This window comes from Beta vulgaris, chromosome 1, assembly GCF_026745355.1.
Source record: "Beta vulgaris subsp. vulgaris cultivar EL10 chromosome 1, EL10.2, whole genome shotgun sequence".
NCBI classification, from domain to species: domain Eukaryota; kingdom Viridiplantae; phylum Streptophyta; class Magnoliopsida; order Caryophyllales; family Amaranthaceae; genus Beta; species Beta vulgaris.
In genome coordinates this window covers 54,813,304-54,884,357 of record NC_079202.1, presented here as the reverse complement: position 1 = coordinate 54,884,357, position 71,054 = coordinate 54,813,304, and the positions used below count along the sequence as shown (strand labels likewise).

General features: G+C 35.1%; 7 protein-coding genes and 1 non-coding gene across 15 annotated transcripts in view; 2 read left to right on the top strand and 6 right to left on the bottom strand.

Annotated features, from left to right (window-relative positions):
* LOC104905237 (probable serine/threonine-protein kinase PBL19) overlaps window positions 1–37 on the bottom strand; it is a 4,590-nt gene extending 4,553 nt beyond the window's left edge. Inside the window, exon 1 of the mRNA XM_010693702.4 lies at window positions 1–37. This exon is cut by the window's left edge and continues 871 nt beyond it. The gene's annotated coding sequence lies outside the window, so the exon portion shown is untranslated.
* A 3,860-nt stretch (window positions 38–3,897) lies between these two features.
* Window positions 3,898–15,071, bottom strand: LOC104905238 (eukaryotic translation initiation factor 4G). 3 transcript variants are annotated; one of them, XM_010693703.4, is made up of 10 exons: window positions 14,744–15,071; window positions 14,411–14,582; window positions 13,361–13,500; window positions 13,085–13,222; window positions 12,874–12,941; window positions 12,699–12,755; window positions 9,040–10,302; window positions 6,075–8,956; window positions 4,872–5,066; window positions 3,898–4,487 (listed from the first exon to the last, which is right to left on the bottom strand). In XM_010693703.4, the coding sequence occupies exons 2-10, from the start codon at window positions 14,566–14,568 to the stop codon at window positions 4,154–4,156; spliced, it is 5,235 nt and encodes a 1,744-aa protein (XP_010692005.2). In that variant the 5' UTR covers window positions 14,569–14,582; window positions 14,744–15,071; the 3' UTR covers window positions 3,898–4,153. The 3 variants fall into 3 exon arrangements, with proteins under 3 accessions (XP_010692005.2, XP_057250775.1, XP_048496024.1); XM_057394792.1 differs by having other exon boundaries at window positions 14,411–14,572; XM_048640067.2 differs by lacking the exons at window positions 12,699–12,755; window positions 12,874–12,941; window positions 13,085–13,222; ... (1 more) ...; window positions 14,411–14,582; window positions 14,744–15,071 and adding an exon at window positions 12,449–12,598.
* Window positions 15,072–18,012: 2,941 nt separating this feature from the next.
* On the bottom strand, window positions 18,013–25,077 carry LOC104905239 (metacaspase-1). The gene is made up of 5 exons (XM_010693704.4): window positions 24,521–25,077; window positions 21,174–21,504; window positions 20,774–20,894; window positions 20,433–20,660; window positions 18,013–18,437 (listed from the first exon to the last, which is right to left on the bottom strand). The coding sequence occupies exons 1-5, from the start codon at window positions 24,888–24,890 to the stop codon at window positions 18,378–18,380; spliced, it is 1,110 nt and encodes a 369-aa protein (XP_010692006.2). The 5' UTR covers window positions 24,891–25,077; the 3' UTR covers window positions 18,013–18,377.
* A 4,035-nt stretch (window positions 25,078–29,112) lies between these two features.
* On the top strand, window positions 29,113–31,192 carry LOC104905240 (60S ribosomal protein L37a). Its single transcript, XM_010693705.4, has 5 exons — window positions 29,113–29,269; window positions 29,966–30,005; window positions 30,567–30,655; window positions 30,761–30,843; window positions 30,929–31,192. Exons 1-5 carry the CDS (start codon window positions 29,267–29,269, stop codon window positions 30,990–30,992), a joined length of 279 nt encoding a protein of 92 aa, XP_010692007.2. The 5' UTR covers window positions 29,113–29,266; the 3' UTR covers window positions 30,993–31,192.
* A 1,594-nt stretch (window positions 31,193–32,786) lies between these two features.
* Window positions 32,787–38,410, bottom strand: LOC104905241 (uncharacterized). Its single transcript, XR_008969236.1, has 3 exons — window positions 36,824–38,410; window positions 33,754–34,015; window positions 32,787–33,400 (listed from the first exon to the last, which is right to left on the bottom strand). It is a non-coding gene; the product is annotated as an uncharacterized LOC104905241 (transcript).
* Window positions 38,411–46,611: 8,201 nt separating this feature from the next.
* Window positions 46,612–55,410, bottom strand: LOC104905242 (putative casein kinase II subunit beta-4). Of its 6 annotated transcripts, none has more exons than XM_010693709.4 (5): window positions 54,864–55,410; window positions 52,440–52,658; window positions 48,299–48,393; window positions 48,017–48,182; window positions 46,612–47,149 (listed from the first exon to the last, which is right to left on the bottom strand). In XM_010693709.4, the coding sequence occupies exons 1-5, from the start codon at window positions 55,105–55,107 to the stop codon at window positions 47,016–47,018; spliced, it is 858 nt and encodes a 285-aa protein (XP_010692011.1). In that variant the 5' UTR covers window positions 55,108–55,410; the 3' UTR covers window positions 46,612–47,015. The 6 variants fall into 6 exon arrangements, with proteins under 6 accessions (XP_010692011.1, XP_010692009.1, XP_010692013.1 ...); XM_010693707.4 differs by having other exon boundaries at window positions 48,299–48,408; window positions 54,864–55,409; XM_010693711.4 differs by having other exon boundaries at window positions 48,299–48,408; window positions 54,894–55,407.
* A 5,709-nt stretch (window positions 55,411–61,119) lies between these two features.
* On the top strand, window positions 61,120–64,898 carry LOC104905244 (cytochrome P450 714C2). Its single transcript, XM_010693713.4, has 5 exons — window positions 61,120–61,500; window positions 62,418–62,644; window positions 63,226–63,470; window positions 63,556–63,916; window positions 64,328–64,898. Exons 1-5 carry the CDS (start codon window positions 61,221–61,223, stop codon window positions 64,751–64,753), a joined length of 1,539 nt encoding a protein of 512 aa, XP_010692015.2. The 5' UTR covers window positions 61,120–61,220; the 3' UTR covers window positions 64,754–64,898.
* Window positions 64,899–68,156: 3,258 nt separating this feature from the next.
* On the bottom strand, window positions 68,157–69,930 carry LOC104905245 (cytochrome c oxidase-assembly factor COX23, mitochondrial). Its single transcript, XM_010693715.4, has 3 exons — window positions 69,707–69,930; window positions 69,197–69,273; window positions 68,157–68,435 (listed from the first exon to the last, which is right to left on the bottom strand). The coding sequence occupies exons 1-3, from the start codon at window positions 69,795–69,797 to the stop codon at window positions 68,388–68,390; spliced, it is 216 nt and encodes a 71-aa protein (XP_010692017.1). The 5' UTR covers window positions 69,798–69,930; the 3' UTR covers window positions 68,157–68,387.
* Between the last annotated feature and the right edge of the window lie 1,124 nt (window positions 69,931–71,054).

The following is a 71,054-nucleotide window of genomic DNA, read 5'->3' as shown; positions in this document are numbered from 1 at the left end:
GAATATTAAGATTGTGTAAGCAGTAAGCTTGTCATAGAAATTGTCATTTACTTTATAGTCGTATTCAAAGGGATAAAATTATGAATTGAAAATGTGAGGGTTGACGTGTAATAAGATTGACAATGAAGTTTTGACTTTATAAATCTAAGATTGAGAATTTATGATCAAGTTGTTGTTAAAATTGCGATCTAGATCATATGATTCTACGATTTAAATATGATAAAACGATCTCGATAGTGTGTAGAATCTGACTGTCAATAGGATCGATTAGGGTCGTACGATCCTACAATATAGTTAAAAAAATGTTTAATATAGTGATGGCCATTGGTGCAGGCTGGGCGGGCCGGACCGTGGGCCGTAGCGGGCTGGTCCAAGACCAGACCGTGAAATTCATGGGTTGGCCGGGGGGGGGGGAGGGCTAGTCCGCGGTCTGAAAAATCTTGGCCCACAGCGGTCTGTTACTGATTTTCACGAATCTGGCGGTTCGTGGATCTAGTGGGTTGGGCCAGGCTGGCGGGCCGACATGAATTTTTTTTTCAAAATTATTTAACCGTTGAAATTATTCATGTTACATAAAATCATTAATGAATAATTTTATTATTTTTAAATTTGTTTTTAATTAAAATATATGCAATTTGTTTAAAATATACACAATTTGGTTCAATATTTACTTGGACTGGGCTGGCCCGATTCATGGGCCGGGCTAAACCGATTTCGTGGTCCGGACTGGATGGTTTTAGTAGCGGGCTTTAATGGGCTAGGCTCAAGAAATCTGGCCCACAGCCTATACACCAATTTCATGGTTCGAGTTGGGTTGGATCGGGGGCGAGGTGGGCTGGGCTGGGCTGGATTGACCTGCACTGTTGGCCATCTCTAGTTTAATATTTGCTATAGTGAATTTTTTTTGGATGAAAGTCACAAGCTTAAAATAAATATACCTAAAATGGATGAGCATAAAGTTCAATCTTTTATTCTACAATTTTATTCAATTAATTAGTTGGCGATAATGATACTTTGAAACGTCGAGCAAGATCTGTGTTCTTTTTTTTGACAGGTAAATGTTAAGGCATTAGGGATATCGACCGTGTCAAACTAGACGTACATTGAAATATCTCTTAATTTTTTTTGTTATAAATCAATAAATCATTTTTTTTTACATAAAGGGTATTACAGGAACGTTAAATATCAATGTTTTAGGATAATTTTATCGATTTCGAAGAATCTTACAATCCCACGATTCGATCTGCTGATAAGATTCTAATTATATCACTCATCAAAAGTAGGATCCCGATCTTGATAAAAGGTGGTATATACCCAATATAAGCTACTAATATGTTTTTTTTTCCCAAAGCTAGTTCATCACCATCTGATACAATTTTTCCCTTTTTAACGCATTTCTCCCGTGAAATATGGGTTTTTTTAATGCATACACGTATTTTTGTTGGAACGTTGATAGATAACTAATGGAATACTTAGAGTATTCCCATTGCCTGATATAACGATTTGTCAGTATTTGTATCATGATATTTCCCTACTTGCTTCACTTGGCTCTTTCCCAAAGGGGTTGTTGGATAACAAGTGCATAATGTCCACTAGAACGTCCATGAATTTTATCATCAATTTGATGAATTAATTTCAATATGTAAGGATTTCCTATTATAACAGGTTCTTCAAAAGGATCTCCTGTTCTTCCATCAGATATTTGACTATTTCCCGCATACTCGGGTTCAAATACCCACAGGTTCGCTATTTGTTTACTGGCTTCATATAATTCCGATCCGAAGACACTAGTTTTCTCGAAGCGTCTTGTTCGATAATGTCTATCTAGCAGACTCTCGCTAACCCTAGCAAACATTCAAATATTTGTCCTACATTCATTCGTGAATAAGATTGTCTTATAAACAATGATTACTTTTTCTTTTTTTAATTGAGATATTTGTTTTTTCGACGATGTAAAAGAAAATTGAAGAGGGAAAGGAAGGTGAATAACAATAAGAGATAATAAGTTTGTCGCTCATAAAAAAGTATATGTTAGTTTTTTTAATTGTAATGACCATTATGTTTATACTTTCATTATAATTACCAATATGTTTAACTATATATTTAGCAGGCTAGATTCTTTAGAGTATAAGGATAAGAAGTTCCCTAATACTCTTACCATAACTGTTGCATGAATTGTGAAAAATTAAGCACCCAAGATATGTAACAACTAATGCAAAATCCAAATTTTAGTTGTAGATCTGATTTGAATGGCTGGCAATGGCATACGTCGAGATTGCAGAAAGTGCAACTTCTATAGTATATTGTAATTGGGATCCTAGGAATATTCTCAATGTCGACTTGAAAAACACAGATTTCCTCGTACCACCATCACCAATAACCATATGTTAATGTGCCTCGTCTATAGTATAGTACTATAGTCCATTATTTTGTTGCTCCAATATATCTTTTGGGATGTACAATCTCATATTTCTCCTATGTTTCTTTCACCAACAACGAAATCATTACCTTTTTAATGGAACCAAGGGAAGGCAAGGTAGGGGAAGAATGTGTACAACTATATTTTACTATAGAAAATCTTTAATTGGATGAAAAATATTTTTCTTTAATTTGTTTGTTTTTTAAGGGTTGGAAAAATAATTCTCAAGATCTAAAAGTATTTAATTACAATGTCATCCATATTTTCATCTTCCTCTTTCTTTCCTCCCCTTTCATTTATCATTCTGTAATTTTCTATTTATATTTTCATGCGAGAAACTAGACAAATGAAAATTATTCTACAATTATCATATTATTCCGTTAGAAAAATTATTTTTTTTCTTAAAAATTTATTTTCCATTAAAAATGTTTTTGGTCAAACCCTATAATGATTAAGAGTCGGTAATCTTTATGTGAGTGATCAAAAGAATAATATCTTAAGCTCAAATAGTTTATAATAATAAGTCGGTTAATACATAATATGAAAAAAAAATGATAGGAGGAGACTATATATTTTTTATAATGATAAATTTTATTAGTTAATTAAATAGTCCAAATATTTTACTTCACTTCGTTGTACGTGATTAGTTACTAGCTATGAATTCAATTATACCAAAATTAAGTCTATCATTATCTAGAATTGTTCAATATTAATTCGTATTACAGACTGATGCAAATACTAATGAACTACATTTTGATGAGATGTATATCAAATGAACAAATGATGTTTAAAAAGACGAGATCCAAAACCAAGCTAGCACAAGTTTATTTTCCAACTTATGAACTATGAGATATAGCAAATTAGGAAATCACAACCTACAAATTGCATAACGAGGGGGTTGTATAAAAATATCATTTGAATAATAATTAATAAAACAAGATATATAGGACAATCATATTGAACATGTATAGATGTATCCCTTCTTTATATGCATAGTAACTTCCAATTTCCAAAGTTTTGGAGCATGTAAAAATGCTGAATTTTGGTGAAAGCTGATGGATACAAGAATGCACTAAGTACAAGAGATTCATCCAGCACTAATTGAAAATTTTCATGTAATAAAAATGGAACTAACTCTGGAAAATTGGCTTTACATATGTATTCATCTCTTTCAACACTAAATCAACTTTGGTTTGCAAAATGGAAGAAGCAAACAAAAAGTGTCAAAACCTAATAAAAAATATCTGCTAGTAATAAACAATATCCAAATCATTTATTTCACATCACCAAATCCAATTGCCAAGACCAAGAAGTATTTCTTTTGTTTCGGGCCATATTTACTTTCGACACTATTCACATAATCCATCTTGACCATCGATCTTGTATTATTTTTATGTGAAGGATGTAATCTAGTAGAATTCATCTCAATATACTTCATATTTTCCAGATATAAGCTTCTTATAATATTGGAAAAAATATACTTGAGGAAATATGCTAAACCGTTCATAAAATGTTGGATAAAAAGATCATCTTTATCTTTCACACGCAAGCTATCAATGTCATGGAAACTTAAGCTTAATTTTTTTATCCATATGATCCACGAATGCAGTACAACGTACAAAGAAGGGGAGGGAGGATTCAAAAATGTGATCTATCGTTCACGTACCTCAATCTTAACCACTAGGCCAAGACATCCGTGGTGAAAACTTAAGCTTAATGAATCATCATCATCGCTTACATAATAAACATCTCTAGTTTCTTGGATTTAAGAGGATATGGAGGTCGAAAATCCTCAAACCGAAGATTGGAGCTTGTTCGAATCTCATTCAATGTTGATTCTCCTTTCTCCAACTTTATCATCTCCAAGATATTCCCAAGAACATCAGCTGCCAACCCAATATGTAGAAGACGACCTGGTTCCTCCCCACCTTTTTGTATCAATTCACCCAATTCCTTGAAGGACAATACATTTTCTAAGACAACTTTACCAAGTACCTGACCAAGAAATTCCGGTGCTTTTGGGGCATCAGTCACTGTATCCTCCAAGTTTTTCAACACAGATTCGATCCTGGCAATACATAAATAACATTGTGATTAAAAAGAAACCATAATGCCCTAGGACTCTGTTTGGTTGGACGAACAACATTTTCAATGCGGAATATTTTAGGAGAAAACACACTATTAAACTAAACTGGTTTTCCTAGAGTGAAAGATTAAAATAGAAATAGAAGGGAAACTTGAAGGAATAGGGTAGATATAGTGGCATTCCTTCCTTTTAGAAGGAAAATGTTATCCGCCCTTTACAAACAATACAAAGGAAAATATAAAAATCACTTTTCCAAGAAATTATTTTCCGACCAACCAAACACTTCCTAATAGCCTTCCATCCCACCGCCAAAAGTAGTATAGATAAAAAGGTAAAGAAATGTTGCACAAGCTAAGAAACTCATACCCTTCAATGAGTTGTTGTGGACTGAAAATGCTATCCTGAGGCTTCGTGAGGTTGATGAGAAGTTTTGCCAACATATCCCGCTCCAAGTCTTTCCTCTCAAAAGCATCAGTAACCCAACTAGATATAAGTGTAGGGTACAATTTCGGAGCATTCAAATCTTTGAGGCATAATGCAACTTCCTTCTCATCGTTTGCACTAGAAACAAGTAAAACATCAACTAAGATTAGACAATTAAAGATCATGGAAATTTTCACTTTTTCAACAAAGCCAAAACCTTAAGTTCTTTTGAACATCAGATCTTGGATTTTAAGAATCCTCAATGACTCTTAAAGATAAAAGGACTACTCTATCCCATTCCGCGACTTATGTCCTGTTTCTATGGAAGATTCGCAACATTAAATGTTTGATTATAAGTTGACAATACTTCAGAGTTCAGATTAATAAGGCGGGACACAAGCTGAGATATAAATTGGGACATATAACTAAACTGTTTGACTGCTCCTTACTCTCCCAGTCCTGCAAAACTATTATTCTAGTTACAAAAATCTATCCTCTTCCAACAGCTCCATTTCTCTTCATGCTCTCTCTTCCTTCTCTCAAGTATCTTCCATATTCATGTGGCTAGTATTTTTCAGGGTTAAAAAGAATGACAAATAGTCATCAGAACAATTACCATTTTTGACAATGAAAGGACATAGAGTTTGAACTTCTACACAATCAAACAAAAAACACTAAAACCAGTTTAGGTAAAGGATGCTTCCAAAAAAATCCCGGGGTTAGATCTGATCTAACCCTTTCTGCATGGAGGCTTTTCTAGCCATTAGTTGGTTCCTATAGCCACAGCTTACGTAAATCTTCAGTGTGCAGTTTGACATCGTTGATATTGACTATTAGATGAACTTGTATGGATCCTTCTATATACAGGTGACAGCAGATTGTACATTCTCTTCAAGCCAAATTTTTATTATTAAAAAGAAAGAATTGTACAGATAGAAGGGGACGTTCATTGAAAAATTAGCAAGAGAACGATTTACAACAGGGATATGAAGTAGCATGAAAGCTCGGAAAGCAACAACTCTTTTCATGAACCAGACAAAAGCAAGAATGACTGTCACTGTCTGTATGAGGACTAGAGTAGCAGATAAAGCAAAGAAAAGATTCAGTAATGTGTAACTTAAAAAGATCACACAGTACATTTCTTACCTATAATACTCCTTTATTGCTGCCATAGATTTGTCTCTCAAGCGTTCTTCAGGCCACATTTCTTCTAAGGCAATGCTATCAACTGGAGTTGTAATAGCTCGTGACACTAGTGATGAAGTCAGCGTAGACTTGTCCATACTTTTATCTGAATTACCGGCATCCTTGTTTGTGTAAATTGAATCGAGTTCTAAGCCACAGGATTGGTCAGAAGCAACTGGTGCTTCAATCCTCTCTGAGGCATGTCTAAAGTGATCTTCCCCTGAGCTATAAGCTACATGATCTGATGCAGTACTGGAACCATTATTGGAACCGCTCACCATTCTTCTAGAATTAACATGATATGAAGTATCAGCGGAAGGGGAAATTGAGGCAGATGGTTCTCCTCTACATGACATACCCCTGGCAAGACCACCTTGAGGTCCAAGTGTTATAGGATCATCACCAGAAGAGCGTTGCGGCAAAGGAACTGAAAGGATTTTATTCTCGAAAATACTCCTATCATCCATTCGTGCATCCTGCCCACCATACCCACGAACCTGAGCACTAACACCTCTAAAGCCATGACCAGCTGAAGAAGGTAACATGGAGCCCCTTGGATCATATTCTACAGGTTGGCCTCTTCTCATTGCAGAATTCATGCTGGACCCACGACCTAGCCTACCAACTTGTCCAAGCCTTTCTTGAGCAGCATCTCTGTGCACTTCCTCAATCTTTTTAGGCCCCTCAACTTTCCTTCTTTGTTGCCAATTGTTCTTTCTAAGATCAGTGGCATCCTTCAACATGAACCTCACTCTTGAAGACAACCTCATATTGGTAGATAACTGCCCCATAATGTCAAAATATGCGTCCATATGCTCCTTAGCTTTAGGATGATCGATCATGTCGCCAATTGTGCTCATCAACTTGCACAATGCTTCAATATTTTCTTCATCAGCATTTTGATATTGACCCAACAACTTCTTTATGCACTCGTGCATTATTCTCTCAGTTAACATCCTCTTCTTGTACAGCTCTCCGATCAATCTAATGTTACCCAACATACGTCTTCTTGCTCTTAACCTCTTCCCTTCTCTCTCCTCTTCAGTTTGTTTAATCTCGCCCTCACCAAGATCCATATTGGCTTCTTCTTCCTCTCGTTCTCCCCTCTCAAATTCCTCCTGACACTTGTTAAGTAGCAGTCGCTTGAAGGTGATCTTTTCATTATCTACACTAAGGTCTGGTAATTCGGAAGCCAGATGAGAGCAGAAATTGGCATACATTTCACAGAATGTTGGTTCCGTCAGAGCCTTGTCAAAAATCTGAGATATAACTCCAGTTAGAGTCACTGCATTGTCAATATTAACTTCTTTAACTTGCTCAAACAGTTTCTCAAAATTTTGTGGTGTAAGCTTATTTAAAATAGCCTTTAGCGTCCTCTGTTTTGCCTGTTCCTCGTCGCTAACTTTACCCACTTCATACTTATTCTCAGCTCTATGCATCACCTGTGAAGGAGTCTCAGGAGCAGCCATCAAACCCTTGTTGAAACTTGTGGCTCGTTGCCAACGGTCAGCCCCAGAATTAGTTTGTTGTATTCCCTGGAAAACCATTGAATGCATAGGACCAGACAGGATCCCACCAGAGTGCTGAATAGGTCCTTGTCCACGTGTGTTTCTGGGAAAACCATAATTAAGCCCTGGACCAGACTGAAATCCCATCATATTGCTACTGTAGACAAGATCTATCCCTGGATCCTGGACTAAAAAATGAGAACCTGGTTTATTCCACCTACCAAGATCCATCGTCCCATTCACACGCCGATCATTTCGGGAAGCTCCAGAAGCCCTATCAATATATCTTCTTGAACTAGCATAGTCATGAGAAACATTGGCATTGAAATGCAATGATGTATCAGAGATGTCAGGCATAATCTGAACACCCTTTGGAAGATCAGTACATTGCTCTGAAAATGTGAGGAGGAAATCCCTGGAATACTTTTTCACCAAAGCTCCTTTGTCATGATGTGAGCCTCCATGTTGTCCTTGAACTGAGGATGCCAACTTTGATCCCGACACATCAGCAGCATCTTCCCAATCTTCAAGCTTCAGTTTACTGTGCTCCTTCCTCGAACTATTTTCCTTCCCAGTACTGATCCTAGAAGCACCTTCTCCATCAACAGTTTCTTTCTTCTCCTGAGGACTCTTATTGGCCATGTCCTGATCAGCAGTTGTCCCGAGACCATCTGCTTTAGGAAGCATTTCTTTCCACTTTTTCTTCCCCCTATTATTCTTTATCTTATTTGAGTCAACAGGGTTTTTGTTTGACCCAGATACAGTACCCCAAGAAGTTGGTCTTGTTTTCTCTCTGACTTCCACTTCCTGCTTTAGGTTCGCTTCAGAAAGATTTGCAGGAGCTGCCTCGTTATCTGACATAGATTTGGACAAATTCTCAGGTGGAGAACTTTGCAAGGCTGCCTGGTCACCTTCATTTATAAAAGGGGAAGGTTCACTCTCCCCCTGATAAGCTTCAAAACCAGCTGCCTCATGATTGAATTTCTTCAACTCATCACATTGTTCAGTCCTTTTGACAGACTCGGAGGCCTTCAAAGCACTATCTGGTTGCAGCCTTGCAACTTCCTTTTCCCCTTGTTGCTTAGTAGCTTGCAAAACATGACTATTTTGCGTAGCATGTCGAATCTTATCTGAATGCTTTTCAGCACCAATATCAACAGCTACAGCATCAGTTGATCCTGCATCTTTCCTCACAGGTGACTCCTTCCACGGAAAGTCACCCTTCCCATGCACTAATGAAAAATTAGAAATATCAGGTTCTGCATATTGTGGAGCAGCAACTTTACAAGAATTGCCATGATCCAAAAATGCACTTGCGTCAGTCTGTACACCAACCTGTAGATACAATGCAAAATCAGTGTCCATAAACTAACGCACCCTAAACTACTTCAACAATCTATTCTACCGAGAAAAATAACCTGTGGTGATGGTTGGACATGTTTCTTCTTCCATAAATGCTTCTGTACATCCATTACAATTTCCTTCTTGATAGCATCTGTATTGGTTGGAGCATATATAATAGATTTTTCCAAGCACTCTGAATCAGATTCTGATTGCGGTGAAGACTCATCTGCATTTGCTTTGATATTCTTTCTAACAACACCAGGGTCCACAGGTGACCTAACTACCTTCTGTGACTCGGCCTTTTCAATTGCATTAGAGTCTGTACCCCTCTCTGCTGCAGAGTCGACAGCTGCTTCAACAGTCACTGTTGGTGAAATTGAATGTACAGAAGGCAACACATCGTGAACAGTCCCAGTCACATCCTCTGATGACTCCAGAACCTCATGCACTAAAGTTGTATGCTTCCCATTGGAAAAAGAATTAGAAGCAGCTTGATTCACAGATAGCTTAGTTGGTGTTGCTTGACTGATGGGGTAGTTGAACCTAGGAGCCTGAGAGCTAGCAGTTACTCGAATGCTTGTTAGAGGAAGAAAATTTGGCACTGGAAACAATGGAGAGGCTGAAGTGTAGGAACTGGAATAGTAGCCTCTAGGACCCATAGCTGTAAAAGAAGGCACAGGTTGAGATGGTGGAGAAGCCATATGATGTAATCTTGATCCAGGTGAACCACCATCTCTTTTATCTAGTCTCAATTCCTCGTGCGTCTCTGGGTGAGTTATCTTTACTGTTTTACGAGTGTTTCCAACATTTCCAGGCTGCAGCAGATTAAACTGAGGTGACAATGTCATTCCTATATTTCTTGGCAGATGAGGAAGCTGGGTTCCCAACCGAGGGTTGAACCCGAAGCTCTGGCCTTGATGGATAATTCCCTGATTCTGCATAAGATGATGTTGAAGACCAGGCAAAAGGACCTGCTGCTGTCCATTTCCTACATTTAGTGGAATCTGCATTGGCATATGGATTGAATTATTCAGTGTTCCTTTAGTCTGGATTTGTGGATTAGGACCACCAAACTGTATAGGGACAAATGATTGATGTTGTTGATATGGCAAGGGCATAGGCATCCTTGTCATAGGAAGGCCTACAGGCTTCTGAGATTGCATTGATTGAAATAGAGGAGGTACAGGCATCATTTGCACATCTCTTGTGGCCTTTGAAACAATATGAGTTTCTTGACCAGCTGGTTGCTCAGATGATACATGCTTTTCAGGCACGTGCTGCTTAGGACCAGATGTTACTGGAATAGCAGGCGCCTCCCTTGCAGCAGCATGCCGCATCTGCACAGACAAGAAGAACAGAGAGCCGTAAATATATTTAGCAATATAGAAGTATATAATCACATAATATGAAATGTTTCAAAATTATGACCTTTGTATAATCATCATAACAGTATAAAACTAAGCCACCAAACAACACAACTCAGATGTTGTAAACTTGTAATGGTCATTTCAATACACAGTCGAATTCTTTTATAAGATTTTAATATTTTATACTTGACTTCTAATATAAGTTGTAATGTACAATTGTGCTCATTTATATGTCTTTGTACTGATAGGAACACTGCATTACTAAAGATTCTGACAGCGATTTTCTTGCTTAAAAATAAAAAGAATCATCAGAACAAATCGGCGTATTTATTACACAATAACTCCAATCTTCTTCAGGAAGAAAGATAATTGCTGCAAACCACTCGTATGCAAGAATGAACATCATATTTTGATCCAGCTATATCAAGAAGCTCAAAACTAGCCTTCCAAGGGGGGTCTTCAGCATGATTACATGAATTTCATCTCTTCATTCTTGACTCTCTGAATCTTATACTTTCTTAGTTATCTTGTATTTCAAAATGATGTTATTAGCCATGTATTTTTATATCTACGAAATTCAGTTGGTTTAGTTATAACTTACAATATTGAGTATTTAATAGTTCCTCCGTCCTCTCTTTTTACCCACTTTCCTTTTTTTGGTTACTATATGTTCTACCAACTTTTATTTTCATTGTCAGTTTGGGAAACTTTTCTACCCACATAAACCCACATGCAACAATCCCTCCATTTCTAACTCAAACCCCACATACAATCCTCACGCTCTACCTTTATCTTACTCAAATTCTACATCCGTACATCGCTCTCTATCATTTTCTTACACAAACCTATATGCAATGGTCACTCCTTACCTATTTGGTTTATTGAGAATGGGATGTAGCAGTATTTGCATCATGCTTGTATTTTCTTACCAATTCTATTGATATGTATGGTTTATGCACAATAACAATGTGTATGATTGAAATTTGTAGCTAACTATTTGTTTAGCCCGGTCTAAATTAAGTAACTCAAGTAGCAACTAGTTTATTTTCAAATCAGCATATATGATTTAAATCTTTTTAGGGTACAAGTTGATCATATATTAAAGGAAATTGCTACGAACTGATATTTTAGGGGAAGGGTAATTTAGGTGTTATCTTAATGAGTAGCTTAGGGAATAAGCTAGGGAGTTATGCTAAGAAAGTTACTCTATATATAGGGTTAATTAGAGAGAGAAGGGTATGTTGAAAATTGTTAAGGAAAAATTGGGTGAGCTTTTAAAGTTCAATGGGAGAGAACAAGCCTCTCGAAAGCTTGTAACTATCATTTTATATTGCTGTAATTTCAGCTTTTCAATCATATACTCATCTTCTTCCTTAATTTCTGCCATTAATGTGTCCAAGCTATGTTGATTCATAGCAGAAATATAGCCTTAGTTTCCTTAATTATATAGGGACACTTCACATTTGAAAGTGGTCCAAGTGACAATTCCTACGTGCATCTATTCAGCTTTATATCTATTGTATTAGTTACATTGCTCTTGCATTAGTTATATTACTTCTAGTTGTTTTGCTTTTCTAGCTTAGTGCATACAATTATATTGCATTAGTTACATTGATCTTGTTTTTTTTTTTTTTTTGACGAGATACATTGATCTTGTTATATATTAACTTAGGTGTGCAGTTTAATTGATAACACATATGTTTGGCTCTTCGAGTCAATGTTTACTTGTCATTTTATAGTACTTTGAATAACAATCATTTCTTTTCGATCAATTATCTGTTTTCAACAATCTAAGTTTTAATTGTTAATTTCCTTCCATAGATTAGTAGTAGCATTTCTCTGCACCTATCTAATTTTCTTAGGTTCTTTATTTTCTAGTGTTGACCTTAGACTTTGTGGGCAAGTCTTATGCCAACCTTTATAAGACCATACTCGTCCAGTAGTGGGAACCTAGGGATTTAAAGGGTTTCTTAAACGTGCTAAGTCTGACCATTATTCCTACAACAGTGAGTTAGGTTTTCATTTTTTTAGTGCGTTGTTTTAGTCGACAAAAAAAGTATAAATATACAGGACTCTTTTTGTGTGCAAATGTTGTATAGGAGACAATGTAACTTACTGTGGAGGAGACTCAGTTTCCCTTTGCATGGCTTTGCTGGCCAGTTTTTCCAAATGACATGACATTTTTTCCACTTCTTAGGAGCTCATACTTCTCATGTGTTATTGTGTCAGCCAAACAAGCACTAAGAATTTGAATTCATCTTATGCATTAGTTATTTAGGTATACTGCATTTAGGTTTTAGACCACCTCTTAAATTTTCTTTTACAGATAATTTGTTTAACAATGAGGAAAGACATGGGTGACAAACCTGATCATGCTTTTGCTCATCTAAATCTGGTGGAGCTGAGCTTGTTCGCGCTGGCACCTAAATGAAACATAAAAAAGGAGCTGACATTAGAAAATACCAAATGGATTTGGCTTTAAGTTTGAAAAGTAGCATATAGTACGTGAATTTTGGGCAGTTCTGAAAAGCAGTGACATACCTGCTTGCCATCCACAAAGCCAGGGCTTATGGATCCAAACTGAAGAGGAAATCCCTTGACCGCCTCTCCTGACGAAGGAGGAGTTCAAAACAATGAAAAGAATGTATAAAAATATCTTACAATATAATGAAGACTTTCAGGTTATTACACTGTCTGACAAACTAAAACCCACCATGATCATTTGACACAATTTGAAGGCATAAGAAAATACCTTTTGGAGGAGTTGAAGGCGAGGTGGAGTCTAAATTCATGGAGGACGATTGAGAAGACAGAGCTTTTGGAACAGGTTGGCTGCTCTTGTGTATTGAACTATTTGTTGTCTTGGTAGTAGAAGATGCAGCTGGTCCATCTAAAAGACCAAGGGTTGTTTTAATAACTATCAATGTCTTTGAAACATGTAATTTAACAATAAATGAAAAATACTTAAAAGAAGAAGAGGAAAACAAATATAAGCCGAGATATCCCATTCATTGATAAGGGAAACTACCACGTAATTTAGGCTGCACATGATTGCCATTCTTGACAGGATAAACACCAGCAGCAAGAGAATTAGTGTCTGATGTTGTATTTACAGAACCGAGTTCTCCCCTTGATTGCCCACCTTGTGCATTGTTCGACTTCTTGAAACTAAATCATCAAAAGAGCATCCCAAAAAGGAGAGAAATCAATCAAACAGAAACCGCCAAGATATCAACCAACTAAATTTTAATGCAGACTGTGAATCCTTGGACTAAGGATGGCAGAGAAGGTCCAAATGCACACAAATTACAACAAGCAACAAGCCAGTATACGACATAAACGGTACAAGAGTAATACATTATAGATGATATTTCACTTTGTTTGGATATCCATCATGAAGGGAAAGGTAAGAGCCGGATTAGTGAAACAAGGGAGGATCTTAGTCGGGGATGGTAGGGGCTCGGCCCTCGATAATTTTTTTTGGCATACTGGATATAATGCTTATGTTGTATCAAATATTTAAAAAATCGAGCGTAATGTTAAAGATTCAACTATTATTATAATGTTTAGGCTCAAAACTTGGCCCTCTTAAGTTTCTCGTCCAAGATCCATCCACCACTATAGGGAAGGATAGCAAGAGTGCACTTGCACTTTTCCTTCCCAATCATTCCAACATTAAAAGGATGATGTATAAATTAGCTGAAGAAAATAAATCTTTCCAATTCCATTCCTCTCCCTTCTCCACTCTATATACAATCAAGGAAAAATTGAATATCTCGCTTTCGATCCCCCACCAAATTCCCCTATCCAAACACACTCTTAGCTAATAAAAGCAAGTTTTTAGGGTATATTTAGGATCTTTAGGAGTGAAATTACACTATTAACATATATTGAAATTCACATAAAACACAAATTAAGAAAAAGTTCCCTCCTCCATTTCCTCATCTGCCATTCGCACCGAAAACAAGTAAATTAAAAAACTTGACATAATCACAGCAGAAACCCTAATCATAAAAACACAAAATGTACTAAATTTATAAAACAAAAAAGAAAAGAAAAGTGAGGTGTGTGTAACAACCTGCGATTGGAGGAGAGAGAAAGGGCGGAGGAGTCGCCTCTGCCAGTGGCAGAAATATTCTTGTATTGGTAATCAGACAAGGTGTTGTTTGGTTTTACACCCCCTGTTTTTCTATAATATTTCTCCTTCTTTTCAACCCTTGTTTGATTTTGGGACATAAATCTGATTTTCCCTTTCAATTCAAACAAACAAACATAATTTCAATCAATTGAAGAAATACCCACATAAAGATTATAACTAATTTATCAATTAATTCATCAAAATCGAAAATTTAACAAGTAAATTAATTAGGGTTGATGAAACAAAATAACATAAAGTGAGTGAAGAAATTACCTTAGAGAGTGAAGAAGTGAGGAGAGAGAAAGAAGAGAGGAAAAAAAAGAGAAGAAACAGAGTGTTTTCTGAGAGAGCAGAGATTGGCGGGAACAACCATGAGGAGAGAGAAAGAAGAAGAAAGATGGTTGGTTGGTTGGTTGTTTGTTTGTTAGAGAGTGATGTTTTGTGGAAGTAAGGACAACCAAAAATTACAATAAGAAAGAAACAGAAAAGAGAGAGTCAATAGCTTTTTTTTAGGAGATCTACAATTACAAGGCAAAGCAAAGTTTTACTAGTACGAGAATCAAGTGGGATCTCAATGGTCGAGATTTTATTTTCTAATCGTTGAGATTGGGACATTGGGTGTTTGAATGTTGTGATCTTTAAAGCTGGTATATTGTGGCCTGTTTTCTTATGGATATTAAAGTTTTAGTTATTATTATCTCTTACTATTTGCTTTGTCAAAATGGTAGAACTAAAAAACGAAGGTGGTAATAACTTAGTTAAATATATGCTAATAAATTATTTTGTTTTAAAATAAAGAAATATAAATTATTAACTTTTAATATTAGTTAAATTCCTCCTTTCAAAAAGAACCTTTTTATTTTCCACTAACTTTTAATAAGTGTTGCTATTTTTAATTAATTTATAACAAAAAATTGGAAAACATCCTTATTTAGCTAGGCAAGATGCAAATTTTTGCTCATTGCTAAAGGAACTCCAGTCAGAATAGCATGAGTGATTTTATTATAATCTGATTATTACATATTGTGTGTTTATTATATCCCAAACCAAATACATACATAACCAACCAACACTGTAGGTTCGCATGTGCACCACAAGCTTGATGTAATTGGTTGGAGAATGGAGATTCACCTTGTAAGCTTAAGGTCATAAAGGCTTTAGAGACCCCTTACCTTTCCTCCCCACTCCCAAGTGTCTAGCTAGCCTGTAAAGAACAAGATGTCGTAAAAGAAGCATGGAAATGGGAAATAAGATGGGGGCTGCTGTGAAGATGGGTCTGAGGTGGTGTAGGATTAGTGAAGACGTGGTGTAGTTTAACGTATAAAGACTTTCACTTATTTGACCATAAAACTGAACAAAAATTACCTGTTATTTAGGTCACTGATCATTTGAACTCATTAATAATGAACACGTCTACCCGCTTCACTTATTCTAAATTAATCAAAATACTGACTTATTTTAAGAAGACGATCCAAATGTTGACTGACAAATTTTCCTATCTAAATAATATTAGTGAGGTCTGTCTACTTAATTTATGCACAATTACATTGACTTAATCTACTCCAAGTTCATTAAGAATTGTTTCTTGCTACAGTTAGTACTGTACTTGCTAGATAAGTAGAAGCCACATGAATTTGTTTTCAAATGAACAACAAAGGATGTGAAAAAGTGAGTAACAAGGGAAACACCAGAAAGAGAGAGGCAGCATGAAGGAGTGCACTACGAGTCTACGAGTGTGACTCGCGCTAAATGGCTAAATGCTTTTAAAAATGTTATCCATAGTTTGAGACCATGACAATGTTAATATAGCGAGAGAATATGGGTCTAACAGTCCGTTTGGTAGTTGGTCATAAATAGTGGTAATGAGAATGAATTTTTGCGTAAATTTATGAAAAATATCATTGTCCATTCTCATAGTAATGCTAATTTATCCTAAAGTGTAACGAACATGATTTTGTACGAACTCATCATTATTTACCTGCACAAATTACCCTTAGCATCAATTATTACGTTAGGAGGACTACAACCTTTGAATAAAAGAACATATTTTCATTACAGTACATCCATTAAAATTGTTGCATGCTTCTTCCAAAAATAAATGCAAATGTTCAATTTTAGTGTGTTTAAGGTGCCCAGATACTTACGCCCTAGTAGCAGTGTCCGGTCCAGCTTGGTACATGGGATACGACTGTATCCCCATTTTTTTTTTAAAAAAGAAAGATAAAACAACTTTTTTTAAAAAAAAAACTGACATAAGAGTACATGGTTCTGCAACACATTTGTGCTTTTGCATTTAGTACGTTGGGAAACAAAAAAAACAACAAAGCGCTAGTCTGACACGCATCAAACTGCGTTTATTACGCGACACTTGTCACGTTTTTGTTGACCCAATTTAATATAAACGTTGCACTTATCGTAACGTTAATATTTCACAAAATATAATTTAGGAAAAATAATTAAAAAATACCAAAATTGATAATTTTTCTTTCTCTACAAGTAACACCCATTTTAATTTGCTATACTTTATTTACATTTTTAGTTTTCTTTTTTCTTCCTAATTCATTTCTTTTTTAAAACAATTTTGATTTTAATTATTTTTTATTCTAATTTGTTTAGAAAAAACTTCACTATGATAGATTCCAATTATCTTAATTAGCTAACAGTAATAAATTAGTCATTGATAATTATTATGTAATTATCATTTCTAATTACTAAGTTACAATTTAAAGAGTTAATTACAATTAATCAGTGTAACTGACTCTCCTAAAAAAATCAGTGTAATTGGATTTTATAATGTAGTAATTAAATATTTGTATTGGAAAATAATTGAAGAGAGAAAGTATGGTGGCGTAAGGAAAAAGAAAAGGAGAGAATGAAGAACTTTTTTATTTCTTCATGGTTAAGGAATGAAATTGAAAGAATATACATATGTAGGATATGTCGATTGTAAGACTTATGTATTGAACTATTTTTACGGAACTTTTTTCTCCAATTTCTTCATTGTACGCCTGAACCCCCAAATTGAAATTCATGGGTCGCGAACTCGCGACTGCCTAGTAGCACAGTACTATGTTTGTGCATGCACTCCAGAAGCCAAAGTACACGAAGAAGACACTTTCCATCACTCATTACTTATGGGTATGTTTGTTAATCGGCGGTTGGCTGTTGGTTTTTGACTGGTTTATTAGTTAGCTTGTTTGACTGGCCGTATGTATTGGCTTTTTAAGTTGATTGTTTAAGTCAACTGCTTGTAAAAGTGTGGTAAAATTAGTTGTGGTTGTTGGTTGTTTATAAGAGAGTTTATGGGCCGACAAGCCAATTCAAAAAGCTACTCCAGACAACCTTTTCATTTTGGCTTAGAAGTCAGATTTTCAGCCGACCAAAAAGTCAATAACCAAATACTTTTTTTTTTACTGTTTGATCAAATTGAAAAGCCAAAAGCCAATGAAAAAACCTGTTTGCCAAATATGGCCTATGTTAGTATGTTTAACATGGACAATGGCACTTCAATCTTTTTCCTTGTAATCCACATGACACTGAGATATCCAAATTTTGTAAATCTCGAATATACAAGAATAGTTTCTCTATAACATTAAACTGAGAAGATTATTCTATCTAGTGTATCCTGTAGTATTCCAAATCAATATAGTATGCACACTCCCACTTAGCCAGGTCCAAATTTACACTACATGCTTCAAAAGAGAATACACAGTGCACAGAATACATTACTAATCAGCATAAAAACATATGATATTCTGCATTAAAAATTTAATAATTTACAGCAAAAACATTGGACACAAATTAGTCTCAAATAGCACATCCAACTCGATATCTTTGACAGCCGGAGAGAAGACGAAATGTAATTCCAAGATACATGATATAAATATACTCAATATGAGCTTGTCAATCATAAGGAAAAGGGTTTCATGTACACATCGAATGGCTCGCAAGCAGTCAATTGTGGCTCCTGTTCAGCATATACAGAAAACAAAAGTTAGAGACCAGTGAAGATTATCTTAGATGGATGAGTAGTTCAAGACATCAACATAGCAAATGAGTTCAAAAGTGATATGTTATCCAACTTCAAGACTTCCATGGCCCATCTGACAGGCGAGAATAATGGTGGTAATGGCAATAAATTCTAGTACGCATGGAAATGTGATGTTTGTCCAGCACTCGGGCAAAGACATTGCTATCTTCATAAGATTTTATTACGTTAACCTTTAGAAGGGCTTTGATTTTTTTTGTTAATTAATTGGTAATGGAAGTTAAATGAAAAAACACAGATTTGAGGATTGAGCTTCATTATCATGGCTTCTCCCTACAAAATCAGACTGAAATTCATTTCTTCACTATTTGCTAGGGCACCATATTCAGAAACCAGAATTCAGAAAATCTGGGAAGGTAATTAAAGACTACTAATATACTTACCCTGAACCAAATTTTGCCACTATATTTTCAGCCAATTATCCAGATCATCCATTAGATTCCAGATCACTTATGCTGTTTAACTACACATAATTAGAGCCCCAATATCCCCAAGAAAGTGTCTGCACTATCTTGAATTCCCACTGTTCCGGTAAGAGTCTAGGTAGACCGGTATGGAACTTAGTCAGCCCCCATACACCCACTCTGCAGATTGCACAGATATATAGCTCACTTGTTTCCTGCTATTTCCCTCATTGCACCTAACACCCCCTATAACTTTGTCATCCTATGTTACTCTGATCCCTCACAAACCTCGCTGTATCCATATTGTACTAGTATTATATCCAAGTCAGACATTGATGTAAATAAAAAAACAAGAACAAAAAAAAAACAAATTAGGGAAAACTAGAACTCCAGGAGTATTCAACTAATTCAAGTATGACAGTTTTGGCAAGTCGCGATTCATGACCATAATTCAGATCGGCAAGACTAGGCCTTTCAAACTGAGCTGAGACCATCTTGTAAAATAGCAATGCTCGTCAGATCTGCCAAATCCAGAGCTACGGGAAAAAGAGGAAGACAACATCCAGATTACATGGCCACAATTACTATTTTTTGGAAAAGAATCCACATTTGTCTAGAAATAGTTCTGTCAAGTTTGATCAAAGTTGTTCCCCCTTTGCTATTCATCATCAATATCTATTATGCAAACTCGGTATAATAATCTCTAAATAATATCCATCAATCTAGAGTCCTAACAAGTTCAGTATTTTATGCTTTCAATGATTTTCACATGGATATAGAATTCTCACTCTATTAAGTTCCTTTGAATACAAGATCTCTCAACCCATATTTTAGAGCATAAAGTACTTAATGCTTCACTTAGCTTCAATCTTTTCACCACAAAAATCTTATTTGAGTTTATATAGACTTATTCCTTCAATCATAAATTTTTGAAGTGAAAAGAACAGGAGTATGATTAAAGATTAACCAAAAGATGCAACTTTAAAGAAAAAAGCCTTGAAAGGGGGATGTAAGACGAATAAGATACAAGGTGCTATGTTTAGCAGAAGAGAAATATTTTAGGATAGCACTACACTCAAGAACCACGGGTTTTGGGATGAAGGCTCTGGGAAACAGCATTTATTGAAGAAAAAGAAAAAGGTCGTGGCGTTAACCTGAGCAGAAATAGAATTGGAATACGTGACTATGCATCAGCAACAAGAGTTACAGAATATGACGTTAATTCTCAACAAAAGCCAACTAAAAGAAATTGGGACTAGTTTGTAAGGGAACACTAGAATCTAAGCCAACCCAAAAAAAACAATCAAACATTGAACCATTATGTCAAAACAGCTATATTGATTCTTCAACAGTGAGCTAATATACCATACAAGGAATCTGAGCAAACAAGTTTTATGTTCATTATGGACTACCTCAGGCGTACTCCCTGAATGGGTGGAAACTGGAAAATAGGAGTGGGCCTGTGGGGGATAATAATCATTAAAACTATATATTTCATTAAAACTTTTACCTGTCTTAGCCCCCCACCAACAACACTTCCTCCGGAGACTAGCATGGTCAAAAGAGATGTAACAATACCTCCTCCAGCAATTCCTCCAGTACCTCCTCCATTTCCAACATTACGTATGGCTGACCTCATAGAATTTAGCATGCTCCCGTAGGTACTAGCCTGTCCACGCTCAATGGCCTGGATAAAACAGTAAGTCATAGCCCCAGTTGACGTGATCTGTGACAAAGCCTGACAAAACAATGTTCATAGATTTAGTTTTTGACAGTTACCCAACTAATGCACATATCATATATAAGACTTCAAAGTTCCAAGAACAAAGTGAAATGCAAGAGGCTTATTACAGCTGTATCAGCTGAGGTTTGATCATCGTCACAACCACTAATCGAGATTACTTCTCCACCATTGGATCCTTTCCATACACCTGATCGAGGGCGATGATCCTCCCAAACATATTGTCCGCTCCTACAACATATAGTTAAACAATAATATGTTACACTTTGTCCTTCATTGCATAATATCAGACTTCTTATGGGGAAGTTTAGATAATTGCATAGAAGCAAAAATGCAATGTCAAAACATTTTGGTTTTGAACATCTCAGTGAGACCTTTTCTTGAGCTGTAATGCTTCCCCGTAAAACATCTCCCTCCCTCCCGGAAAACAAAAATTGAAGAGCATGTAACTAGCAATATAGCATCAGAGCGTTACCAAGAAAAGAAGCAAAGTTTTTTAGGAAACCTAACCTGTTCATTCTGCAAAGAAATGGTAAATCCAGAACAGTGCCACTATGACATGAATCTATTATTGCATGAAGCTTAACCCCGCGAGGAAGAGGTCTGACTATAGCAGTATTTATTTCATCATCAACAATCATCCCCTGTGTTTCAAAGTCCACAGGACACAGAGTTTCATCATATCCATCCACTTCATCTCCATTATAATTCCTCTGTCGTGAACCATGGCCAGAAAAGTGAAAAACCAGGGAGTCTCCAGGCTGACAGCCATTTACAAGCCAATACATTGCCATCCTAATGTTGTGTTTGGTAGGAGTCCTGTATGGATCAGTTTCTTCTTCTGCATTTCATTGTTCACACTATGTTAATTCAATATTCACAGGGATTTAGAAGCAACACTGGAATTCATTTCACAACATAATTAGTATGTACTGTCAATTAAGTATATTTGCACAAAACTGACACATTTTTAAATCAATGCCACGAAACTGCCACATTGCCACTTTCAATGAAAAAATGTACTAAAGAGCATGCAATTTGGTCTCATGCACAATATCATTGACAGCCACAAGAACAAGAATCGGCTACTATAATCATCGAACAAATATGTGTCCTCTTTGACAATTGTGGTAAAGGTTGCAAAAACATGTCCCAACGCTACATGAGATATCAAGGTCACACCCTTCTTTGTCTCGTTGCAGGCAAGTAAAAGAGATTTCTGACTAAGAACTTTCATCATGTTATAAAACCTCCGTGGTGATTATTCAAGGCTTACAAAGTTTGATACTAATCTAATAATATTATGAGCATTTGATACTAAAAGGCTTTCCAAAGTGGGTAATCTAGATAAGACCCCTTGCACCTAAGAAGTCCATGACATACCAAAAATACAATTGGACAAACGACAAAGCAACAAATCATCAGGGCCCATAATACGACAAAATTGGGAAAGGGCTGCTCCAAAAATGATGCAGAAATTAGGCTTTTTCTATATGTATTTCTATAAATTAGTCACTGAAAATAGTAGTACAAAATATGAAGAATCAAAGTTACAAATTAGTTTTCAACGAAAGATGTTCGTAAGATACAGCGATGTTTGTGGAATTGCCATAAGGATTCAATTATATACCAGAATGTTAAGAATATGGAGCTCGAAAAGGCCACCATTCATTCTTGACGGAGAACCAAGTAAGCTCTAATTCTCTTAATTACCACTCAACTAATATATCGTCTAGAAAACAAAAACAAATATGCACTTCCTGACATATAAACTCAAAATGACAGTAGCACTATAGCAGCATGGGCCATGGGGACATGGTATATCTTAGCTGTCCACTGAAAAAATGAGCCAAACTATAAGCTCTATCACAGTTTAGTAAAATTCAATGTATCCTCCAAAGAAGCTCCGTATTGAGCACCTTACTTTTCAATGCTCCCAATAATCAAAAGCTAGGCAAAAAGCTCGTCATACCCCACCCTCACTGATTTACAGCAGTGAAAGACCACATAGATGTCAAGAACTACCACCATATCGTCACCTAAACTTATCTTTAACATGATTATTAGCCCTGATTGGACCTCACCTGCCCTGATTTACCCTTATGTTTACACCTCATTGGACCCTGATCAAACCTGAAAGACTGAAACTCATTTTCTAAGGTGAAGATAACACACCCAATGGCAATATAGGCCCAATATATATCTTGAAATACAAGTGGAAGGTCTGCAACCTTCAAGCAGTTCCGAGATGTGAGTCGAGGATGGACAATTGGACTATCAGTGTATTTCCAAACTATATTGAAACCTAAATTACATCAGGATATCTCTAAGGGCTTGTTGGCTAAAATTAAAGGGAATGTTAAGGAATAGAGCTGCTCAACCAAAGTCCCCATTCTAGTTGCTATAGCCTATAGACGAAGGGTATAATCTATGCCTAGATTCTCCTCGAGGCACCAGTTCATCAAAAGGATCTTGGCTCTCGATTGTTTCCAAGAGTTTCCTGGGGTCCATAATAGGCAGCAAGAATATGAATGAAACTAAGCTGAAAAGGCAATCAACCCGTTTTAAACATGTAACTCCTGCCCATATGAGACCCTCTAACAGATTACAAAAGGAACATAGCGAAAGGCTATAGAAGCCCAAGGCTAGAGATGCAAGTATAATGTTGGTTGCTAGAGGTAAAGGGTGGAAGATATTCATGGAAACCCTTCAGAATACCAATTAGAAGTCTTAGATAACTTGGAGGAAATGATCCTGTGAAGGTTCTAAGATGTCACTAGGAGTTTATAGGCATCTGGACCATAAAAGTTACCGGGAAGTAGGAAGGAAACTATTCTGGTCAATTCAGTTTGAAACCTAAATGACATGACATTGTTTACTAATACTTCCAAGTTACTACTGAAAATTGAATTCTTGAAGACGGACAGTCTATAAACAAAGGGAGAAAAGCATCCTGGCTTCACAGCAATTCGAGAAGGTCATCCAAAATCCATGTAGCCAGTGATTTTGAAAGTTAAAAATCACTTCCAGGAGGACATCGGAAAATCTGTTAGGATAGCCAAAGGTTGTTACCACTAATGATACGCAAAACAAAATCAGTTTGACAGTTTCCACCAACAAAGACAAGTACATCATTCAATTTTTACTTCTTAGCATATCAACCTCCATCTTAGCATCCCCTCTTTATCACAAAAAAAATGAATAGTTTGAATTTTGACTCTCAAACACGTTGGTGAATTCAGAAATTCGCTATTAGCATACTAATGATCAATGTCAGCTATTCAACTGAATGGTACTCAACTAGTCATAGATTTCAGATATATGCTAGTCACAACAATCTGAGCAAAGTCTAATTTCGTCCCGAATCCAATAGGACAAGCTAGCAACACAAATCAATGGAGGAAAGTTTGGACCACTTACAATCACAAAAGAGGTCCCATCCTATAATTCAATTGGCAATAGAACGAGTTCTCCTCCGTTGAGTTTTTTCCTCTTCTTCAACCCGGAACAACTTATGGTTTGTAATAGATCTCAAAAAGAAACATTCCAACAAATGACAAACAAATTCTTTCATGATTTCATCATTTGTTCTTATGTATGTCACAAGAAACAAAAATTACCCATGTCTCCAAATTTGAATAATTTCCAGCCTATAAATAATGGGTATTCCTGGGCGATCATAATGCATCAAAGTTCCTACTTTTCTTTTCCTTTCAATTCAAACTAATCAAAATTTCACAAATCACAACAAATTCACCATTGATCCAATAAAATCCAAATTCAACAAAAACTATAAACAACAACAGAAATCAATTTTTCAAAAAAAAACAATGAAAGATCAAAGAAGGGTAATTTACCTGTAAGCATAAGAATAGAATCAGCAGGAAACTGAAACTTATTAATGAGCAAAAAACGCATACACTTAGCATCATTAATGCACCCTTTAAGCTCATGCCTAGAAAATTTATAAGAAATCCCACAAATCACAGCCTTTTTCCGGCCATGAGGTGACGGCGGTAGGCCAGGAGGCGCGTGAGAATAAGGAGAAGGAGGCGGTGGCGCCACATGATGAGAAGGATGAGGTGCACCGGTGTTTGGAGGAGGAGGTACGGCGCGTGGTTCAGCAATTTGAGTGATGGCTTGGCAAACGGCACAGCGGATGGATCCTGCGCCGGGCGGTAGTTGTAGTGGGGTCCGGCAACCGGAGCAGTTCACAAGCATCATCATGGCGCGTGGAGTATGGAAGGGTATTCTTGGAATATTTTTGTGTGATGTAAATTCTTCTCTCTCTGTAAATTATTTTGGGTGGAGGTGTTGTTAATTTGGGAGGAAGGTGGTGGTTGTTTGACTGTTGATGTATAATGTATAGGTAGTTAAGAGGAGAGAGAATGTTGGAGAAACCTGAACTAACTAATTCTTATTCTAACTTTTGCCGCGTATTATTTTGTTAGAGATATACTAGGAACGAAAAATATTTCCCCACAAAAAAAAAAGGAACGAAAAATATTTTCCTATGATAATAATGCATTTTTAAATACATTAATAGGATATTTAGGACGTGTTTTCTTTATCATAAAAAAACGATAAATTTTGAGTGTTGATTAGTCTAAAATGAAGGTTAATCAGGTTTAATTACATATAAACATAAAGTTGAAATCTATTCTCATGCAACGCGTCTTGCGTATGGCCGGCCATGCGAAATTACAGGTATTGTCGCGTGCGACACGCTATCAGTCCGTTAGCTCATTTTTAAATGGCCATATCTTCACTAGTTTCTCATCGGAATTTAGCTTTTGACCAGGCGTTGAAAAGCTATCGAGCCAAATTTTCATCTCCCACTTAAATCTTCCCACAATATTAAGTGTGTTGTGAGATATGACCTTTTGAAGTTGACCCTTATGCACAAACACTTATGAACAGATGGAGTTACTCTTATGACGAAATGGAGTTACTTGTATGAGTATGTGGTTACTTTTGACAATAAAAGAGTGTCATTCTTATAAAAAAATATGGTTACTCTTATAAGCAAATGCGGTTACTTTTGTGAACCTTTGGAGTTGCTCGTATGATTTATTGAAGTTACTTATATATATAGATGAGGTTACTAGTATGAATTAATTGAGTTACTCATAAAATTAAATGAGGTTACTCGTAGATCAAATGACATTACTAATATGAATTAATTGGATTACTCGTATGATAAAATGGGGTTACTTTTGTGAACAATTGTGAGAAAGCAAGATGGATGAGTAATCTCATTTTATTATATGAATAACCCCATTTTGAATAATAAAACTATAAGGATTGTCCAAATTTGACCAACGTTCTCTAATTTATGTTATTGTAAAAGCCAACATAAATGCTAATCCTTTTTCAACAATCAATATTCTTTTATAAATAAAACTCTTGAGATTAGCTTATCTCTAAATGTTCTCTCATGTAAGAGTTGGTTTCCCTCTTAAACACATCAAACTCTAACAAATGACTGTATTAAAAGTATCGGTAATGACCCTTTTTTTTAGGGGGAAAGAGATGTGCATTAATCAAGGGACAAAACGTCCATCGGTCTATAAAGTGAAACTTCCCCAGGACAATGGTTCTCCCAACACTGCTCAAGACCAAAAGGAACAATTCTAGCAAGGTTATAGGCAACAACATTCTCGTCCCTCTTGACATGACTAACACTAATAGAATTAAAACTCATACTGAAAGAAAGAACATCACCTAAAATAGAATCTACATCCGTAAAACATAAAGCACCTTTTTGAAAGTTTAGAAATAACAACAAGAGCATCAAACTCAGCTATAACATCAGATAGAACATGAGATTTTACAAGACAAAGGGCGAAGGATATGGCTTTACACCCAGCAACATCCGGAGGCCAGCATGCACGTTGCCTTCGAACACCCGCAAAGAGGACCTTACCTAGCGAATTGCGTGCAACAGCTGCAATACTCGCCCATCCATCCATGCCAAGGTGGGCGTCTGTATTAATTTTGACGGAGCCTAAAGAGGGGGCGTTCCATCGACTGGCGCTAACGTGCTTAATGTGACTTGATTGATCATAAATCCGGGTTGTATACTCACTATACTCTTCTACTTGACGGCTAACTCGCTGACTCACAACCGTTAATGGCTGGCTACTGTTTTTAAGCACAAAGCGATTACGTTCAGCCCAAATGTTCCACGCCAAATAGCACCCTCGTTGGACTATATTTTGATCGATCTTGGACCATCTTTTCACCATCTCACAACAATCCTCCTCACTGTCGCTACTTACCATTGCTCCACAACCATTATCCACCCATATACTACTTATTCTCGGACAACAAAAGAGTGTGTGGTGCTGCGATTCAGCCACACTAGGGCACCAAGGGAAACAACCTTCGTCAAGTAAGTGGCGGGTACGAAGCACTTCCCTTGTAGGCAGTGATTTCGTACATTGCCTCCATAGAAAATGTCGCACTTTAGGTGATACTTCCAATCTCCACAAAATGACCCAAGCACGATGGAATTAAGTCATTTAAATTTCCCCCTTTGCCTAGCATATACGCCATCTTCACCGAATAAAGGCCACCCTTCGAAAAAGCCCAAGTCAAGTCATCATTTACTTCTCTTGAACTCAATGGAATTGACAAGATACATTTTTGATCTCTTTCCCCGAAGTTTACATTCAATCTTCCATGTTGTCGTTTCATCATCAATCAAATCATGCACTACATTCAAACCCTCTACCCTTCCACTTTCAATAAATCTCCCTCTCTCGTCCCCAATGCAAGCCTCACTCCAAATATCAATGTTATGACCATCTCCCACCCTACATATAAGCCCCTCCTTCACTAAGCTCTTCGCACTCCAAATACTTCTCCATGCAAAGCTATTAGAATAACCAAGCCGAGCACTCATCACATCGCCATCGGGGTAGTACTTAGCACTCAACACACGACTCAATAAGAAATTTTTGAAATGCAACATGTGCCACGCTTGTCGACCTAAGAGTGCATCATTAGAAATAACTTACTACATTAAAATTTTCAATCTTCTTTAACTAACGACCTTTATTTTTCGTTCTTTTAAGAATGCTCTAATTTGAAGTAATGTTTTTTCTCATCAATAAATAAAAAAATTATCTGGTTATGAAGTTATCTACTAGGGGTGCGTTCTGTTCAACTTAAAAAATTAAGTTTCAGGTCCAATAAGTTCAGATAAGTTCAGATAAGTTCAGATAAGTTGCAATAAGGTCTAATAAGTGCAATAAGTTCCAATAAGTCTAATAAGTCCAATAAGTTCCAATCAGGTGCAATAAGTTCCAATCAGGTCTAATAAGGTCCAATAAGTCCAATCAGTCTAATAAGTCCATAATGTCCAATAATGTCCAAATAGTCAATGTTTAATAAACATTGTATTTGTCCACTATTTTGTTATTCATAATTTCATATCACTATTAGCGGATTATGTTATTATTAGAATTTTAATAAAGTACCACAATTGATTATATAGTATTATACTTGTATTAGTGCTATTATTTTATTATTTATTTGTATTATGTCTATTATTTTATTATTTATTGTATTATGTCTATTATTTTATTATCATATTACTATTAGCTGATTATGTTATTATTAGAATTTTTTTATTAAAGTACCACAATGTATATTATTATACTTATATTATGTCTATTTTTGATTATTCACATTGCTATTGAATATATTATATTCATGTCAAATAATTAAGGTTAACAATAATATAATAATAATTAATTTATATATGTATAGGCAAATATATAAATAGTATATTTTTTGTTAAATTAATTATCATAAGAGATAATTAATAATCATTATTTTTAAAGGACGAATTATAATAATAATTTCCATAAAAATTTTGAGGGTAGTATTTACGTTAATGGTAATATTATTTATGTTATTCATGGTCAATGTTTTGTCTAATAAGTCAAATGAGTTTCAATCAGCTTCAATAAGTCTAATAAGTTTCAATCAGGTCCAATAAGGTCTAATAAGTTTCAATCAGGGTCAATAATTCCAGTAAGGTCCAATAAGGTCAATCAGGTTCAATCAGTCCAATAAGTTCAATCAGGTTCAATCAGGTCCAATAAGTTGAATCAGGCCCAATCAGGTCCAATCAGGTTTAATAAGTTCCAATAAGTTCAGTTCAGGTTCAATAAGTTCAGTTCAGATAAGTTCCGATAAGTTCAGGTCCAATAAGTTGAATAGAACGCACCCTAGAAAGTATCATTGAGCCCCTCCAAAAATAAAAGTAGCATTGAGGACCCTAAATTAGGTAAGACACACACCTCCAAAAAGAAAAAGAGAAAAAAGGTAAGACCAAGAGAGAAATGGGCCTATCATATAAAAGAACATAGTCCTATCAAACTCTTCTTTATTTTCCTCAATCGAGTCCACAATAAAAAAAAAAGCCCAAAGAAGCACCGGATGTAAACCCTAAAGTTGCCCTTCTCTTGTAACTAAAAATAAGCAGAGATATAAAACCCTAAATCAACCCCATTCTTCCTCTCTCGTCATTTTGGTTGTTCTAGTTTTAGGGTTTTCATTTTCTCTCTCATCAGCCGTCGTCAGTCTTAACAATGGTACGCTCTCTTTCTCTCTCATCAACTTCATTCAACATCAATGTCTTACTTCTGTCATCGTAGATTCAATCATTAATTTCTAAATCTGATGTATTAATCACATTTTTAGTTTTTGCTGATGCTTGATTTCATGAATAATTGGTATAATCATCTGTATATTTTTCTAAAATCAACGATAACCTATTTCTGCGAAATTTAAGTTGCTTTCCTTATTCGTGCATTTGTTGGTTCAATGATTTTATTTTTAGGTTGAAATGTCTTGCAATGAGTTTTAGTTGATTTTCGTACTAGGTTAGAAATTTCAGATTTAATTTATTATCAACCTTTTTTAGGCTTCGTTTTTTTTTTTAATCATAAAAGTTGACTCTTTATGATCAAGTTAGCTAGGTAATATAGCGAAATAGGTTAGTTATTATGTCTCTAAGTTATTTTGTTTGATAATGTTATGAAATTGCTCTCGTTATTGGTATAAAATGAGTGAGTTGAGTTTTTCGGAATGTAATATTTTACATGAGTCAGTTTCGGACAACGTTAATATCTGAAGGGAGAGGAAGTATTATGATGATGATTTTGTAATTGATGAAATTTGTTGGATGTATTTTTGGTGTGAATTTTGTGATGATAATGTTTAAGTGGAGCTTTGTTGATCCTTTTGGTGTCGAAACTTATCGATTTTTTTGGTGCTGATGCATACAGGCCAAGAGAACCAAGAAGGTTGGTATTGTCGGGAAATATGGTGAGTTCTAATCCCTTCCTATTTAAAGTTGGGATTTTGCGTAACATTATGTTTAGATTATTATCTTGCTCGAGACAAGATATGTTTGACTTGACTATGCAAGTTGTGTTCGTTTCCATGACATTGTTATTGGTGTTCATGCATTTCAAGTAAAGGTTGTTAACTTGGTTGTGTTTGTTAATGTGGTTGAATTGTCCTGTTAGTGAGTATTATGCCACGAGTTTCCAAATTGATTGGAACGAAAATATTTTCCCAACATTCTCTGAACAATTGATTACAAATTCAGTAGATTAAATCACTAATTTTGTACATCAAAACCAATATTACCATCATGAAGCTCTCTGAATATATTTCTTAGATGATGGTTGTGATATTTAACATTTGTGATTTAGTAATTTACTACAACCACTATAGCTTAATATAGCCCTAGTAATGTTATGAAAAAAACTCTTAACATTTGGGAATTAGAAATTTCCCAGTATGCTTTTAGGACATGAATCAAAGTGTTTATGATTACCCTGTATCAAAACGATACTCATTAATCATTATTGCATTATGCAGGTACCCGTTATGGTGCTAGTTTGCGTAAGCAGATTAAGAAGATGGAAGTCAGTCAGCACAGCAAGTACTTCTGTGAGTTCTGCGGAAAGGTAAAACTACATTTACTCTTTGTGCTTTGTGTTCTTTCAAATGATGCCTATTGTACCGGCTATAAATCAACCATGATCAATGATTACAATTATACTGTGCTGCAGTATGCCGTGAAGAGGAAGGCTGTTGGCATCTGGGGATGCAAGGACTGCGGGAAGGTCAAGGCTGGTGGTGCTTACACATTGAAGTAAGAAGCTGTTCATAATTCCATCCCAAAACTTAGTGCTAATTTTTATATGATGTCTAACTGATTTATGCGTACTTGTGAACAGCACCGCCAGTGCAGTGACCGTGAGAAGTACAATCAGAAGGTTGAGGGAGCAAACCGAGAGTTAAATCTTTCATAGCTTTTGTTTCCAGAAAGTAGAAATTTTGTATTTTCTATAATTAAAGGTGTTGTTTGGATCATTGTTTTTGAACCGCTTGACAAGTTTGTCTCTAGAGGCTAAACCATTTCCGGAGTTTTGGGTTTATCATCACCTGTGTCTGTTTGCATTGCCTGAATGTTGTTAATTTAGACATTTGTTTCTGCATTATCTCTTCTTTGCTCGACATTTGTAATCATATGAGTTGCAACTGTGAAGTTTTCCTGATGGAAACTTTGGCTGCTGAATGGCCACTGAAGTTTGGATCTCTAGTGCTGTCAGGGGAGTTATAGTGAAACAAATTGAGTGCGTAGATGTAAATTCTTGAAGTTGCTCTTTTTCTGACCAAGTTGTGATAGCTGCACTGATTGCACGGGTATACTTGTAATCTACAGGAATCTCGTATGGCAAAACAGTAGGTTATTTATCCGTTATCATTGCCATTTAAGAAACTTTGTTTATAGGACTTCCGGCTCTTTTATATTGATCATTAAATCTAATATTTGACATCTTAAAATGTACATTGACAACAATCCAACATTGTCTTATAAAAGAATGAAGTATGAAATGTAAGCAGCATGAGCAGCTAAGCGTTTGACTGGAGAAAAGTGAATCCAAAAAAACCTTAACTGGGAACTTGTTCTTTAGAGTACTATTTAGTAAACATTAAATTGAGTAGTAGATATAGCTTTTTCAGTTGTGCAAATGCCTTGATTTCAGAATGGAAGCAAACTGCTTGGTAGGGCGGAAACGGAAGGGGCATAAGGTGGAGATATGAGCTCGGAAACTGATTCAAAGTGTTATAGTATCACGACAACATATTAAGGATAAGGAATCTTTTCCTTGAGCTTTGCTGGGTGAAGAAAAATTTTCAAATTTGCGCCAATTCTGAAAAAAATTATTGTACTCCCATGTAATATGTATAGGGTAGGACAGATCAACCCATTTTTTTTCTCTTGAGAAGATTGGTAATCTGACTTGCAATTCCTTTGGCGTTAACTGCCATTCCAGGTAGCGGTCAAACAACACAAACCGCTACTCCAGGTAGCGGTTTACCTTGCTATACTACTCATCAGAGTAATAGTTTGTATCAAGAATTATTTTTTAAAAAATAGCAGGATGTCATAATGAAACCAATTCAAGACAAGTTTTCATAGAAGTAACTAATTGAGAGCAAAAATTCACCCAAAAAGACACAATTACCTTTTATAAATAGGTAATTATATTTACAAGCGTAGCAAAATCAGTAAATTTTTACCCTTTTTCTCAATTTCAAACTCATCTTTTCCCAATATATTATCAGATGGGTGGTTTTATTTCTTTTGTAAAAAAATTTCCATTATATCAGCAACTCTACCAAATCTTTGTAACAAAATTAGATGAATGCTTTGTCAATCTGATGCGGCATGATGGCGGTGCTGGCAAGTGGTGGTGCAGCGAGTGCAGCGGTTCTAGAACATTTGAGTGGGTTTTGGATAATTTTGAGAAGTCAGCTAAGATGATGAGAGTAGACTGGGTGGACGGATATGTCAAAGGATAGTCGAGACTATTGACTGCGCCATTGGGATTGGCGAGTGTTGTGGGAGTGAAGGTCGTGAGTCGTGACAAGGGTGAGGGTTGGGGTGGGTTCGGTTGTGACTTGTAAGGTCGTGGGAGGAGAGAGAGCTTTTCTTCTGGGAACACAGATGATTTAGAGGCTGATGCACAAGAAATGTCCCGGCGACAAATACTGAAGTTTGTACTCTTGACCCACCAAAGAAGAAAATAAGCAAAAGATTGTTACACCAACTTTCTCTAGATTTTCCATTTCAAAGGCAAATTCACATTGATACAACACCGGCCGGATTAAGGTTTTGACCTAAGCACCAGCTCCTATTACACCTGATTAACCGTTTTTTTTTTACAAATTAAAAACCAGAAAGGGCAAAACTAAACACCCATCAAATCTTCCTCCAATACAACTACTGAAACGAGGAAGCTACAGATGAGAAATGACACGAGTAATATAAGACTGACTGTTGTTTCAACTAGAAACATATCTCATTTTGATTTAAGTACTATGCGTTCAAGGACCCCTCTCAAGTTAAGCAAGCAAAGGTGCCAAAGCCGATCACAGGAATGATATCGATGTGATAATCATTCACTCAGCTGCCTATATCTTCTATAATAGATGTCTCGAAGATGATGCTGTTACTGTCATACGATTGGAACCGGAGTATGGTGGTCATGCTTAGTGTCATGATGCATTTGCTTCTGAACAGCTTTAACGGCTGCAACTCTGGCAGCATTGGCAGCACGATTTGCAGCAGCTACACCTCTATTTACTCTTTCATCAACCTTTGCAACATCATATGCTTTCTCTGCTGCTCGTCTTGCTTCCTGAAAACACACACATAAAATAGAATGTCAATTTGACTGCAAAAGGCTTATTGGAGAAAAACGTCAGCAATGTACAAACACATTTATATTTATCTCTGCAAAGGGTTTTCATGATCTTAGTCCAACAGACACCGGTGCCAAAATACAGTATCAACCAAGGGTTTTATTTTAAGCAAGGGAACAAACAAAAAAGCTCAAAAACTTCTTAGGCTCCATTAATATTTTCCACCACATCATCATTTCTGATTATAGAATAAGGTCCTCCACCCAAGTCTAGAGTGGCAATAGCCCACATACAATCACAATTGAACATGAAATGAAATATTTTAAACAATTCTACACATATAGCTTACCTGCACGGCATTGAGTACTTTGGAATGATTTACAGCAACAGGAGACACGGGGCAGGCTGCGTTTTGTGTGCTTGGGACGTCAAGTATCCCATTATGCCAGTGGCCTGCTTGGGTTTCTCCATTTCTAAACGTATACATTCCAAGCCCTTGTCTTCTACCCTCATGCCAGGCTCCTTCATACCGATGGCCATTGGCAAATTTATAAGCTCCAAACCCATGCATTTTGTCTGCGAAGTATTCTCCAGCATACGTGTCCCCATTCCTGAAAAAAGAGTAACGGTCATACCAAAGTAGAGGTACGAAACAAGACTAGTATTCATCTAGTAAAGTTACCACATCTCGATACAGCAAAGTATCGCACCAATATTCACTTCATATTAATCTTCATTACAAATCTGTACACACAATATTAAACATGCACACACACACACACACAAAAACACACACAAGAAAAATCATAGAGCTGATATTTATATCCTAAAAACCACGAGTAAAAAACTAGGGAAAACCGGGGGGGGGGGGTTCCAGCTCAACTTTCCTCCATTTCTCTCCACCCCATAATGCACTCAGATTCTGCTATTCGGAGCTCATCCAATAAAGTTGAAGTCAAATGAAGGGAGAGTCAGACTATCGATTTTGTCCATAGTTTCCTATGAGCTAGATGATAGCTAGTGGCCTACGACCATCTACCATGACAAAATCGCAGGTTGTACAACAATAGTAATGTATCCGTTTATGTTCACTGTAGGAAATTATGTTTGCCTTATCTCAGCCTTTTTTGGGGGGAGATGCCAGGGTAGGACTACGTCGCCATGGAAGTTGGATATGATATTTTCTCCATCAAACATAAATATATGTAACTATATATGTATATATACGTATGTATGTAGTACGCCTTTTGCCACCATATTACCATTCAACGAAAAGAAAAGAACCATGAAAGGAGATCAACACACTGCAAACTCTATATTTCAAGAATTTGTTAAATACAAAAATTCTCACACAGCTCCACCTCCACACCCTAATAACAAACAAAGCTAGCCTATGGCTCTATCTTTTCTTCCACCTTATCTAGTTCTTTTTTTTGGGGAGGAGGGGGGGGGGGGGGTTCTTCCTCTTTCTTTCCCCTTCTTTGTTGATGAAAACGGTGAGCTTGGATAGGCCAAATAGAAGCAGAAGAACAACAAATCTTTTAAGGATTTTTGAGATGCCACATCATCATTCCAAGGATTTTTAAAGCTCATCTAAAATCAATCTAATCAAAGAGTAGCTTGCTATCCAACTTGCTAGGCCCCTACATGTCTACATCCAAGAAAGGAGAAAGAGAAAAGAAGAGAGGGCGAGGATGAAGCAGATAGACTAAAATGATTTTTTTCTTCTTTTCCTAATTATATATCCTCCTATAAACCTGAGCACACCTAATTTCCATTTGGAGGCTGCAAGTAGAGTTATTTTTTGTGAATTGAATATATGATGCTCGACACGGGTGTCAACTTCTAATATGGGTTGAATAATCCAAAATACAATTTTATTAGATTAAAGATACAGAGTCCTATTCAGGAGCATCAAATTCATAATACGAATCAAGAAATATTAAAATATATTTTATCTTATCGGTGTCAAGTCCACATATATTGAATTTGTCATTCCAAGGATCAGGCCTTCACTCAGATCCCTAACCTTATAATATCCATATAGTATCATGAGTTTATAATCGAAGACGGTTACATAAGGTAAGTTGGAGCAACAGTGATATGAACAAACTCTGGGACAACTATTAAACCCCTAAACAAGCACTAACACTCTTAACTGCTGAAAAAAAGGTGGTGCATGGATAATAACAAGGCTTCTACAACTTGCCTAGTGATACATGGTAACATTGCACTAGATTTTTTTATTTTTTTTTTTAAAAAAAAGCAGATAACAGATACTGCCATTCATACTGGGCCCAATCAATCTCCTCAAACCAACTCCACTATGTTAGATCAAATACTTGAAAAGACTTAAAAGGTCCAATTAGGAGTTGGAGAACTCTGAGTCTTTTATCAGCAGTGGCCCCACTGAATCCTGGCATACCAACTCCATTAAAAGATCTTAAAGTCTGATCCATTCAATTTCTATATAAGGGAAACATAACCCTCTATACCCCTCTAGTTCTAAACCAAAATTTGATCCCTCTTCCTAGAGGTGGTGTGAGTCATTGAGATCCTCAGTACTCCAATAGGCTGTAAATTAAGCATATGCACCAGCAACGATTCAGTTCTTACAGTATGTTCACTCAAAAAAGGACACTCATTAATTATCATCAGCAGAAAAAAAATCATGTGAAGCTCCTCCCATGTTGCGGATATATCAATTTCAACACAATCTAGCTAATAACAATTAAGCTTATTCCAAATTTCTCCATCCTATTCTAAACCACAAACATTATGGAAATATCTGCTTTCTAATGGAAGGTCAGTCGGAAATCCTAAGATTTCTATCACCATGATTCTTCTGCAACATGAACAAAACTGCATAAATATTTTTGCATTATGCATCTGAAATAAAACGTCTCTTTGATGGCAAAAATTGCCTATGCACTTGCAGTGCTAATAGCACAATCACCAAAATGTCACACCCATCTCATCTGACCCTTATTTACTCCATTTACAAAGAAGTTTGTAAATAGCTAAGCAAACCTTTCTTTCCAAACAGAACAAGGTGAATCAACTTTGAGATGTAACCAATACAAGTATACAACTAAAGTCAAACAGTTGCGGTGTGCTTCCAAATTTAGACAAATCAACACAAAGCAAAGTTATCCAGATCCTAAAACATCACCAAGTTAACACAAAGCAAGGTTATCCACACCCTAAACGATATCATAAATGCGCAAACATACCAGAGAAGTAAAATATTGCCTAATAAAAACTGAGGGTCGTGAGGGATTAAGTGCAACATTTACCATTACAAACATAAACCAAACAAGCATTAAATGAAGCCACAACACAATCAACATACAACAAAAATCCCACTATTAATTATACAGCAAAGAAAAAAAAGCCTCATTGAGAATTAAAGAAATTACCTAAAATGGTAGTGGCCAAGACCATGTTTAACACCCCACTTGAATTCGCCAACATATCGACTACCATCCTCGCAAGTATGTATCCCACAACCATGGCTCTGCCCATTAGACCACTCACCTGCATACACATCCCCTGTATAAAACCTATACACACCAAAACCATGTCTAAGACCTTGCCTATACTGTCCTCGATAGCGGCTCCCTCGAGCCCATGTTTCTACTCCATGTCCATCATACTTCCCATCAACCCAATCCCCTCATACCTCCCACTCATGTAGTAATAATACACCCCACTACCTGAACACTTACCCTTATGAAACTCACCCTCATATACATCCCATTGCTATAAACCTGAACCCAACATCCTGAACTTACTTTCTTCTCTGCTTTCGGCCTCGACCCAATCGACCAAAACACCGGCAAAGGCCGGGAAGCAGTCGAAGACGACGACGATAACTTGATAGGGAAAGGGAATGATCGATTGAGGAACACCCTAATTGAGGGCAGTCTAGGCAGGGCAAGATTAAGAGAGAACAAAAGTGCAGCAGAAAATGCAAATGCAGAAAGAAAATCAAGAATAAAAGAGTGACTAGGATGTGATACCAAGAAGTAAAAAAACGGCAAAGCCAGCAAAAGTACCAAACGTAGATGAACCCTAAGTCTCCTAATATGCCTAAACCGCCTAATTAACCTAAACGCCGCCGATTTTGCCGTTGAAAACACCAAAAACAAAGACGGGCACCTCGAATTCAACGATAAATACTTCAAATTCGAAGTGGGTGTTGCAGAAAATGGGTAATTACTTAATGATGAAGGTAAAGTTGGAGATTTAACAATGGAAGATGAAGTTGTTGGGTTCATCAATGGCCTTTTATGAGGAGTTGACAAAAGGGGGTTTTTTGGTGTTGTTGCAGAAGATGAAGGTGATGTAATTGACCCCAAATTTGGCTCATTATTCACTTTAATTGCATTCAAAACACCAGAATTAGGGTTATATGCAGAGATTAAAGGTGGGTTTGATTGAAAATGAAGAAATTGATGATTTATATTATGATGATTATTATTTGGGTGTTTTTGTGTTATTAATGATGGAAATAAAAGAGGTGGACTTGGGTTAAAATCGGAAGAGATGCCACTGCTTTCTTTTCCGATCTGAACTTCAGATTTCTTCTGATGCATTTACATATGGAAATAAACCCAGAATTTACAATTCCTCAAACAATAATACCCACAAATTACTTTCTAACAATATAAACTACTACTTATAAATTTTCTCACTTTCTTTCTCTCTTTAAATTATCTCTCTTTTATCTTTTTTTTCTTTTTTTTTTTGGGAATTTTGAATTTTGAAGCTCTAACCAGTGATAATAAAAGAAGGTTGAAGTTGAAGGATATGATGCCGTTTTTTTTGGGGAAGAAATTTTATCAGCGTTTTCTGCGTTCAGTTGATGGTAATTTTAGAGAGAGAATGAGAGGAGAGAGAAATAAACAAAAAAAAAGTGCAATTTTTTTTTTATTTTGAAAAAAATTTACAGAAGTCAAGCTCATATTGGGAAAGGTTGTGGATATTCTAGTCTTGTCCTTGATCTTTTTGGGTATTTACAATATTGCCATCTATTGTGTGGGTGACACGTGGAATATTAAGAAAAGTTTATTAATTAGGTAAGTTGAGCTATTCGAATTTGTGTTTACAATATGTGTTTTTGCTAAATTTGCCGATTTTGATGAGCTAGAAATGAGTAAGAGTTTGTAGTCAAATTTGTAAAAATTTGCTACATTTTCTCATTTTGCACTTATTATGCCTAAGGACAATATGAGGTAGAGTGAATATTCGAGGCATAGTTGTTATAAAATGTCTATACTTAGTAACTATTTTTGAGTTAATGTGTTTAGGTACAAATATAAACTGTTAATTTTTATAATAAGCTTAATTTAATATTTTCATGTATAGACTTTAAAGTTTATGTAACAAAAAAATTCTTCGTTCTATGAAATTTTTATTTATATATTTTGGGAGATTGTGTGGCTTTAAAAAATTACGCATCTCGTCCATCTTAATCTTTTTATTTATGTTTCGACCCTATTACGTGGTTTATGCATAAAATGCATTTATTGATGGTGCTTAAAGTGAGGATGACCGGAATATGATATACATAGCCCTTAGGGCTATGTATAAGGTGCTTAAAATGGAAATAAAATTTTGAATCAAACATTTATTACCTCGGTTAATGTGAAAATGTGTCTTGAATTCTTAAACTGTTTCCATTTAAAGAAATGTATTTAATGCTTATATGTAGCCCTAATTAATTATTTAAGCAAGCTAAAGTTTACTTATTTTTATTAGTTTTCATCTTCACATTTACCTAATTAATTAATTAATTAATAATTACGATTGATTATTAGAGAAAAGAAAGTAAAATTTTAAAAGAAACGTGAGAATGAAGTGACAATATAGGGACTAAGGCTATGTTCAGTTCACCTTATTTTTGCTTATTTCAGATCTAATCAGATCAAATCAGATCAGAAAAAATAAGTTCAGATCAGATCAGTTCAGATCATGCTTATCTTTAAAAATCACTATATCTTTCATTACATATTAATAAAAATTATAATAATTGAATATTATAAAGTACTCATTGAGACGAATCAAACAAGACCCCACATGACTATATTTTTTCTTATATTGAGAACAATCAAAAGATAAAGATAGATCAGTTCAGATCAGATCAGATCAGATCAGAAAAAATAAGTTCTAAATCAGATCAGATAAGTTCAGATCAGAAAATTTCAGGTAAACTAAACATAGCCTAAGGTATGAGCATGGTTACCGGGAGATATAAGATGATAGTAGTATTGCCTCGTTGATGTTGCCAAAGTGTACCAGGAAAAGAAATAACACTTTGTACATAACTTTGAAGCTATTGAACAATAACTAATTAGGTAAGAAAAACTTGTAACTTTAACATATGAGCCTCCCAAATGATGATTAAATTTGAAGGTAGGATTGTAATGTGCTTTCTCCACTTTTTATGTGGTCCTCTTTATTTTTCAAAAATGAACAAGAATTGCAAAACCAATACAAAAAGTCATGTGCTACACGCATATATAAGGATTATCAAAAATCCAAAATAAACCAATATTGCAACAAAGAGTGAGTAGGATTTTAGTATTGTCAAAATTAGTAGATTCCCTTATAATATCAGCTAGTTAGTTTATAGGTATGTACGATACTTTGGATGCTTATTCAGGATTATGTTTTATTAGTTTACTAGCTTTTAACCCGTGCAAAATGCACGAGAGGTTTTATATAGATATGATTTGGTCCCGTGCATAATTTATGTGTTGCATTTTGTTTATTAAGTAGTGTTTTTATTTCAATTTATCTAATTCATAATTATTAGAATCCAAGTATTTAAAGTTGAAAGATTATAAAATGTAAAATTATATATCACGATATTTGTTACAACATTTTAAAGTTTGAAAATCTTATAATTGTGATATATAAATTGATAAATACGTTATGAAACAAAACACACATCAACATGCACATAAAGTTTTTTGTTTTATAAATTTAATATTTTAGGATGGTCTCGTAAAATTATAGTTTGAATATTAGCTCTGATTTAAAGTTTTTATAATAATATCGTGTATTAAGAATACATTTTAAAATCGGTTTTAGACTTGTGCCACTTGCACAGGAAGTTTTTGTTTTAATAAATTTAAGATTTTATATTATCTCTCCTAAAATCAGGTGGAAGTATTTAACCCGTTAATCTATAAAAATGATAATATAAAAATTAAGAAGTAAAAAATGAAACATACATATAAGTTTGAAAAAGTAAATTTTAATTTGCTATTCCATATACAGGTTTTCTAAAGTATGAGTGGTCAGCTATAGAAATCAATGGTTGAATTCATGATTATTTACTTATATAAAGAGAAAAAATTTGTTCAATACTTTTGAATTGGTATGAAATACTTTTGACATATTATTATCAATTTCAGTGACTATAATCAATGCTTTTAGATTTAAGAACTCATGAGATAATTCTATCTAAATTTAAATAAATAAATGTGTTTTAAATTTTATGATCTTGTATCGAGAGTATTAAATGTGGCTATGACCCGTATTATATAGTTATGATTTTTGTAAAATGGCCTTGATATCTGAAAATTTTGCTCATACTCTTAAACTGGCAATATAAAATACTTTTACATTTCCATCAATGTTATTGACTATACCGTCCGTGCTTTTAGACTTTGAGAACTACATTAGAACAATTCTATCAAATAAAACTAATAACTTGTGATTTAAATTTTATAATCTTGTGTTAAGAATAATTAAAACCTGGTACGTTGAATAGTTACAATTTTAGGGAGAAGTGTTTGTTGTTGTAATGATTACTTAGCTTGTGTTCAATCAATATTCTTGTATTGAGAATAATTAAAATTCCTTATGACCGTACATTATTATAGTATGGTTTAAAGATGTATGGATTATATTATACAATGAATATTAACTACACGATTTTCATAACTCATATAAATATACTATCTAGTATTGCAAGTTGTTCCGATAAACATATAATATAATTTCAGTTATTAAAAGATTTATGCATAATATGATGTAATTGATAATTTTTAGCAAGAAATCGTAGTGATTTGATGTGCGTTTTTAATAGTATTTTATTGAAAAACGTGAAAAATAAATAAATGGTGACATATGATTTTCGTTTTTAACAATTTTTTGAAAAAAAAATAGATAGATAACTGAGATCATTTCCAAAAAAAAAAAATTCAAAGTCCTTTTTCAATTTTGAATTTCAAATTTCAACAATTGTAAAAATTACAGCTAAACATAAAAATATTAGCTGGTGATTTAAATTTTATGATTTTGTATTTAGAATACTCGAAAATTAGCTTGCAACCCATGTGTTGAACTATGACTTATGCATCATGTTATATTATACAATGTCAACGATCCTGGAGTATTTACTAACAATGTTATATGAAAAACTTTTTAGTGCTCGCAAAGGTAATATAATAGTGTTATATCCTTGTTATATCGTAAATATATATATGGTAATAACTAATAATTAAAGATGATATAATTTTGAAATAGTTTCATTTTTCTTTGCTCAAGTTAAAGATTTTCTAAAAATCTCTATTCTCTTCACATGGCTAAAATAATTTTTGCTTTTAGATAAATATATAGATTACTCATACTTTTAAAATAATGTTTGCTTGAAATAGTGACACTTCATTGTTTCAATACTTGGAGAAAATATTTTCTAAACTTTCCTTAAAAATAGTGTAGATATCATATCATCATACAAATTTGGTTTGGTCAAATTATCTATATATATTTGCCTAATGAAATATTTTAAAAACATGGTCCAAAAAATTATATACTAATTTTATGTAACTAAGTTGTTAATCTTATTTTTTTCTTTAAAATTAAAGTCTTTCTCTACCCGCATCTACTATATAACTTTGTAGATAACAATTATTTATAACTTAAAATATACCATTTTCCCCCTTTTGTTTAAGTGACGTTATATTAATCGATGCAATGGATTAATGTATTATGATTTTTGTATTGATGGAGGAATGAACTCAGCAAATGGTATAACAATATTTTATGATCATTTGAGACTGATGGACATGAACTCAGCACGTGTAGTATTAGGATTTTTGTATTGATGGAGCAAATGATTTAAGGATGATAACAAATAATTCTTCCAATAAAATTTCCTTAATTCTTGTACATAAATCTTTTATATGTTTATTTGCTTGATTTAAGGATGATTATAATACTCTTTCCAAATGAAGAGGATCGTAATTGATTTACTTAATATTCTTTCCTAGCTTTAAATATTATGGCATACGCCTTAAAGTAATATGCAAACGACACATAAGCAATAGATTTCCTCCAATTTACACGTGGCATATGAATTGTGAGAAGGCATGAGAATTTGACATTTGGCGAATTAATTGTGAGGGTGACACATAGGATTTATGTACCCAGCTTTATATAGATATATAGATACGTTGATAGAGCTTGTTGTTCGACGACGACTTTTCCATTTAGTAATATTTGCCTATCGTTATTTACTTATTCTTTTCAAACTTTTGATTAAGTCAAATCATTTAGTAGTTGAATTTGGATTTCGGTTATAGAAAATTCAGTGTGATTCGGTGGTAAAACAATGATATTCTACAATAATTTTTTTACACATTTGATTTTGAATTATTCACATTTATTGAAGTTTATATTTATTTCTGATTAAACTTTAACTTTAATCATTTTTCAAAAATAAGTCAAAATTAATTGAACATAAAATTACATCCAAATATCACAAGTCGTGGTTATGACTTGTGACTAAGCTAGGCGCAAAACAAAAGATAAGGTTTCCGACAAATCATATGTATACATTAAATTAATAAATTCGTTGAAAAAGAAGTATTAAATGAGAGGAATATTTGAGGGTTACTTCAATCGTATATGTTTTAATTAATTTCTTTGTTGATAATTACCAATTCAAAAAGAGTAGCCGCCAAGAAAAAAAGGAACAAGCCTTGCCACTTGAAACTTGAAAGCTACTAATTAATATGTCAATTGTCAAGCAAAAGATTTATGTTTCTGTTATGATGCAAAACAGAGAAAGTGATGTAGCAGGAGCACGCCATTAATTAAGTTGTGCCATGGATTACATCACATCCATATTAACTATACTATTACCAAGTAGAGATGTTCAACAGTGCGGGCCTATCCAATCTACCTCGTGGGCCGTGTGGGTTAGGTTCGCAAAAAGTCCGGTCCAGCCTAGCTCGAACAGTGAAATTGATTGGTGGTGTATTGTGTTCCGAATTTCTTGAGCCCAGCCCACTAATGCCCGCTATTAAAACCACCCACTTCGGACCACAAAACCAGTCCAGTCCGGCCCATGAACCGAACCAGTCTAGCCAAAGTAAATATTCAACCAAATTGTGTATCTTTTAATCAAATTATACGTATATATTTTAATCAAATTGCATATATTATAATTCAATCAAATTCAAAAATAATGAAATTATTCATTAATATTAATAATTTCAATGATTAAAAGATTTTGAAAAAAAAAAAATTCTCATGCCGGTCCGTCAGTCCGGCCCAGCCCACTAGGCCCACGAATAGCCAGAACCGCTTATGAACCATGAAAACCGGTAACAGACCAGTGTGAGCCAAGATTTTTCAGCCCGCGGACCAGCCCGCGGACCAGCCCGCCCAACCCGTGAATTTCACGGTCCGGTCCTGGGTCGTGAAATCTCACACTGCCCGCTACGACCCGCGACCCGAACCGCCCAACCCGCACCAGTGGCCATCACTAACCAAGGATGACTACACCTAGTGATTAAGATCGAAGTGCTATGAACGATAAGTCATAGGTTTGAATTCGATCCCCTCTCCTACTTTGTACTTATACGGCCTTCGTGACTCATACGGATAAAAAAAAACTATGCTACTGATTAGTCCATATATTAATTAATACGTTTTCATTTAAAGTAAGTTAAAGTTTGTCCTTTGTTCACCTTGCTTTGAATCTTTGGAGGTTATTGATGACCAAATTTATATAAAACATGTACAATATTATAGTCAGACAATTAGCAAGTGGATTTTACGACCCTTTCAATTGTTGTATATTTTGTACTTTTTGCTGTAATGAATTAGGATGATTAGTCTAATAAATAAATAAAAAATAGATCCAGTGTACACTAACTTAGTGAGTTTTATAGAGATATAGTGAACTTATATACAATATAATGGATTTTATTAATGGAAAACAAATAGTAAAATTATATGCAATGTAGTGCTTTATTTAATTTTAATGTGTTCAACATGCATGAAAAGTAGTTTGTATAGAATATATCATAACACCTGCGTTAAAGATGTAGTTTATGCATGATATAATAAGTGTATAAATGATATAGTGAATTTCTGTAAGATATAGTTAGTGTTTGAATGATATAATAGATTGTTCTTAAATGATATAGACGCTGCATGATATAACATATTTCAGCATGTAGTGATATTCGTCATAATATAGTGAATTTTTAAATGATATAATAGATTATTTAAAAATAATATAGTTTATGCATGATATAGTGTATTTTTGAATTATATAGTAAGAATTTCGAATAAATGATATGTGCTTTTAGTATGATGCATGCTAATATTAACGTGAACAGAATCCACGCAAATCAGATTGTTGATAAAATAATTAAAAATAATTGAGTCAAGCTAATGAATCAAGACGATTTGATTTTTCTTGCTTTAAATTTTCTAAAGAAAAAAAAGCCATAAGACATTCACAATAAATATCAAATATTACCTCTCCAACTTTTGCTTTCTAGAAATCATCAAGGAAGGTGGTTTAACATAAGGTCATTATAATTAGATGATTACTTTTGTCATAGAAAACTAAAAGTGGTAGTACAAAAAGAAGCATCCAGAAGAAAAGTGAAAAGAACAGGGATTAAATATCTAGCAATATAAAATCTCACACCAAAAAGATCCAGTCAATTTAAAAATTGGGAGTTTGGGACTTTCAATTGTTTAACTATGCTGTATGTGTGTTACTTGGGGAGCAATTAACCTATATTGAATAATTTATAGCATGTAGACTACAAACTACAAACTACAAACTACAAACTACAAACTACTACATTATCAGACCGGGTAAATCCTCGATCACCATAGAATGCCACCAATTTTATTTACATCTTCCGTTTCAATTTAGTTGTGACACTTTTAAAATTATGCACTCCTAGGCAATTTTGGAGAGGAGAAAGATAGAGAAAGAAAAGAGAAAAGTCCCTAGGAGATAATAAGATGTTATTACTCAAAATGAAAATATCACAACTAAATTGAAACTTCCTAAATAAAAAATGTCGCAACTAAATTGAAACAGAAATAGTATATAATTACAAAAAATTTACTTAATTTGAGGCTTATTTTTTCTTTTCTTTCTCTTTAAGCCATTTCGAAAAAAAATTGTTTGGTGCAAATCATCAATAAAGGCTATTATAATGGGCCGAGGTATAGTTTTACATGAGATAATGTACTTTAATCAAAAAAGCATAGTAGCTTATCTTAACTCAATAATTATTTGCTAATAATTTTCAAATGAAATGCAAAAGTCTATAGTATCATCTTAAAAGGATAAATTTTTATTCACACTACTTTTAAAATGATCCTTTTATCTCATACAATAAGGTAAGGCAAATGATCATTCTTTTAAATTTACCATCATTAAGGCCCCGTTCTTTTGGACAGAAAGAAACTAAACTGAACTAAGAGAAACTGAATTGCAGAGAAAAACCGAACTAAAATTAACTTAACTAGCTGTCCAAAAAAAAAAAAAATCCAAAAGAACCGGACTTAACTGAATCATTGGATTACTCTTTTATTGTTACTATCACTAAATTGATTCATTATCAAGGGTTATGGAGCACTTATCTTGACTCAATCATGTAAAACAATTGGTACAATTTAGCATACCACAACAACTCTATAGTCCATACCTAACATCCAACGTCAGAATTCAGCTAATTCGGCCAGTTTTATGTATAGTTTGACCAGAATTCATGAGTCATGACATTGTAACACTCTCACTAAAGTATTTCTTTCTTTTTTCGGGGAGGTGAAAACTGTGGCAAGGTGAGAATATCAATCGCACACACAATGCTGCTGTGAATTGCTGTCACTGAATTTCAGCAGCAAAAACTGCTACTACTACAGAAACAGATGAAATAAAATGTCTACAATCAGTAAATTTAGATTTTACCAAAATTCACTGTACAAATCCATGGTCTCAAATTCTAAGAAAAAGAATGCATGATGCTTTCATAAATCAATTCAGAAGTAAGATGGGAAGGAGGCAACCAATATAGCTCTAAGTGATTATCAATAGAACTTGGGAATAAAATTACACATGCACGCTGTAAACTTCACTACCAACTTTAAAGATGGCTTTAGGCCATTGTACATGGAACTTCGTCCCTAAGAATTCGTAAAAACCACCACAGTTTACCTGGAAAATTTGAAGCATATGTACCCGGGAAAAACGAACAAAGCAGAAGCGCCGCTAAGCAGTGGATTTCTTTTTCTTGTTCTTTTCGTCGTTGTGAGATGCAGCATGGAAAGCGGGCATCAAGGCTTGTGGACCTTAAAACCAAATATCCTCGGCACATAGGTTTTAGTTGCTTGAGTTGGCAAAAGGTTCCCGTATGTCATCAGAAAAAGGTGAGGGAATGTAGTCCCAAAGTATGCACCATCCACATCTTCTAAATGTCAAGGAAATACTAGGGATGAGGGAGCTCAAATTAGAACATAATACACACAACATAAACAGAGTGAATAGATGTAACCAGGCCAAAACCATTGCTTTATGTATCGTTTGCTAATACAAACGTGTTTTTGACAACACCACATCAGCTCACTTCTAAAATATGTTTTGACATGCAATTCACATTGTATTAATGTTCATGTGCTAGAAGCTATTTGGAAAGATGCAGAGAGAGATGTGTCCCCCAAGAGAGTTTATTGTATCATACTTTGAGTTTGCTGTCAAACAGACCTCAAAATTCGATAACCTATAGCAATAAACTCAAAAACATGCACACAAACAACATAAATTCAAATCAAAGGTCTACAACCAATGAAATGATCCCAACTTCCACAACATAAAGTTGCAAACCATTCGGGATTTTAGTTGTTGAATTATCCATGTCCTACGCCTGCAATCTGCAATTATATGGAAGCAGTATGGTTTACAATTTACAGGTATATGATTGACGTATAACAATAAGAGGCCAAACAACACATTATGTAGTGAAATTATACTCAACATGTGTGCTACTTTGTGAAGTAAGCTTATGGATTTTGAAAAGCCGCCCTCAGAAAGATGATTCACATAAGTTAACAATGATACAAAATCAAGTCATTCACTAACTGCCAAAGCCTAGAGCCACAGAACAATTACTAGACCCCCCCCCCCCCCCCAAGGCTTCCACACACCCACCCACCAGAAGAAAAGTAGACACTGCATGTGAATAAGGATATAAAGGGTAGGATAAGTCTAGCAAAATGACACACTTCAAGTCAAAAATGATGCACAAAAGACATATCAAATTTGCTGGCTATAAGGATACTGCCTTGGTATTTCGACCTTGGATAATAGATGTCTTCACATTTTGGGCAGTAGATTTTCACGGTGCTTGATCGTGGAATGTCTGATGGGCCAACAGGAAGAGCCGCCTGCCCAGAGCAGTAAATCCTAGGACAACGCCCAAATTCATATTTTTTATACTTATCTAACTGCAGGAAACAGCACACATATTCACATCAGAAAAATAAACAGAAAAACTCAAAATTGCCTCCTCCTAGAAAAAAGTAGATAAACGAACAGACACGCAGAGAAGAAACATCTTTACCATAGCAGCCATTCCTTTACTAGTCAAAATGTATCGAACATGAATCAGGCCATAAAGCATTTCTGCTGCAGATTCAATCAACTCATTCTGTTCCTCTGTAAACATATCACCTAAAACATATTATAGCAATAGCCAAGGAGTTTAGAAGAAATATAAAGGAGAAACCAAATTGACCTTAAGGCAGCGTCCTCCAAACTAGACACAAAGATTTAACACCAAAGAGATCCCCATGCAATATACTTACATGATTATATCTGACAAGTCGCAGGGCTAATTGAATAGATTTGTCTCTAATTGATGGTTTCCCTCAAACAATTGAATAAAAACCTTACTCACTGGCCTAAATGATAGAAAAGAAACAAAGGAGTAGAAGTTTGGCCCAAAACAAATCTGTTGGAACCAGTGACACAAGGAACGCGGGACGCCTGCCTGATGTGCGATTCGAATCGCTCGTCCCCAATCGCAGAACAAACGCGACTCAGGTCGCCTCAGTTCGTGAATCAGATTGCCTAAGGCAACGTCCCTTTTTATCGCAAAAAACCCAACCAATTGAGCCCAATTGCAAAACTAGGGTTTTGCTCGACAATTTTAGTTGAATAATTGAGGCAATGTTCCCAATAATAGATCTTAAAACCTTAGGGCTTTTACTTTCCGGAATAATATAGAATAGTTTTCTGTATTTAATTTTAATATTGGTTTGTTTTTTGCAATTTCAGGCTTTGGAAGTTGAAGGTTTGATAATGGAGGTTATGTTGATGAAAGGGAAGAGGGTCGAAGTTCTGAAGAACTGGTGAAAAAAGTGGGCAGTGGACCCCTTGCTCCCCTTTATAAAAAATTATTTTCTAGAAGCCTCTTAGTCAAGCACAGTAGTACTACGTAGTATGGTGAACCTTTTTAATAAATATTTATATCATCAATTTTTACTTATTTTTTGATAGGATACTAAGAGTTTTAATATTTTATTAATAAAAAAAATGACCCAACGTTCCGGATTCACCCAAGGTAGCATTTCCCGTACCCGTTTCCATACCACGTTTCGCATGGACTCTCGTTCCTTTGTGACATTGGTTGGAACTCACTTTAAACGACCTGAGCACTGCCAGTAGCCAATGTCGTTGCCACCTATGTTGCTCAGACACGGATACGGGTGTCGTGTCCAAGTAGGGATCGGAGGATCCGACACTCTAGTCCCAAAATTTGAGGGATACGGCGATACGGTCAAAAGAGTGTCTTGACCAATTTTTCTAGACACGGGTATCTGAAAAGTGTCGGAAAAAAATTGGATACTTGAGATGTTTTTCAAAAAATACATTTATTTTGAAATTGAAAATTAAAATAAATAATAAAGAGTAACAAGTTTTTTAGTACGAGATAGCATAAAAATAATACTTTAGTTATATAAACTTGTGTTCAATTAACGTATCTCTAATATAATGTTACTTATGCCCGTAAAAAAAAAATTTAATGTTACTTATGAGTTATGACAGTTTTTTTTTTTTAAGGCCCAAATATACCTAGCCCACTTTAATGCTTTCTTTAAAACCCTAGTTGGTAAAACTTTAAGAAAAAATAAAAAAGAAAAAAAATAAAGAAAAGGGGGAGGGGCACATCCACGTAATTAGAAACTGACTGGATTAAATGAAAAAAAAGAGAGGAAGACAGAGAAAGAAAATGTCGGGGGCTAGGGAAAGAAAGAGAAAAACACCATCGCCGACCGCCGCCGGCCGCCGCCGACTGCCTTTGCCGGGGATCTGACAACACCATCTGGCTCGGAATTCTTGCTAGAACCAAAGCCCCATGGTAATTTGTCCTAGTATAAGCATTTTCCTCTTCAATTTCCAGATCTAGGTTTTCGAATCAACCCTAAATCTGTGATTTTTCATCTTCTTTTCTTTCCTCCTCTCTCTCTCGGTTCCTCTAGTGTCGACCCTTGAAGAGTATATTCGACACTTACTCCGACATGGGACTCGACACCTTTTCCAGGCGTGTCGCGCGTCGTGTCGCGTGTCGTGTCGAGTCGATACGCGATACTCCGGCCTGGAGAGGGTGTCGGAGTAACATAGGTTGCCACAACAGTAAGCATCTGCATCCTCAACAAACTCTTTGGTTGAGAAAATTATGCTTATGCCTCCTAATTATGGGCCCGCCGAATCGTTGCTTTCTTTTTATGTGGGCAGTGTGTGGAATCACCCACAGCGGAAGACCAGATTCTGTAAGAAAAGTGGATTACAAGATTTAATCCTGCCAAGAGTTTCCCTTCGGCACGTCTCTGTCCTCAATCTGTCTTTAGCCTTTTTTGGACGATAGAACGGAAAGAGGAAAAGGGAAGTAGAAGAAGACAAGAAGAGGATTCCACAATGGGATTCAGGAGTAGTTCTGCCATGCTGTGGCGAGCAGTTGGCAATTGAAGAGAACTTTCCCACAAATCATACAAGAATGACTACCCTTACATCCCAGAGTAACATGTTCTCTATCGAAATAACATCATATAACCCTTAGTTATGGAATTTAGTAATTTACAGAATATCAGGGTTTCTAGACGGGTTCGGGAAGGCAAAATACCATGTAGTGATGACACTTATATTGAGAGGAGGGAGGTGCTTTGAGATAATAGGCTCACTAAATCTAAGTGAATGTATAGATACAACAATATAGCTGGAAATAGAGGCAAAATGGAGTAAGTTTTTTTTAAAAAAAAAGGAGAGAAAGCTTCACTTTCCAATAATATTTAATAAGGGAATGTATCAGGAAACAATATGACGAGAATGTAAAAGGGAGCACTTCTTCCAAGGCTTAGAAAGGAGAAGAAAGACAGTAGTGAGGAACTTATGACCAAGCAATAGGAACAGAAATGAAAGAAAGAGGGCCTTTCAAGGACAAGAAAAGATTGTAAACCGTCCTCCCCCAATCCCCTCTAATTTACGTTAGGGAAAGACATGACTTAAAGATAGAGAACAAATAAGCACGCTAACAACTTCTATGTTAAAAAATGGAGTCGGTTCTAAAAGAAGGGCAAATCTACAAGGTATCTCTTAGTTTTTGACAATTCTATTTAGTAGCCAGCTGAATTTCATGAATTTCACACAGGAACCTTCAGAAATTGACGTTTTTATTCGATATCACTTCAAACAAAAATATAATCTAACCACCCGCCCACCACCTTCCCACACTTCGAGCCACCACTATCGTCATTGACTAGACCTTATGTCCCCGTAACCTCTTGACCCATCATTAGACATTCATTACTATTGATGACATCTACATAAGCAACAATTAATGGGGTAAATGATTGCAAAGAGTAGGCATAGTGGGTCTGGTTGGTGCAATAATGGTGGTGGGGACTAGGAGAGGGTGACCGACGGGTGATTAAGGTGGTGGGAGGCTATACCAAGTACGAAGATCAATAACTGGGGTACTATGTGAATCTCAAAAACTTGGGGTCGTATCAAATAGAAATGTTGCACATTGAGGTATATCATGTAGAATTACCAAAAAAAAAAAAAAAAAAAGAAAGATTAAACAACAAAAGGGGGGAAAGATAGATAGGAGCAGCTATAAGGTATATTACATTCTTAAATGGGCAAAAAACACTACAAAAACCTCACAAGAAAACCGTGACTTTAGGAGTTGACTAGCATGACATTAAGCCAATTGACAAAACTAGTTTCTAACACAAGTAAAGATTTTCAGATTCACCAATGAATGTGTCTTCCATCACATTAATGCTTGAGACACATAAAAGATGTAACATGGTCTTTTGTTCTTAACCTATTAAAATCTCCATGCTTACACTAGTGATTTTATACCAAGGAAAAAAATCGCGGATAAGGTTGCATCAGCGGTAAGGGTAGCGTTGAGGCTGAAGTGGCTTGTAATGGATATATGGAACTTCCATGCTGTATACGTACCAGGAAAACAACATCTAATATTAATAGATATCAGACTGGTTTATTCCACCCATAATTACCAGCTAAAGGATAAGAAAGGAGATACATATCAGTTGATCTGTGCTTCTCTATTGTCAGATAAAGACGGTTCATTTCTGAAATTGATCAAGGGCGTAACTACATTTCTAAACAAAAAATTAAACCATCTATGAAGATGAAAAAATTTATAAGAACCCAAAAGAACAAAAGCTTACCATGAGAAGATTCAACATCCAAAATGACGTCGAGTGCGTAATCATAATATGGAACTTGGCTGCTCAATCCACAAAGATTGAAATCATCTTGGATGTAATCATCATCAATCTCACAGAAAAATTCATTCCCTCGCAAATTGCAAAACCATGAAATCCATGCTGTATCCTCACCATCAGATGCACTAACATCAGACTCTTCACTGTCAGTTTCAGACTCCTCTACAATGAAAGAAGAAAAAAACATCAGCAGCTATGATTTCAAGTAGACTCAATGACTATTCACAAGGTATCAACATTATCATCTCCACTATTTTGTAAAAATCTCACTTAAGTGGGAAACAAGCAAGAATTAATCATAAGGAAACGAAGTACAAACAAATTATTCACTACATAAGTTCCAGTAGCAAAAGGCTTCATCAAGAATGAAGATAACAGTCTATGGCTGTGCTTTGTTCACCTAAAATAAGGTGTATGGTCTACTTATTTCTGATCTGATCTCATCTGATATTTAGTCCGACTCCGGTTATATATTCTAGCTCTAATAAGAACTTGTCAAGAATTATCATCACCATTGTCATTATTAATTTATTATCACTAGTTTACTATAACCAATATCACTTCTACCCCCGCTCAACAAGGTAACGAATATATGGAAGGAATATTTTCACTTAGGTAAATATTGTACAACAAGGTAAAGAATCTCTACCATCAAAAAGAAAAGAAAAAAAAAAAGAAGCTCTTGAGCTTGTAATTAGACAAACTTTGTAGGCTGGAGGACATAACAAAATACTACTTAAAGCCAAACTCTCCCATCCCAATATATAATTATCACTTCTACAACCCGCTCAACAGGTCAATTGGCAAGGATGAAATATGAAGAATCCTGAAATATATGGAAAGAATATTTTCACTTAGGTAAATATTGTACAACAAGGTAAAGAATCTCTCCCATCAAAAAGAAAAGAAAAAACAAAAAAGCTCTTAAGCTTGTCGTTAGACAAACTTTGTAGGCTGGAGGACATAACAGAATACTGCTTAAAGCCAAACTCTCCCATCACAATAGACAATTATATTGAATAAAGCTTAATAATTCCGTAATGCACAGATGCATTGACTTTGCTAGACGAAAGAGAGGTTGACGAGAAGCCATATGACATATACGAACGTGCTAGAAATGTTAAGGATACAATTCAATTGCATCGTCTTCAAGTTGTTGACATCCATCAAGGTTGGTCGAAAGTCATGTTTTCATTATCATAAGCGTGGATACTGTTTGTTATGTGAGAGGAACACAAACATCGCAATGTGTAATGTATCTAAAACACTTTCCCTAGATCATTTCTGAAAAAACAATCTGATTCACAACTACCTACAGCAACTACAAACAAAAGATACTTTCTTCATTCTTAAAAGAAGCCCAACATTTCGATTTAGAATGTTTTGAAAAACTTTATAGCATTTCCTTACTTGACTAATCTGTTGTCTATCTCTCTCTTCAAGACATAGGTTTCGCTTTCTATTTCTCTCATCACATGGGAATCTTACATGTTGTGCCTCCTCCCCAGGTTGCACTTATTATAGAGCGGAGGAAGTATCTTTCAGTTACAATGCAAAGAGAAAGGGGGGGGGGGGGGATATGTCCTCAACTCGAGAAATCCTACACAATAATGAAAAGTTCCAGTTTGCCACAGCTTTATCAACTGCATAGCGAAGTCTCATCCACTCAAGTGAAAACAACTTCTAACACCAAAAGCTTTGCAAATTGTCCTGTTGATATAATCATACAAACCCCAAACATAAGGTCTTTGTCGTAAAAAGGCATCGATTCCATTCTCATTACATCCCAATTAAACACATTAGCCTGACTGTCCTAATTGTTCATGTCGACTCCTCCCACAATCCCATAAAGCCATCATAATCCAGGTTTGCCCACTGATCCATACAAGTCCAACTTCCAAATTGAAAAATCCCACTTAACCTCTCCCCTTCATTAGAGCATTACCATAACTTTCATCACCTTCATCAAATACTACTACCACTGATATTTTCCTAATCTATGTTCGAAAAAAAGCTCAAACACAGAGATAAATAAATTCATACAAATACAAACTCATTTCAGCAAATTAATAAAAAGTAGCTGAAACCATTTCACATTAATATCACAAAATATATGCTCCTTATACCATAACAAGCACTAAAACAACTCAAGCTCCAAACAAACTAATCCCCATTGCTAGTTGAGCTCATTTTGTACCTCTATCAAACAAAACGACACATCAAAAATCGAAAAACCATGAACAATATCACACCAACAAGAACCATTTAAGACCAATTAACAACCAAACACACACATGCAACAAAAAATGACCTCAAACAAAAAGTAAAAAGAGCTAAAAACTTAAAACACATAGAAGGTTTACAAACCCTCGTAGCAAATCTTAGCATTATTCACACCAGAGTAATCAGGTGGTGTTTTTCCGGCGGAAGTCGACGGCGCAGAAACCCTAACATCTTTATCTTTAGGGTTAGTACTAAATCCTCTCGAAGTTGAAGGAGAACTTCGCTCAAGATGCTTATCTAAAACATCATTGATGCGTTTTCGATCAATATTTCCAATTTCCGACGATTTCGACGACCCACCTCCAACATTTCCTCTTTCTCGGTGCATAATTTTCGCCCCCAAATTTGAAATTAGAATTTGAATTGAGGAGAGAGAAAAAGGGGGGAACTCAAGGGTTGGAATTGGTGGACATGATTTGTGAATTTGGAAGATAAGTGAAAATTAGGGCATTTTTTCGATGAGACGAAAAAAGCGATAAATGTAGAATTGGGGGAAAAATCTGGGGAAAATTGGGGGTGGGGATGTTGATGATTGTTGATATTGGAGAAGGTGACGATGCTGATGAGAGAGCAAGCTCCTCTTTTGCCTTTTACCTATCTCACTCTCTTCCTCTTTCTCTATTTTCGTCTCTCATTTTTCTTTCTTTTTCAAATCTTTTCATTTAAAAAAAAAAAAATTGACACAAATAATAAAGAAATAAATAACAAAATAGCTTACCTTCTTTTATCCTAAAAAAAAAACTTGTTTAAGTGAGAGGAAAAATTAGGTAACATTTTTGCTAGGGTTATACTTATTTTATCATAATGTATAAAGAAGTATTATGTAGGTACAAAAATGGAAAACATGCACATCTAAATTATAAATCATCAATAAGGTGGTCACCATTAACATTTTATTGGTTGCCTTGTGTGCTTCACAATACATATGTGTAATTAAACACTTGTTGAATTGTTTGAATAGCGTATGAGATTTATCAGCCAACATTTGAACATTCCACGGCATGGTATATAACCATGTTTTTTTTTAATGAACAACAGGTGATAGCTTAGTGGTGTTGGCATTACCTTCGATCTTATAGATCCTAAGATCGAGTTTTCACTCCTTACAAGGAAGGATCCCAAATTTTCCCCTATTTGCAAGGCTCTTCATTTTACCTTTTAAAAAATATATATATAACCATGTTTATCAGCGGTATTGATGACGATCAAATTATCACCTTCAACTTGAAAACGAGTTAAATCGTTGTTGGAGGGCCACCATAAACTTATTTAGAGCCGTAATCTAGGAGAAGTGTGTCCCAATTGCAAAGCATGTCCCACAATGAAGAACCTCAATGATGTCACATAATGGACCCATATAAAGCTAATTAACTTTTGGATGAGCTATGAAATTTGATTTGATGTAATTTTTCCTCCGAAAGTCAAGTGACCCTTTTAACTAGGGATTCACCTGTTTTATTGTGCTTGGAGTATGTAATTGTGAGTGAGAATTACAAAAGATCATACTAGCTAACATCGCATGGTCAACATCAATAGCTCAATTTGCAACTTTATTTGTTTCTCGGTAAGTAAGGCAGGTGAAATATTATTCAAAACGTTGAAGAAGAACCAAAATCTCTTGAAATGGGTTGAAATTTAACCGAGGATTAAATTAATGACTATAAGTTTATCTTCTTCCATTTCAATTTGCATATATCGAGATCTAGTGCCCAAAGTATTCCATGTCTAATTATCTAAATTGTCAAACTATGAAAATTTTATATTAATCTCTATTATATAAGAGAAGGGGAGCTATGGTGTCCTCTTTTGAACTGATTTTTTTGCCCCATTCCCTTTCTAAATTACAAAAGGAATCTCAAAATTAAAATCGAGACTCAACAAAAAATTACCGAAAATTAATTTACAACACTCACTCACAAATCACTTAAAAGAAGAAACTTTACAAATCACTCATACAATTAAGAAAATCATGTTATAAAAATCACGCAAATCACTCAAATAATCAGGAAACTTTATTAAAACTTAAAAATTAACATACAAAGTAAAACTAATAACCTATAACGTCAATACATACAAAAACATTTACTACAAAAATTTACTTACAAATCACTGTTCTTAAGAACCATTCACAATTACAAAGTCACAAAAGTTACCTATAAACACAAATTTGAGAAAAGCATAAGATTTTGACGGCGATATCACACATTCATCCATCGGCAATTTGCGAACTTCGAAAAAAGTACACTAGTGGAAAAAATAGAAAGGGCTGCGCAGGAAGGGCTGCGCTTTTCCTAAAAGCGCAGCCCTACATAGCAGAAGGGCTGCGCTTTTTTTAGTAGGGCTGCGCTTTTAGGAAAAGCGCAGCCCTTCTTACCTACAGAAGGGTTGCACTTTTTTAAAAAGCGTAGCCCTACTATGTGAAGGGCTGCGCTTTTTTAAAAAAGCGCAGCCCTTCCTAAAAAAATTTGAAATAAAAAAGTTCGCGGGCTTCAAATATTAAGCGGGATTCGTCAAATATATCCCTCATTCTTCTCTCTCCTCTCTCACGTCCCTCATTATTCCTTTTCCTCCTTCTCTCACGTCCCTCCTCCCTCTCCTCCTTCTCTCTCATCCTCTCTTCTCTCTCAAAAACTCCCAGAAACGTTGCAACAAAAACGCTGAAATGATTTGCACTAATCATGCCGACTGAGTCCGATTGCCTATTGTGATACCTTTTCGGAAGCGGAACGGGCCAACGAGTCAAACTCACCGCTACGCCGTGATGTTTAGGCTTTTTAAGCCATCCGAGTTCGTTTAAGCCTCCAAATAGCCATTTTAAGTTTTTCCGATTTTTTTTTCCTTAATTATGTATTAGGGTTTTGTTTTATGTATTTAAACATTATTAGGTTAATGTTTGGAGGTAGTTCTTGTATTTTCAGATCTATAATGTTCTTGTATACTTTTCTTTGTTTTGATTAAATGTTCTTGTATACTTCTCTTTGTTTTGATTAATGTTCTTGTATTTTCATCTTTGTTTTGATTAATGTTCTTGTATTTTCAGATCTATAATTTCTTCTCTTTAGTATATTAGTTTTTGTTCCTTTTTTTCATTTTCGTTTCGTTCTTTTTTTTGTTTTGGGTTTAGTATTTTCATTTTCGTTTCGTTTCTCTTCTGTTTAATTTCAGAAAATGTGAGATTATGAGTAAAAAAATGTCGAAAAAAATTTTTTTTTTTGGTAGGAAGGGCTGCGCTTTTTAGGTAAAAGCGCATTCCAGGGTTTCTCTGAATTTGAAAGTTTTCACTTAGTAGGTCTCCATACTAAGGCTCAAGCCAATTAAGTCCGTAGCGTCTACCGATTTCGCCATATCCCCTTTTGTGTTTTGTTTTAAGATTAGGATCTTAGTGTGATGTCCTTCCCCGTTATTCTTTCATTTCTGCCGGAACCATCGAATTCATTAGATTTGATATGGATTACTATCAAATGTTTCCTCCTATTTCATTTTTTGTATATCTTCTTTCATCTCTATCGGAAGTCTATATCTTCATTTGCTTTGGTCTAATCAGAAATGATTCTATCATTTCTGTAGCTCCAATTCAATATAGATGGATATATACCATATATATCCTCCTCCCCATTTTTTTCCCATGCAATTTTGAATACTCAAAGGATCGATTCTAGCTTAGAAGGGCTGCACTTTTACCTAAAAAGCGCAGCCCTTCTAGCTGAAGGGCTACGCTTTTCTAGCGCAGCCCTACTTAAAAAGTGAAGGGCTGCTACTGAAAGGAAAAGCGCAGCGCTACTTAAAAAGTGAAGGGCTGCTACTGAAATGGCTGCTGTCAAAAAGCGCAACCCTACATGCCTTTTTCAGCGCGGTCCTTCTTCATTTTTCCACTAGTGGTAGATAATTCTTTTAACCTTCAAAATTATTTCACATTAGTTGAAATAAACAATAGCAAATTAGTTGACTGTTATGTAGTTAAAAAAATGGAGATGACAACAATGAGTTCAAAAAGATTTTTATACAATCAGACTTAAATTTAATTCATTTTCATATAAAACAAATTTAGTTTTTTCTAAAAATAATGCCAATATTAAAAAATTTTACCCATAACTTTTGCAAAAAGTCCATGTCCAGAAATAAATTTTTAAAAACAAAACAATATCAAACTTTTTGCGAACAATTTTTTGCAAAAATTTATTTTCAGAAAAAAAAACTAAATTAATTTGCAAAAAGTAACGATTTTTGTTTTTCTAAGAAAACAAATCCAACATCAAATTGTGTATGAACAAAAAAATCAAAATTTCATTTAAAATATAATTGATGCTCAAAGTGTTAAAATTTATAAAAGGACAAAAATTGAAATGATGAAAATTTTTAAATATCAATGTGTGCAAACATAATTTAGAAGTTAGACAAGGAAAAAAAAATGAGGTGTATTTGTAGTGAAATCATAATTTAGAAGTTAGACAAGGAAACAAATTATTTAATTTTTCATAGTGTTTCCTATATATAATGAAACTTTTACATATATTTGGACCTATCTCTTTCTATTATATAATAGCGATTAATTATCAAGGTAAAAAGGTTTATGTAAAATATTATTCAAAAATTAAAGTACAACATATCTCTATTATATAAGGGAGGGGAGGCTATGGTGTCCCCGAATGAAGAGACTATTTTACCCCGACCCTTTTCCTTTCTAAATTACAAATCCACTTACAAACCAAAGGGAGATTCAAATAAAAATACTGGAAATAAAATTATAACAATCACTCACAAGTCAACTTAAATCATAGAATTGCATAATTTACATTATACAAAACACTCAAGTGATGAAACTTTACGAAAACCAAAAAAGTAACTTACAAACTACAACCAATACACTACAACGTCAATACATACTCACAAAAAATTGACTTGAAATCCAAGTGTCCACTTTCTTCACAATATATGAAGTAGTGTACTTAATTTAAAAATCAACTAAAAAATTATAATATTAGAAATCATAGATAAATTCAATAGAATTTCTATTTTGTTCATAGAAGTTTGACCTTGAAAAGTAAAAAAAAAAGACTGGTGAGAGACTTAAGTGACATAGACTAAACCAATTAAATTTTGTAACTAAAAATAATTATACTTTGTAGGTCTAATGTTCAAATTTTGACTTTTACATAAGTCGAAAAAAATCGAGTTTCTGTTTTGAAAAGAATTCAAGCACGCATCGCGTACAAAAAATGCTAGTATACACTAATAAGTAATACCACCCATGATTATAAATTATATATATAAAAAAAAACAGAATTTCAACCTACCATATTTGTTATCGTACTCTAATACGACATTTCTTCTAATAATTTAATCAAATCTTGTCTTTTGAGGTATAAGGACATATTTGGCAATAATTTTTGAGTAGTTTTTAACGCTTGTACTAATCAAATTTTTAATAATGGTGAAAAGTTGTGTTTGGAGTAGTTTATGACGTTTGAACTAGTGTTTTGGAAAAGTTACAAATATTATCTTTTGGAGTTGAGGTAGCTTTTGAAAATTAAATATTGTTTTTTTATGCTAATAACTAGTTTAACCAAACACTAATTATCCTAAAAGTTATTTTCACGGTAAAATTCTAGTGACTAGTATCTAACAATTAGTACAATAATTGACAACTACTTCTACCGTTAACCGTTATAGGCTCCCGCAATCGCTAATTTTGACAAACAGGCCTAAAACTATAAAGTAAATAAGAAAAATGTGAAAAGTATCGGTACCCATAAAGTAACAAATCGTATCAAACTACTACCCATCATTAATACTTTCATAGGGGAAAAAACAGATACTTACTTGAACCTCCCGCTTTTATTAATTTATCGTATTTTTTTAGGAGGTTCCTTATTAGTTTACCTATTTATTTTGTTTCTACTTTTGGAATAGGATCATTAATTTTCCATCATACATACACTTAACTTAAGGATGAGGAGCTAGCTCATGTGGTAGAGCACTCCCCTCTGATCCTTGAGGTCAGGGGTTTGATCCTTACCCCCAGCATCATGTTGGGGTATTTCCTTAGCATGCTTTGCATGCTTTACCAGCCAATGTGCTGGTAGTTCCTACAAGGCTAGTAGCCTTGGTAGGAGTTAGTCCTTGGGCTGACTTAATTTCCCAATAAAAAAAAAAAAAAAACACTTAACTTTAACGTATAATTTTCTTTCAAAAAAAAAAAAAACTTTAACGTATAAATATAGTTTTTCTATTATTTTATGTTTCACAACATTATTTCTCATAAAACTTTGTGCAAAATAAACAGATAAACTAATAAAAATCGGAGAGAGTATTATATTAGTATATGTATGCATCACTGACTCCTGCCTCTTTAGATTCCTTTTGGTGGAAGTCTGAACGTTAGGGAACAAAATCGAAGTCTTTCTTGCTAGTTTTTTCTTCTTCTTCTAGGTATTGAAAAAAATGGAAGTTGTTCTACAAATAACAGCAATATTAGTGGGATTGACTATACTGGGGATAGTATCCATGTATGTGAATCTAGTGTTGAAGCCTAAAAAACTAAGGTGGAAGCTGAAACAGCAAGGAATAATAGGGCCTCCACCTTGTTCAATTTTGCAGGGTAACATCCCTCAAATTGTTAAAATGAAATCTGAAATATTAATACCACCCCCTGATAATAAAATTCATCATGATTGGCATATCATCCACTTTCCTCACCTTCAGGAATGGCGTTATTACTATGGTAACAGTACACTAACACCCTTCTTTCTCTCTCTACATGTCATGTATATTCAATTTTTTTTCATATGATTATATGTTATAATATCATTATGTTGTTTATTTTTGTTAGTGTTTGGTTTGGGTGATTTATGTTTGTCAATTGTGATATGCTATTATGCTTGAATAGAGGGTAATTTGGGGAACTTGGGGTCATATGGGAGGGTAATTTGGGAAAATCTAACATTACACGTTATGGTATCAAAGTCAGTTTATAGTTGTTCGTTTAGAGTAGTCATATTGCATTCAACATACATCTGGGTGTTAGGTTATATTTTGCTCGAAACTCTACTTAATTATTATGTGATTATGCGCGTTTGGAGGTATCAAATGAGCAATAAGCAAAAAAAAAAAGCTTTGAGTGTACCACGAGCATGGTACACCCTGGTGTAAGATAAAAATTCTCGTACTTAAATATTAGTCATAGTACTTATAATCGTGTTTGTTTCAAAAATTGAAACAAGAAACTGAAAACTATTTTGTCCCATTTCTTTATTTTTGGGTTTAGTTTAAAAAAAATTGAAAGCCAAAAAAATTACGATAGAGTCATTTATATCGTATCATATAACAATAAGATCTTTAAACTAAAACTAGAAACTGACAATGATACTAAACCGACAGTAGATTGAGACATTGTTAGTGTTATCATACAGATGTTATATTAGGTCTATTATCCTTGCCATCAATATGGCTCTTACATGTCTTGGAGTAGCAAGTTTTACTACTTGTACCTTTTTGGACAAAGAAAGTAGTTACTAATTAGTTAGAGCTGTTTCCTTCCCTATGACCCTATATGCGTGTGCCTCTTTATAGAATTCTTAGTTAGCTGTTGTTAATCCTGAATAGTTTACAATGTAAATGCCTATGGTGAATGGTGAGCAGGGCCAGTGTTCACATATTCAACTGGAAGCATGCAGATATTATGCATAACAGACCCTGATCTTGTGAAGGAAATAATCAACTGCAAATCCGTCGATTTAGGAAAGCCTTCGTATTTATCAAAGGAACGAGGTCCTCTATTGGGTCGAGGCATTATCTCCTCAAGTGGTTCACTTTGGGAACATCAAAGGAAAATCATCTCGCCGGAGTTTTTCCCGGACAAAGTTAAGGTAAGCTAGACAGTTTAGTTTTCTTCTTTGGTGCGACAACAAGAGCGGGGCTGCAACAACCCAGCCACCTCAGAACTGTTTGTGAGTTATGCTCATGTGATGATAGCTTTAGGCTCTTGTTTCACCTTAACAGATTAAGTTCAGGTTACTTAAGATTAGTTCAAATGAATGTTACAATGTTCAGTTAAGTTTTATTTAAGTTCATATAAGGGGAAATCAGATCAAAAGAACAAAGTCTTAGTATGTATTCATAATAAGCTGGTTTACTTACTTTTTATTCATGGTAAGCGTATGTATGTATAGTAAGCCTCTGTTACCCGGACTCTTCATTCTACCATAAGCACCTATGTTAGATCCTCGACACTCTAACTTCACAAATGCATATGGACACTTCGATCTTTGTTTTTGGCCAAAATCATGGAAATTATTCATTATATAGCCAAATTGGACACTGCAGACACTTCATCCTGGGAATATTCAATATGTACCCATATTGGGCAACATTTTAGCTAATGGACATCTGCCTTGTATATCTTACTCTAGTGGATATAACTTTTGAGACCTGAAACTAAAAATTGCAGGGCATGTTTGGTTTGATGGTGGAAGCTACAACCTCAATGTTGAGTTCCTGGGAAGATCGAGTAAATAGAAGTGGTGGAACAGCAGAGATCTCAATTGATAGATATTTGAGAAGCTTGTCAGCTGACATAATTTCGAAAGCCGCATTTGGGAGCAGCTATTCTCAAGGGAAAGACATATTCTCAAAGATAAGGGAGGTTCAAAAGCTAATGAGCAAAACTCTACATGTTGGAATTCCCTTTTCAAGGTAAATTATGTTCTTATTACCAACTATTTAGGAACAGGAGGCAGGAGCAGGTGAATCTAAATCTGCGTATACTGAACATTTGCAGGTACATTCCAACCAAGAACAATAGGGAGATAAAGAGTTTAGACAAGGAGATCAATATGAAGATATTGAAGGTTGTTAAAGAACGAATGGGAGCAGAACGTGAGATAGATTTCTTACAAAAGATACTTGAAGGTGCTAGAAAATGCAGTACTGAACACTCTGAGATAGATCATGAGAGGCTCATCATAGACAACTGCAAGACTATATATTTTGCTGGTCATGAAACAACTGCTACTACAGCAACATGGAGCTTGATGTTAATGGCGGCATTCCCTCATTGGCAGACTCGGGCTCGAGCTGAGGTACGTAAAGCTTGTGGAGATGGGATTCCAACTGCTGACAATTTGAGAAACATGAAAGTGGTATGTTTTTTCTTTCTTTACTAACAGTAATACTCTGAACTATGTAGCTGCCTAATGTTCATGTTCATGTAGCAAAAATAAGACTGTCCTTCCAATCAAATCTATCTTGAGGCCGAATAGTTAAAGGGAGTGTTTGGTTGGGAGGAGAACATTTTTCATGGAAAGTGAATGTCTGATGTTGCTTTGTTTCGATAAAGGGTGGAATATACTTCTTCCACGGGCGGAGAACATATTTCTTTGATGAATGATTGCTACAGTTTCTACTTTCTTGCAACAGATGTGTTTTCCCTTGAAAAGTTCTTCATGGAAATTCATTTTACTTCAAAATAGAGCGCATGTCTATGTGAACACTGTATTACTTGACTTGCTCTCAGGTTGGCCCTTCTTTTGACCTTGTATTCCCTTTGGCAGTTGACAATGATTATCCAAGAGACGCTTCGTTTGTACCCGCCAGCATTATATGTAGTACGAACAGCACTACAAGATGCGAAGCTAAAAGACTATCAAATTCCAAAAGGAACTGACATCCAAATTCCTGTACCAGTGTTGCACCAGGATCCTGACCTATGGGGGCAGGACGCGTTTGATTTCAACCCAGAAAGATTTGCCAATGGAATTGCAGCGGCATGCAAAACCCCGCAAGCTTATATGCCTTTCGGGTTTGGAGCTCGCGTATGTCTTGGCCAACACTTTGCCATGGTGGAACTTAAAGTGATCTTATCTCTTATTTTATCCAAGTTTAGCTTTTCGCTTTCACCAGCATATCAGCATTACCCTGTATTTAGGCTAGTTATTGAACCTGAACATGGAGTCAAACTTCTCCTTAAAAGGTTATGACTTATGATAGAGATTTGTTTTTGCTCTATTAGTCGCCCAAATTAAAGCCTTTGCTATCATCTGATGATATAATGTACTAGTACTATCGACTGAAACAGAAGTCATTTCTTTTGATTTTCTATCAGAAAGTAAAAGTTCCCTCATACTTTCACCAAGTCTTTATGTTAAAAGCATTTAATAGGCACAATTATACATTCATATAATCATATGCATGCCTAATTGTTCTGTAAGTAACATTAGGACGGAGAATAGCAATACCCAAGAGTTAACATAACTTGGAATTGAGAAAGTAATTCATATTTATCTTCAAAATTAACATACTAAATAGTAGTTGTTTTCTCTTCAATAGGCTAACGACACTTTTTGCGTTAATTTTGAGAGTTCATAAACATCAAATCTTGACGGATCACTTGTGTACAAGACTACAAGGATTGTCAATCCTTAAGATTAATGAACATTTTTGAGATATTCTTTCTCTTGTCATGCTTTTCAAGACAAATGTAATATTATATAAAGTTTTGCAATTCAAAAGTAATACTAGTATAGTATTTTGAAAAAAAATAAATTAGAATTCAACCTCATAATGTTAGTCCATTTATAAGGGAAAAAAGGTTTATTAGATTAATATTTATTCATTATTTCCTTTTGGGTCCCACTTGTTATACATGAAGAATTTTATGATGCTCCAATGTAAGCAACTAGAGCTAATCAAGATGAACTCGACTCAAAAAATGGGCAGGTTTTGAACACAATTTTTCGGTTTGTGGTACGAGCCTGGCCCAAGATACCGGGCTTTGGCACGGAATTTTGGCTTGAGTCTTGACTCCGCCCGTGGTTTTGGCTCGAAACGGGCTATTTTTTGGGTCAAAGTTCAACCCGGCCCAACCCAGGATTACCTCTATAAACAACTAAGCATAGAGTAAATCTTATGTGGTTTCGAAGTTTTTTTTTTCACAAAGTAAATTTGTGATTAATTATGTGCAAAAGCACCAGACAGCTCCTTCTATATGTATCATAATGTCCATAGGATTATCTTCCTTTTTTCTCCCTTCTTTTTAAGTTTTGAATCTTAATTATCTACTTCATGAAAATGGGGAGCAAGGAAAGTGTTCATTTGTTGAGCATAGCATACGCCAACGAGGTGAAAGAAATTTCACCCAAGTTTTTCATGAACGAAGTTGAGGTATACTCCGAGAACTCTAGATACCTAACAAGTTAGCTACGCAACACATTATGCATTGATGAAAATGCCATTTTCCCCACCAATGCAAGGTACTTTGGATTGTTAAAGGAAAGCTTCCCAAATATGCATGTATTTTCAACAAATTTCCTACAAAAAGAGCTTTTTCGCATTTTCTCGGTTCACAATTGGACTAACCACGAATACGGTATCCTAAGACCTAAATAAGAAAGTGTGAATAATCTAACTACTACCAAGGGTCCTTTAGTACTTAATTTTGAGGAAATGGCACAATGGTAATTTATTTCCGAACAACGGGAAGCATACTTCTATCAGAACTAAACTGATTATATGCAGGGCGTGGTCACTGGTGAGTGGAGGCGTTGATTGTGGAACCTGCAAGCCTACAACCTCAATGTTGGGTTCCTGGAAAGATAGAATCGATAGCAGTCGTGGAACAGCAAAGATCACCATTGATGAGGACAGAAGCTTGTCAGCTCATATAATTGCCAAAGCTACATGGGAGCAATGATTTTCAAGGGAAAGAGATTTTCACAAAGACCAGACCCCTTCAGAAGCTGATGTCTAAAACGCTTGTTAAGGTTCCCTTTTGAGATGAATAAAATCATCTATGAACTTTCACCTCTGAAGAGATGTCATCAATTTAGAACCAAAGCTCCCTGTTTTTGGTTGTCACAGGTATATTGCAACCAAAACCATTAGGGAGATAAAGATATTATAGAAGGACAGAGACTTGATGATATCAGCAGAGTCGAAGCTAGAATGTGGGAGAAGAAACATGAGATGGATTTCTTACAAAAAAAAAAAACTCAAAAGTACCAGAGACAGCAGCAATCAGCATGTACTTACTTACTTACCTTAAAAACCGATCATGAGAAACTTATTGCAGAAAACTGTAAAACCATATATTTTGCCAGCCATGAAGCATCCATGAACAACGCAGCATGGTGCTTGAAATTAATCGCCACATACCATGATTGGCAGGATCAGGCTGAAGTTAAAGTGCCTGAAGTTTGTGGACAGAGGATTCCATCTTCTGATGATCTGAGGAATTTGAAAGTGGTACACTGGTATGTTTCTCATCCTTCACTAGCATTACCAGACGGAACGTCAGGTTGGACGAACACTATTTTCGATGGAAAATGATTTCCCTCGAATAATGTACACAATTGTAATTAATTTTCCTTTCTTTGGTTCCTTGCCCGAAAAGTTTGAGAGAAGGAGAATTGGAAGTGGAGGGAAAAAGGATGGATGGGAGGAGAAAAAGTGGAAGCTAAGGAGTATGAACAAAACCGTGGCATTCCATATTTCCGTCCTTCAGAAAAGTAAATGTTTTCTACCAATTAGAGAACTATTTTACGCCATTTACCAACCTAACAAAGGAAAATGGGACAACCAGTTTCCATAGAAAGTGATCTCCACCCAACCAAACACTATCTTCGAATGTGAGGCGGCCTCTGGGAAAGGTCTGTGAAGGCTTCTCAATATCATATGGAATTAAGATAAACTCACTCAAGTAGGCAAAGCTGATAAGCTGCATTTGGTTATGTGCTCTATAGCAATGACACATCTAACTAAGCTCTGAAACCTTACCTTCTAAAATGATTTGGATAGCCCCTACAATCATATTCAATTCAGATAAGCAAAGCTGCAAACGCAATTACAAATGGATCGCGCAAACACTTGACCTTCTAGACTAATTAATTCGCTTTGCCAAACTCCTGTTGTTCTTTTGACACTATATCAACGACATGCCTCCATTGACACATGACAATGGTTCTCCAGGAGTATATGTGACAAGAACAGTTGGAAGATACTGAACTTTATGACAATTCAAGTTTGAAACTTCCAAAAGAAATTGATTCTGAGTGCAACATTTGCTACAACATTAACATCAAAATCACCCCATTGCCTACAAACAAACTCCGGTAGTGTAGAACTGTGGGGGTGATGGAGTTCAGACTCAGACAGTCTTATCCCTGCAATAACAAAGAGATTTTCTCCATTCTCCAATAGATCCCTGTTCCTAGACATGAGAACCATCTACTGCTTCACAATGAAAAAGTTGTGTAGACAGTTTAATAAGTAATTTTTTCATTAGTCTACCATCTGAATTATGCTATCAGCCTCATATATTTCCATTTTATAACTTATTGCAACAGGTTTGTCCATGTTTCAGAAAACCATTAAACACCGCATGAATGAAATATTCAAATACATGCAACACAATTGATTTATGAATCGAAGATCCTTATACAAAGAGATTCTGGAGTAAATTGTCAAGAGTGTACACATGTACAAGGGACTCATCAAAAGCTTGTCCATGCATATGAAATATTATTTCAGAACGAAAGTGCACTCTATAGCAACAAATCAATCTCTTTTGACTTTAAAAAAAGAAAAATATTTTAAAGCATGCCTTTCTAAGAGGATCTATGAAAATAAAGAGCGACCTCGGTTGCGTTCCAGTCGTGCCTCCCTCTGCAAAGGAGACAGCATTTAATAAGCTTTAAACAAAACCACACTGGACAATATAAAATGTGGTTAAAAAAACACCTACAAAAGAAAGTTACTTTGGTATCGCTTTGATTCATTATTTCCTCCCTCTCTCCACTCCCCAATAGACTAGTCCTGATGAAGCAATGAGGTAATGCAACTACAAGGGAGAAGTGTGGGGATACAACAAGTTTTCCATTTCTACCAAGTAAATTTCAACACCTAGGTTCAAAAGTTCCAATACCTATCAGACCTCAATAAAGGACTTTGAGCCTTAGTAATTTACAAATTTCATACAACTATTGTCTTCAAGTCCCATCACCAAACATCTCCGATCCAAGACAAGTGCAAGTATTCTTTTAATGGAAAACAGAAAAATTGAAGCATGCATTATTTCACAAATTTGTCTACAAATATAAAAACACATACATTACGATCCATAACCTTAATATTAGTTATTACCCTCACTAGTCACTTCCATTTGTTATGATGATATATTTTAGCATAATTTTGCGAAAAGTTTCATGCCAATGTCTATGGTAATGAAACTTCGTCCCATACATGTGTTTCTCTTCATAAATTTCTATTACAACTCAATACTATGGAACTTTCCTTGCAAAATCACACTAAAATTACCCGCAATGAATTCTATTTCCCTTCTTTCTGTATAAAGATAACTAAGATAATCCACCAAATCACACATCACTAAGAATCATAAAGGAAAATTCGAGGGTACAAACGCTTACCTCCTTCTTCTTGCATTCCTTATAAACATCAAAATGTTCTTGACATTTGCTCTTATCCGAATTATATTGCTCCAAACCTGTTTATTTCAATCACCCCACATGTTGCTCTTCATTAAGAAGACAAATTTCACAAATTAAGCTAATCAAAACTCTAAAAACACAATCACACGCTTAATCCCAATATTCCAGTGAAACAATTGATGTCAATTTCAATCATTGAAATCAACTTATATAAAATATATAATTTATCACAAGGGTTTCTAAGATATTAATCATCATATAACCACTTTTCAGTTAAAGTTCTACTCACTAAAAGGATTAAGCTAATCACACAAACATCAAATAATTACCACCGGATATATAAAAGTGTCTAAATTGATGCCCAATAATTGAAATTTTGCCCAATTAGCAACAAGAGATTCAGTGTTTTCTGGGTAAATGTTGCGATTAATTGTATAAAAACATGAACGTAATAAATAGTAAAAAAAGGAAAAAAAGGGAAGAACTTACATTTAAGAGAAGCAGTATATTGAGGGTAACAGGAAGAATCGGAAATCCTAGCTGCACTTGGGTATGGTGGTGATTCTACTTTCGACGCCATTACTTCGCCACCCTTTTTCTCTCTCTTCCTCGTGCCAAACTCTCTTTTTGTTCTTCTTGTTCTTCATTTTTCTAATTTCCCCAACTTTTAAGAATAGAAAAACAATGAAAAATAAAGTAGGGTAACCCTTTGAATTTTTTTTTGGACACAATCGATCAATAATATTCGAATCGGATAAATCAGCCTAGATCGATTTATGAGAAATTATATGTCTCGAATCTTTAGTATTTTCCTCTTTATTACCTCTTTCATATATTTTTGTTTACATGGGGTAAAAGAAAATTTTGTTGCATGAAATCTTGTATAGTATTTTTTTTTTTTTTTTGCGAGGAGCAATTTAAATTACATAATTTTTTTGGCAATTTACTATTTTAAAACAAATTCTTTTAAAGTGATGAAACCTAACTATATTATTATGATGTTGACCAACCATTTTTAGACATTGATCACTGCTTGACTCTCATTTAGTTAATTTTTTATATGTTGAGAAACAGTGGAATGAACAATTCCACTGCTCACATGTGTGAAGTCCACTGTTCACATATGTGCGAAGTCCATTTTTCCTGCGTGCATTTAATGCATGTCAGGTAATTTCTCTCCCGTGTTGAAAATTTTGCAATTGTGCACAGTAGAAACTTTGCCTATATATACCAGTGTAAGAAATCAGTTTTACACATCAATGCAATACAATACTCTCTGATATATTTGCATAACTTCTCTCTCTATTTCTCACAACACGTTATCAGCACGAGTGTTCTACCGGAAATTTTTGAGGTATCTTTAAAATTTTTACATCCATTTTGTTTTAAGTTTAAATTTTTTTTCCAACCCAACCTTTTACTACCCGAACATGGACCAACAAAGTAACGGATTGTTTTACACAATGTCTCTGTCTCGAGTATTTATTTTTGGATAGAGCGAAACAATGTGCCATTCACTACCAACCCAGCGAGGGGAACTGTATAAAGCCCCGACCAGTAACCGTAACAACGGTACAAATACTCATACCAGAGAGAACCCACAAACCCCTGTTCCCAACACCAATAATAACCCTCCTATACAACCAGCTGAAAATCAACCTCCACCCAGTAATAAAAGAGATAGAGATGAACAGGAAGAAACTAGTAGTAAACGTCACCATACTACTAACGCAGAAAAAATAATTTTAACGCCACCTTCATGGAGGGCAAGGACATTTTATTTACGTTATTTTTTTTATTTGCTCTTAAACCGCCTATATGGACAGGTTAATTTTTT

Bases quoted from the DNA above. Each gene is read 5' to 3' on its own strand.
- LOC104905245 (XM_010693715.4), bottom strand. From the start codon at position 69,797: ATGGCGTCGAAAGTAGAATCACCACCATACCCAAGTGCAGCTAGGATT. The intron at 69,274-69,706 runs GTAAGTTCTTCC...TGAAATAAACAG, and splicing joins ATATACTGCTTCTCTTAAAT to GTTTGGAGCAATATAATTCG. The intron at 68,436-69,196 runs GTAAGCGTTTGT...TCTCCTTTGCAG, and splicing joins AGGAATGCAAGAAGAAGGAG to AGGGAGGCACGACTGGAACG.
- LOC104905240 (XM_010693705.4), top strand. The intron at 30,006-30,566 runs GTGAGTTCTAAT...TGCATTATGCAG, and splicing joins TGGTATTGTCGGGAAATATG to GTACCCGTTATGGTGCTAGT. The intron at 30,844-30,928 runs GTAAGAAGCTGT...ACTTGTGAACAG, and splicing joins GGTGGTGCTTACACATTGAA to CACCGCCAGTGCAGTGACCG.
- LOC104905238 (XM_010693703.4), bottom strand. From the start codon at position 14,568: ATGTCCCAAAATCAAACAAGGGTTGAAAAGAAGGAGAAATATTATAGA. The intron at 12,756-12,873 runs GTATGTCACTGC...TGTTTCATTTAG, and splicing joins GCTTTGTGGATGGCAAGCAG to GTGCCAGCGCGAACAAGCTC. The intron at 8,957-9,039 runs GTTATTTTTCTC...TTGTATCTACAG, and splicing joins ATGTCCAACCATCACCACAG to GTTGGTGTACAGACTGACGC.
- LOC104905239 (XM_010693704.4), bottom strand. From the start codon at position 24,890: ATGATGATGCTTGTGAACTGCTCCGGTTGCCGGACCCCACTACAACTA. The intron at 20,895-21,173 runs GTTAGGTTTCCT...TATATGTTGTAG, and splicing joins TTTCTTTGCAGAATGAACAG to GAGCGGACAATATGTTTGGG. The intron at 18,438-20,432 runs GTAAAAGTTTTA...TATGCTGAACAG, and splicing joins TTGGTGGGGGGCTAAGACAG to GAGCCACAATTGACTGCTTG.
- LOC104905244 (XM_010693713.4), top strand. From the start codon at position 61,221: ATGGAAGTTGTTCTACAAATAACAGCAATATTAGTGGGATTGACTATA. The intron at 61,501-62,417 runs GTAACAGTACAC...AATGGTGAGCAG, and splicing joins GGAATGGCGTTATTACTATG to GGCCAGTGTTCACATATTCA. The intron at 63,917-64,327 runs GTATGTTTTTTC...TCCCTTTGGCAG, and splicing joins ATTTGAGAAACATGAAAGTG to TTGACAATGATTATCCAAGA.
- LOC104905242 (XM_010693707.4), bottom strand. From the start codon at position 55,107: ATGCACCGAGAAAGAGGAAATGTTGGAGGTGGGTCGTCGAAATCGTCG. The intron at 48,409-52,439 runs GTAAGCTTTTGT...AATATGTTTTAG, and splicing joins GGATGTTGAATCTTCTCATG to GTGATATGTTTACAGAGGAA. The intron at 48,183-48,298 runs GTAAAGATGTTT...TGTTTCCTGCAG, and splicing joins GTAAAGGAATGGCTGCTATG to TTAGATAAGTATAAAAAATA.